Genomic DNA, 72,089 nt, shown 5'->3' on the forward strand with positions numbered 1-72,089 from the left:
ATTCAATAGCCGATTGTAACTGTTGCCTGAATACCTTGCACTCATTTGTACTATGTGAAGTTGCATTGTGCCATTTGCAGTACAAAATCTTCTTCAACTCTTCTGCCGATGGGATCACGTGATTAGGTGACAGCTTAATTTGGCCCTCTTGAAGCAGAAGATCAAATATTTTATCGGCCTTGGTGATATCAAAGGTAAACTTTTCTGGCTCTTTTTGACCAAAGGGACATGATATCGGCTTTTTATTCTTAACCCACTCAGCTAAGCCGATAACTGGTTCTTCATCAGAGTCAGAATCTCCTACTTCTTCAACAAATGATACCTTTTTACTCCAGTTCTTTTTAGGTTCAAAAACCCTAGTATCTTGATCAGAGATCCTTTGCACAAGATGACTGAGGCTTTCAAACTCCTGAGAAGCATATCTGTCCTTAAGATGTGGCAATAACCCCTGGAAAGCCAAATCGGCAAGCTGCCGATCATCCAGCACCAGGCTGTAGCACTTATTTTTTACATCTCGTAGCCTTTGTACAAAGCTCTCTACCGATTCATCATTACGCTGTCTCAATTTTACTAAATCGGTAAGCTTCTTTTCATGGATTCCAGCAAAGAAATACTTGTGGAATTGTTTTTCTAGATCAACCCAAGTAATAATAGAATTTGGTGGCAATGAAATGAACCATGTAAATGCTGATCCAGACAAAGATGATGAAAATAATCGAACTCTTAATTCATCTCTGTTAGCTGCCTCTCCACATTGAATAATGAAGCGATTGACATGTTCCATTGTTGATGTATCATCTTGCCCAGAGAATTTAGTGAAATCCGGTACCTTGTACCGATTTGGGAGAGGAATTAAATCGTATGCAGGAGGGTATGGAGTCCGATAAGAATAAGTATTGACCTTGGGCTTTATCCCAAACTGATCCTTCATAATCTCTGCTATCTTATCGGCCCAAAAAGCATCAGCCTCCTGCTGACGAACTGGTTGAATTTCTACAGGAGGTACCTGCTGACATCCTTCCACATATCTTTGTGGCCCACGATCTCCAGCAATCGGCATATTTGCCGCTACTTGTGGTCCATTAACCTGTTGGAAAGGATTCATCGGCTGGGTTGCCGATGCTTGATTCTGGAAACCAGCTTGCACATGACCTTGTTGAATCCCTGCAACCTGCTGATTTCGCTGAACTGTATGTTGAACAGGTAACTGTCCTGACTAATCATTATTAGAACTCATCGGCACAAAACTTACCGATGGCTGGTAATTCGCTGATATTGTTGGATAATTATAACTGGTTTGAGGCATGAACTGAACCCCAGTTTGACTCATAGCAGGGGCTTTCTGCTGCATCGGCAGTACGCTCGCCGACGGACTTGAATTGAATGTTTGAATCATAGGCATCTGGAAACCTCCTGGAGTTGGTTGTACAGAAGTAGTTGCGGCATATTGAGGCACTTGAGCCATCGGCGAAACAGCCGATGATATAAGCGCTCTTCCTGCTGCATCAAATACTTGAGGTAATCTAGGATTGAAAGCAGATGACTCTGGAGGCATGCCATATCCCCACCAATTAGTAGGAATCTGGTTATTCTGAGACACAGGGCCTGACGTAGCTGATGCCGATAGATCTGTATTAAGCTGAACTCGCCCTCCTGGTAACACCTGATCTGATTGTATCGGTGTAGATTGTATATTAGGTGAACCTGCCAATACTGGAGGGGAAGTAACTTCTGTACCCACAACGGCCGAAGGAGCCGATGGAGTTTTGACAGATGCCGGCTCTGGTTGATGATAGGCAGGCCCAACGTAATGTGGTGCCGCTTGTCCTTCTTTGAGAGTTCGAACCACAGCATTATGAACAGTATTGGACAGCACATTGGAATGATTAATCAAAGCATGATTTACTGCAGAATTAACCATCTCTTGAAGTTTACCAGGATTGGAGTCAAAGGTAACCTGCCGAGGCAACGGCAAATCTTGCTTCTGGATGACTTGTCCACTCTTGTTCAAGCTAAACGATCTCAGACAAAGCTGCTTGTATTCTTCTACAGCCTTTTCCATAGCCTGCCTCTGTTCTTCCTTGAGATCTTCTTCTGATACTGCGATAATGTTCCCTGGATCGATCTCGGAGTTGAACATATTGGTTGAAGGGTCCCACCGAGCGTGCCAAAAGATGTGTTGATGCAAAAGTGATCTGCAAACACAAAGGGCTAATACCCGAATCGATATCCAAAGCGTGCCAGTCGATTTGACCTGCTAATCGACAAGGATGAAGAAACGAACACTTTGGTCCTGACAACAGCGATACGCCCGGAAGCCACGGCCAAGAGGTGCTCACGCGGAACTCAAGAATCGCCGAAGATCGCACTGAAGCGATGCAGCTCGCCGAATCAATGAGAACTCGTAAAAAGAAAAATATGCAAATTGACGAAGTCGCCGAAAAGTAGATGCAAATAGGAGTAAAAGTTGGTTTTGATATTGATTGATGTTGTCTATTACATTGCCCCTTACTCCATATTTATACCCTGATCTAAAGAGACACAACCAAACACAACTAGGACACCAATCCCATATCTAAGGAAACACGTGACTCTTACACGAATCATAACCTAACAAATACAGAAAAGGAAATCAACTCCTATCTATTTCCCTGTCTGCCTCAATCACGATGGAAATCTCACTGTCCTCCTTCCCATCGGCATACCCCCTGTTTCATCGGCAGTAGTCTTTAAGTCTTCCTTCACCGGCATACTCCCTGTCTCATCGGCAGTAATCTTCAAGCCTCCTTTCATCGGCATCGACAACAACTCCTCCAACCTCATCGGCAACGCCTGAGTCCAAATCAACCTTTCCATCGATCATCACCAACTATCGGCAACCATTTTTACAAACTGGCTTTCATTGGCTATCAAAGTATTCAATAACTTTCCCCTTGCCGATTGGTCCACTCCGATTATTTTGACACGTGCAAAAAAACGGTGTCAACAAGAGCATTTGCAGCACATTCGCATTATCCACGACGCGTTACGGGTGCACAGGCTCCACCTCAAGCGCTCCAAATGCTCATTTGGGGCCTCTTCGGTGGCGTACCTCGGCCATGTGATTTCAGCAGGTGGTGTCGCCATGGACGCCGACAAGGTGTCCACTGTGGCATCGTGGCTGACCCCACGGTCCGCCCGTGGCCTGCGTGGCTTCTTGGGCCTCGCCGGCTTCTATCGGAAGTACATTCGTGACTTTGGCATCATCGCAGCCCCGCTAACACGCCTCCTGCGCAAGGATGCATTCGCTTGGTCCGATGAGGCGGACATGACGTTCTAGGCACTCAAGCGGGCTTTGTCTATAGGCCCCATACTCCAGATGCCCGACTTCGCAAAGCAGTTCATCATGGACTATGATGCGTTCGGCGTCAGGTTCGGCATGGTTCTCCACCAGGACGCCAGACCGCTCGCCTTCTTCATCTGACCGTTCACTGCACGTCATCTCAAGCTCGCGGCTTATGAACGTGAGTTGACCAGGCTCGTCTAGGCCGTCCGCCACTGGCGGTCATACTTGTGGGGGCGTCACTTTTTGGTCCGCATGGATCATTACAGCCTCAAGTTCTTGCTGGACCAACGCCTCTCCATCGTGCCACAACACCAATGGATCAACAAGCTATTTGGGTTCGACTTCGCCGTGGAATATCGCCCCGAACAGCTTAACACTATGGTAGATGCTCTGTCCCACCATGACGTCGAGGACGATGCTGCTTTAGGGGCGGTTGTGCACTTGTTGTCCACGTCGACATTCGCCCTCCTCGACGACATCCGCGTGGCTACAACAGTAGCTGGGGACGCTCAGCTTCTCCTTTAGCCCCTCCAGGAAGGCACGCTGGCCGCACCCTGGCGTGTCGACGATGGTCTCCTACTCCACGGTGGTCACATATTCGTGCTAGCTTATTATGACCTGTGCCACCAGGTGCTCCTCTGGCTCACTTGGCGGGCCACGAGGGAGTCCAGAAGATGCTCCATCGCCTGCGCTCGGACTTCTACATCCCGGGCGACCATGCTCTTGTCAAAAACTTCATGCGGGCGTGCGCCGTGTGTCAGTGGAACAAGACGGAGTCCTTGCAGCCCGCCAAATTATTGCAGCCCCTCGACGTTCCATCCTAGGTTTGGGCGGACATCTTGATGGATTTTATCAAGGGCCTGCCCAAGGTCGGCGGTAAATCCGTCATTCTCATGGTGGTCGACAAATTCTCTAAGTACATGCACTTCATCGCCCTTAGCCATCCCTACTCCACTGCCTCGGTTGCACATGCATTCTTCGACGGCATTGTTCGTTTGCATGGGCTCCCTTCTTCCATCGTCAGCGACAGGGACCCAGTTTTCACTGGTCATGTGTGGCGTGACCTCTTCAAGATGGCCAGCATCACGCTCCTCATGAGCACGGCCTTCCACCCACAGACAGACGGTCAGTCGAGGTGGTCAATAAGGTCATCACAATGTATCTTCGGTGTGTCACAAGTGATCGGCCGCGAGCGTGGGTGGACTGGCTACCCTAGTTGGAGTACTGCTACAATACCTCCTTCCACACGGCACTGCGCGCCACACCTTTTGAGGTGGTCTATGGCCGGCCACCCCCGGCCATCTTGTCCTACACGGCCGGGTCATCCAGAACGGACACGGTGGACGGCCTTCTTCGGGAGCGCGACGAGGTGCTCGCGGAGATTCAGGAAAGGCTTCTCCAAGAACAGCAGCTGTCCAAAAAATACTACGACGCATCCCACCACGACCGGGAGTTTGCCGACGGGGATTGGGTATGGTTGCGCCTGCTCCACCGCACTGCCTAGTCCCTCGAGCCCCGCGCCAAAGGGAAGCTTGGCTCTCGCTACGCCGGTATGTTCCAAGTGCTGGAGCGCATCAGCCAGGTGGCGTACTACCTCTAGCTTCCGGAGGGCACCCGTCTGCATGATGTCTTCCATGTGGGGCTACTGAAGCCCCACAAAGGTGATCCCCTAGCGGCGCCTGCTCCTCTGCCGCCGACATCGGATGGCCGGCTGTTGCCAGCTCTGGAACGCGCCCTTCGTGCACAACTTCGGCGAGATGTGTGGCACGTGCTTGTCAAATGGCGCGGCTTGCCAGCGGAGGACGCAACATGGGAGCCTCTCCAGCATCTTCGCGATGTCTACCCCGACTTCCAGCTCGAGGACGAGCTGTTTGCGCAGGCAGAAAGAAATGTTATGACCAGCATCCCCTATGCCAGGCGCAGGCCCAATAGTGGCTAGGGGGCCGGCTCTGTTAAGGGGCTTAGATGCCCAATTTATCGCTTATTTGGTATTTTCTTAGAGATAAATATAGTTCCTTAATTATAGCATCTATAGGGAATGATAAATACTTGTAATCTAGGATGATTGGAAGATATTGAAGGCAAACATTATTTGCCTGGCCTCAAGGGCCAAGGGCTGCATACGTGACTTCCTTGCCTCCCTGCCTCCTCTCACGCACAACCCTAGGGCAGCAGTAGCGAGCAATCGTCGCCTCTTCCTCTCGCCGCCACGGCACCACGCCGTCGCCGAGAGATCAGATCTCGCCCTCCCCTTTTCCATCCCTACAACCTCCGCAGCAACTCCGATAGGACCTCACGTCCTATCAAGAACTTTTAGCCATGTATTTTCAGTGAAGCGAACGGGCCTAAATTGGATAGTGTATGAGGTGTTTACATGTAACTTGAGTTATCAATGATCTCACTTAGTATATTCTATATCATTATTCTATATAGTCCGAGTCATTGACGTTGAACAGTTAAAATAGACATAGGTGGTGTTTAGATGGAGGGTGTAAAGTTTTGGGGTGTCACACCGGATGTTACATGGGGGTGTCGTATGGGGTGTTCGGATACTAATAAAAAAATAAATTATAGAATCCGTCAATAAACCGCGAGACGAATTTATTAAGGCTAATTAACCAGTCATTAGTACATGTGTTACTGTAGCACTTTATTGTCAAATCATGAACTAATTAGACTTAAAAGATTCGTCTTGCAAAGTAGTCGCAATCTGTGCAATTAGTTATTTTTTTAGTCTATATTTAATGCTCCATGCATGTGTCCAAACATTCGATGTGATAGGGTGTAAAGTTTTGACGGAGGAACTAAATAAGGGCATAGTCCGAGTCATTCACGTTGACTAGTTAAAATATTCATTGATGGAGCTAGGCTAGCCCAACACGTAGGGTCACTTCATGCCAAATTATTATTCGGCGCATGTGCTGCTACGGTTCTGAATGGTTGGCAAGATATAGGCAAACCTCACTAAATACTAAGTCTAAACCTAGAGCAAGCGCTAATGCGAGGTCTAACTAGCCTATTCACTTCACAAAGCTAACCTAATCACCTAATATTTCCTTAGGCCTTGTTTGGATGCGTATGTATTCATCTCAATCCATATGTGTTGAAGTGGAATTGAACTAAGTTTTATTCCATTACACTCTAACACATGTGGATTGAAATGAATACACATGCATCCAAAAAGGCCTTAAGCACATTTGGTAGCCAGAGCACTTGGATGAGAGTCTCAACTCCCCTGTAGCTCCAGCAAACTCTAGAAACACCAAATGGGTTGGCTAAGGGGGCATATATAGCCCCAAACATCGAAACTAGTCATTGGGCTGAATTATTGCTTTGCATTGAGTATCGAAGAAGTCCAATGACTCCACGGGATATTAGCTCTGTTCGGCTGCTCGTAAAGCCGCTTACGCTGATTTATACTGTTGATTTGTTGGGAGAGAAAAATACTATAGCATAGCTTATAAGCCAATTTATAAAGGTAGCCGAACACTTCCATTATTGAACCGTTGTTGGAGTCGACCGTTGGAGGTCATAAAGCTTTGGTGATGCACCGGAGATATCCGGGTGCCTTGTAGCTCTTTCCAAGCCTCGCCGCAACTGTCTCTAGACTGACTATATGGTGCATGCACTCTGCTGCACACTGCAAGTTAAGGTGGGGTCGTTGAGTGTTTTCAGCCCCGTGAACAATGTAGACCCTGTTTAGTTCTACTTCATTTTACTAATTTTTTCAAGATTTTCCGTCACATCGAATCTTTGGACGCATGTATGAAGCATTAAATATAAATAAAAAATAAAACTAATTACACAGTTTAGACGAAATCCACGAGACGAATCTTTTAAGTCTAATTAGATTATGATTGGACACTAATTGCCAAATAACAAAAAAAAAACGCTACAGTGTCATTTTGCAAAATTTTTCGGATCTAAACTGCGGCCGTAGTCCCAAGATCCGGTGCTCACCGAAGGCCGAAGGTTTTCGATGTCTACAACTGATCAAACCGACGCCTCTATCTTGTACTGTTCCAACCCTCCGGTGCCTGAGACACAGACACACACTGGCTCTCCGGTGCTCATAGACAGTAGCTATTGAGCTTCATTTTTCGTCTCTTTTCTTTTGAGCTTCATTTCTTTAATATCTTGGACTTCATGCAAGTCTTCTAGGGTTTTCAATACTGCTTCATGGTCTTCTTTCAGGTGTTTTTTTAATAATTGTCTTCCTTTAGGTGTTGATCACTTGATCTTCATGTTACCTTTGTTCAAGCCATCCTTACATCCATTTGAACTAAACCTTATATACTAGCAAATGTTATTAGTCGAAGTGGTCATATTGTCAATCAACCACCAAAATCATTTATGGCGCTACCATAGGTGTCATTTTTCTTAAAATTTCTTCCTTTCGATGACAACACAACCAAAGCAAGCAAATAATAAATACGAAAATAAAAAACCTATCTACTTGCTTGATGCAATACAAGAGCAAGATCATGTGATGCTAAAAGAGATACTACTTGAAGAATATATGGAAACTTATCTTGATCTTACCACTTGTAATATATCCCCTATATGTAGCATTATGGACTTAATCCTCCTGCTAACTCCATAATTCACTCCTTCCTTTTTTCTCGAACCAAAAAATTTCCCACTACAGTTACAATCACCACAAATTCTTCCCCTTTAACCAAAACCTTAAATTTGGTGATTTTGATATTTATTATGAATGGGCTTACTTTAGTCCACAGTTTCTCTCCCTTGAGAATCGATGTTCGGCGGATGGTTTTTGCGGCTGATAAGCCGGCTGATGCTGTTTTGTTGTGAGAGAAAAACATTCAGCCTGTTCGGTTGGCTGGTTCGTATCGTTGCTGGTTTGTGAAGAAGTACTGCTGGGTGGTTTGTGTGAGAGAAAAATACTGTTCCGACTGAAAATTTACGATCGTTTACGACAAGCCACAACCAAACGAACAGGCTGATTGTACCATGACTGATAAGCCGAACTGATAAATTCAAGCGATCAGAAAGCAAACATCAAAAAGCTCTTACTACCAGTGTGTTTGAAGAATAGTTCGCTTAAGGAGCAAATGTTTTTTTTATAACACTGGGAACAACTGTTAAGTTCCCTCGAGGACCAAAAAAATCTACCTACTGCAGTCCTGTACAACACCCCTCAAGCAACGAAAATGTGCATTTCAGAGGAGGAAAAAATCGCAGTCCGCTTTGGGAAAGCAAAAGCCAAAAAGAATGTTCATCTTTCTAGGCCGAATGCGAGACGCTGCCGGCTGGTGTTCCAAGTGGAGGGCAGGGAGCACGGTTGCTGCCGTTGCAAGCCATACAAATACAATGCAGGTGTCACGGAAGAAGAATTTCTCGGCCCTGGGGAGACTTTTAGATCCTCTTATCGTCTCTGGTCCCGTCCCTGTCCGTGATTCAGAGGCACGTTTGGAGCCTAGAACGACGTGACAGCCCGATGCGGTTTGTGTTCGTTGCACCTCTGAAGCCTCAAAACAGAGAGGAGGAACGCCGAACGCACGAGCCAAACAGTTCGTTGCAGGGAGGAGCGTATCCAAGGAGGCCTGCCTGCTGTTCTGCAGCAAGCGGCGGGTAGTTCAGGTCAGCTCACTCGACAGCGTGCAAAAACGTAGACGCAGGTCATGCATTGCAGCCGGACTGCAAGGGGGAAATGGTACACGTTCACGGACGAGACAGCACCCGCGAGTTTGTTGTCTGAATTTCGAGTCCCCTGCAGACACGGGATTAGTGTGGTCCCGCATTGTTCACAAAATAACTAGATTGCGAATCTTGAACAAACATTGTTAAAGTCTTAATTAAAGAACAATGCTTTGCTTGATTAGGAGTCTCGCGCCCACCAATTTCGCGAGGGTTTAACTGATCAATCCAATTTTTTTTTGGGTCTCAAGATTCGCACAGTGGTTTAGAAACAGTGTGGTTTCTTTCTCATCCTCATCGTCATCGAGGATCGATGGATCAGTTCCATGAGACTCAGTTTCTTCCTTCCCCCATCATAGCTTACCTCCTTCGCTCAGCCACAATGAGTGGCATTCTCGATCAAAACACGGACTCGATTGCCCGAGCAGAGAGAGGTACTCTCTACTCTTTCAGTTCTTCTACAGCTTCTGCCTGCAACAATGAGTGGCACCCACCGAAACGAAGCAAAATTTCCCTCCCCTCCAGCCTCCCGGCAGCAGCGGCAGTCTAAGAATCAAGATCCGCGAAATCCTACGCATCGCTCGGGCTCCATCATTGCACCCGCAGGCCTCTGCAGTTTTGTCATCAGCACAATGCCGTGCAGCGCAACAACTTTTTTTTATAACAATTCTAGAATATTTTTCGCGCAGCAGGAGATAGAAAAAGTTTTCCCACGGGCATGATGGTGGCCGCTGTGGCCCCCCACGCCGCGGACCTCAGCTGTCAGCTCCTCCTCACTCCTCAGCTGCTGGGAGTGAGACAAATGCACGCTGGGGCTGGCCGCGCGCGGGCAAAAGGCCCCGCCCGCCCCGCTCGCCCGCCTCGGATTCGCCGCTGATGCTGACGACGATGCACGGCACAAGTCGTAGCTTTTGCCTGCTAACTTTTGTTTTAGTTACAGCTGGGACAAGGTTAAAAGACCTGACCTGGATGAAAGCCAGCCAAAGGTCAGACTAAACAATGCGTTTCCGGCCTCTTTCCGTCGCCAAAGCGGGTGTAGCTTTGGGCCATTCTCGCGGCGTTTTCCCCCCGGCCAGCCTCCCACGCAACGCAACGCAGGTGACGGCCGCCCAGTCCGCCAGACCCAGACGGGGAAGGAAGGAGCAGCAACAGGGCAAAGGGCGCTGCCTGCGTGCGAAGTGCAAAGAGGGGCGGGGGAAAAGCGACGAGCAAGCACGGACGGAAATGGCAGCGGGCGCGGGAGGTAAACAAAGCCGAAAGAGATGGGCGCAGCGCGTCCGTTCCCCAGGACGGACGAGGAGCGCCGAGACCCCTCAGAATCACGCACAGATCTTTGTCTTGGTCACCCTCACCGTACTACGATCGCTCCCTCCCCCATCTCGCCGCCACCGGCTCCATCATGACGCCGCGACGCGAGGCGGGGGGACCCCGGCCTTTTCCGTGATCCCGTCCCGTCTCCCTCAGGCCTCAGCACTCCACAGGCAGTCAGCCTGGCACACACACGGCCTGGGCGCGCCTGGGTGGCTATGCACTTGCACGGCGCAGGCTAACACAGGGCGGGCGAGTGACCAGAGTGTACGTGCTCCTGGCAGGCAGATGAGATGTGACTACAGGTTTCGTACTGGCTCCTCTTACACGCTGCACAGTGACCTGCAGCACCAGTTGACCGTTGTCTTGTAATGCAATCTGACGCGAGATTTGGGTGATGTTTAGTTTCCAAAATTTTGTAAAATTTTTCAAGATTTTCCATCACATCGAATCTTTTTGACGCATGTATGAAACATTAAATATAAATAAAAAATAAAATTAATTACACAGTTTAGACGAAATTCACGAAATGAATCTTTTAAATCTAATTAGACTATGGTTGAACACTAATTACCAAATAATAACGAAAGTGCTATAATATCATTTTCCGAAAAATTTCGCCAACTAAACAAGGCATTAGAAGACGTAAAACGAAAGACCATTGAGCGGGAAAAAAAATCAACCATGCACCGCGAGGTTATTAGTTTCATCAAAATGCATGACAGTTGAGACAACGAACGAACATGTTGAGATTTGCATAAGGCTGATCACCTAGCTACAGGTAATTACAGGTCCTGTTGCAAGTCTCTTGTACAATGCGTCGAACCAAAAAGAGAGAAAACTGAATGAATGAACAAAAAAGAAAAAGAAAAAGTGGTGAAGAGACACAGATCCACGCTTGTATATGGGGGAGGTGGCTAAAGGAGCCTAAAAGGAGCTCTTTCCCCACGCCTAAAACCACGAAAAGAACTCGCTCTCACACATAAACAAGGCCTAAAGACGCCCGCTCGCTCGCTGATTCAACCGACCGCTGCATGTTCTTGACGAGCCTTTAGCGATTCGTACTTGCGGCGGGCGGCGGCAAGTTCGTCGTCTTTTCCTCGCGTCCTTTGCGAAATTCAGCGCGAAGCTTCGGCCGCCGCCTCCGGAGTCCCGGAGCGGCGGAATGGCGGGCATGGCAGGCGGCGAAACCCGGCGTCGTCGTCGTCGACTCGACGCTGCTCACGGCCCTGGGTCACTCCGCGATCGCACCAGCGACGTGTCCACCTCCGAGACGGACGCTGCAATGAAGAAACGCAAGTGGCGCGCGCGCGCGTCAGCTTGGGCAGACAAATTTAATGGAGGAGGCACGAGACGCGCGGCCTGGTCGGTGGCGTCAGCATTACGGCGTCGGCACACGTACCTCGGTGGAGGGACTCCTTGCAGTGCGCGATGGCGCTCGCGATGCCGTCCTGCTTCTCGACGAGCGAGTCGTCGCGTCGGGCCGACGGCGGCGACTGGTAAGGGGCGGATGCCGCGGACACCTGCGTCGTCGAGGAGGCCGAGCGGCTCTTCCGTAGCCGGAGGTCGGCGCCGGGAGCCGCCACCGCCACGCGCCGCAGCCGGCTCGAGATCTTGCTCAGGTAGCGCCGGATGACGTCGCCGGAGGGCGGCGGCCTGACCTTTCCCTCGTCCCGCAGCAGGTCCTGGTGGTCGGGCGAGCCGTACCCGCCGCCGTACGAGGCGAAGAGCCTCGCGGAGCGCGCGCTGCTGGTGCTCCGAGAGAAGCTGGCGCGTCCGCCGTAGAAGGCGGCCTTGGCGGACCCGAAGCTGAGCGTCCGCAGCTGCAGCCTGCCGCCGCCGCCGCGCCGGCTGCTGGCGCTGCTGTGGCGGGCGCGCGACGCGGCGTCGCTCGGCTCGGACGCGCAGAACATGAGCGGCGGCGGGCCGGGCGCCGTCGGACGACGCGGCGGTGCGGCGCCGCGGAAGAAGAGGCGCTCCTCGTAGGAGGGCGACGCGGAGCGGCTCCGGCTACGCTGCAGCGAGATGACGAAGTCGAGGTCCCCGCGCGCAGCGGTGGCGGCGCAGGACGAGGTGGTGTCCTCGGACTCGGAGCCCGACGACTCGGCCGCCTGGCTGCCCGCGCTGGACGCGGGCGCGGAGCAGCAGGACAGGTCGAGGTCGAAGAACGGGCCCTCGTCCTCCTCCTCGCCGAACCCGTACACGTACAAGCCGCCGCCGCCGCCGCGAGGGGTCACCGGCGCGGTCGCCGCCGTCGCGGTGATCGTGGACACCGCGCGACGGCGGCGCCGGAACCGCCGCGCCGCGAGCAGGCGTAGGATCTGCATGGCTATACTACACCTACACGCCCGTGCGTTCTCTCGGAGACTCGGACGTGCGTCCGTCCGTGCGTGTGTAGGCGGGAGGCAGCACGAGCACGGTCGCGCCGCTTTGGCTGCGGTGGAGTGGGAGGGTGGGGCGTTTGGGGTGGTTAACTGGTGGTGGGCGGTGGCTTTTAAACGGGAGCGGCAAAGGCAGTGGAGGTGGTGGTGGAGCCGGACGTGTGGCTTACCAAAGGCTCCCGGTTTTTTCCTCCGTTTTTGGCGGTGTTTGTGGGGGGTGGCACGGCACGGGGATTTGGTACATCTACGGACTACGCGCGTCCGGCTCGGCGTGTTTGGGGGTGCGCTGCACGGGCCCTGCCTAGCGAAGCGGTTTGGTGTATCGGGCATGGACGCATGGTTCATGCCAAGGTCTTTACTGTTATAAACGATAGGCAATATAAATGACAAAAAATAGTAGATCTAGCATAGGGGACTCGAGATTTTAACGTGGAAAATTATCTTAAGGTGGAAGAAAAAAAACCACGAGCACTAGCCAATAAATCTTCACTATATCAGATGAGGTTATAAACGTCGAGGATTTACAACTTTTTCTATTCCAAAACGACGGCTTACATGAAGTATATTTAGATAAAAAACCCTAATAAGTGACGATCCGTACCAAGCCTCCTGACGACGGGCCGTCCGGCCGTGGGAGTTGCCAGCGACCAAAGTAGCGCCGGTCCTGCTTCAGCACTTGGACTAGGCTGCACGGAGAAACTCTGCGTGCGATGTTAGCAATTAGCATCATCAGTCAGGAGGCATGTCAACGTTTCGGGGTTTTTCCTTTGTCTCTTACTTACCAACCCGAAATCCTGAAGATGTCTACTGCTTACCATTTGACGATCTTTAATTCTTCGTTTTCTTTCCCACGGTGGAATTCTGAAGCACTAGCAAGCAGTGACACCTACCACCAACTTACAGTCGAGTGACCGTGACGCAAAGTTGATATTTTGACAAATTGAGCAGGCGCACATTTGGGATCGCTGAAGAAGGGGGTATTTGTCAAGCACTCGAGCTGTCAGATATATTTTGATTTGTGAATTGAAAAGGGTGGCTTATCGTCCACTCGCGATCCAGATGGACGCAACAGGTACGTACACCATGCACCATATCACCTTTTTTCTTTTTTTGAGGGAACATGCACATGCACCGTATCACCCATGGAAGTGAGCAATCACATTGCTCCATTCACGCCAACACACTGGCAGCATGGGCCATGTGGGGCCTGGGAGGCTGGGACGATGCGTGGCCGGACGGTGGCCAAAAAATGCAAGACCTAGCTAGCAGATCACACAGAAGTCCAAAGAAGTCTGTGAAACGGCCATAAGTGACTGGAGGGGCGTCCACCGGCGATGCGAGGGAGCTGCTGCAGTGCAGCGTGTAGTGCCGGAAAGCGAAGCCCACCACTTGCACTCGATGAGTCCTACGGGTGTTCGGCTCCTCTCCAGAGTCACTGTACCTCATCGGATGTTTGACACATATATGGAGTATTAAATATATACTAATTATAAAATTAATTACATAGTTTGTGACTAATTTACGAGACGAATCTTTTAAACCTAATTAGTTCATGGTTTGATAACGCGATGCTACAGTAAATATGCGTTAATAACAAATTAATTAGACTTAATTAATTCGTCTAACTTCTGTAATTTTTTTTTATTATTATCCGATTCCTCCGTACGACACCTTACTTTTAGTCACCGGTATCCAACACCCACTTCCATGGCGCGACCTTTTACAGCCCTTTACACCAGCGGTCCTCGATCCCTTCTTCCTACCAGGCCTGAGGCGGTGAGGCCTCCTCGCCCGGCTCCCGGACGGTCCAACCAACCTACAGTAGTCACCGGTCAAAACCTGCAATTATTTGGATTGGCCAGGCCAGTTGTCTGTCTTTCCGTCAGGATTTATACAGTGTTTCACCTGGGCCTTAGATCGCAAATTTTTGCAATCTGGACACTGTAGCACGTTTTATTTGTATTTGATAAACTTTGTTCGATCATGGACTAACTAGGCTCAAAAGATTCGTCTCGTGATTTACAACCAAATTGTGCAATTAATTTTTTTTTACCTATATTTAATGCTCCATGTATGCATCCAAAAATTAATGTGACGAAGAGAGAGTGAAAAAACTTAGAATTTTGATGGGATCTAAACAAGGCTCAGCATCAGTTAGGCTCAGGATAGAAATGGGCTATGTCATTCTGTGCAGTGCTCCTACCACACGCACTCGTTCTGTTTCAGACAGAGGTTTCCGCATTGTTTTTAAACACCGGCTTCCAGTGTTAAGTACCGTACGAGATAAGCATAGTGGCGTTCCTTGCTTGTTTTGTGTTAAGAAAGATGTGGCGTCTGGTTTTGTCGCTCCGCGTCACGTCAGGTCGGCTGGACCGAACCCGGTGCAAGTAGAGGTAGCCCTACGTCCTAGCCCGCCCGGCCCTGCTTCCTTGTCTCACAGTCTGGATAGAGGGTGGGAGTGGCACGGCGATTTTTGGGCCTCTGGCTCCCGGCCACCCAGCGCCACGTCCCTGCTGTGGCGGCGCCATACTGCGTCGTGTGGAAAAGCAACATCACAACTGTGGTGAGAAAATTACTTAAAATAAATTGAGAATCGTACGACGTAGCAAACTTTAGTTAGAAACCAAGCAGCCTTGCTTTTCATGTGACCGCCTAAGCCTAAGCGAGGCGAATCAAGGCTGGCAACTAAATCATAACACTAATTATAAATCACAACAAGGCCACTACAACGTACTATATCACTCACATAAGAAGTCGGGTGCTTCAACCAACCAAAATCACGCGTGCTTTGAAGAACGTCCGATGGCATCGGCTCATTCGGTAGGAATTTGATGTTTGAACTTTGAAATATTTCTTCAATAGGAAGATCCACACAGACAAAAATAGATGTACTCCCTCCATCCCAAATTATAAGTTATTTTAATTTTTTTAAGAGTCAAAACATGTCAAGTTTGACCAAATTTATATAATAAAATAATAACATTTATGATAACAAATAAGTATCATTAGATTCTTCATTAAATATATTTTCATAGTATACTATTAGAGATTTAGGCAATTTCAGTATTAATTTAATCTAGAAAAACATTAAGAACAGGTTTGTAGCCTCATATATGTGCACGTGTGATCTAAGTGCCATGAACATGTAGATGATACTAATAATCATGATTTTAATCGTTAACGACAGGGGATGAATTAGAACATACCCAACGGCACCAGAGCCGGTTGTGCTAATCGACATAGCGCCTGTTGGAGTAGTCGTCCCGCTCAATGCAGTGTAGAGAGGTTACAATGTCGATCTCCCACCGCCACCACGAACGCTGGGAACCGAGAGGGAGAAGCCTTAGATGCAGCGGAAGTGTAGAGACTTGTGTGCATTAGAGACTAAGCCAACTGAATGTTGAAGTGTTTCTTTCTTTTATCTTGGGCCAGCAGGGAGCGGAGAGGGCGCGATACCAGCGAGAGAGGAAGCGAAGGAGGCGCGACGCTACGGGAGGAAAACTCCCATAACCTTCCTCGTCCATTTTCACTTTGGGTGTAGAAACTCCTAAACTCCCATCATTACCACATTAACTTTTCCAATTAGGGGTAGAAACTCCCGTCACTTAGTAACTCCCATAACTCCTGCACATAAACAGCTTGAGTGGCAAAACTTTTCATGTTCTGCACCGCGTGGTCGTGTCGGCCATGGCACGACACGGCCATGCCTCCACTCAACCATCCAATGTAGGCAGACATAGCTCGCACATATAAGTCGAGTCAACGTCCAGTCAATATCCGGTATGGGACTAAATAATATCACACACATTATTTAATACGGGCCTTAAAATTTATTTGATTTAAATAGTTAATATATGGGCCTGACCCACATTAAATCTAACAATCCCCACCAAATTCGAAGGCACATGTTAAATAATCTCAAATATATATTGGAAGAATTATGTATTTGGCACTGAAACAAATCAGTCTTTCGTATTTAGCACTAAAAAATTTGAACTTTCTTATTTGGCACCAAGTTAAAATTTCCTTCCCTAGATAGCATAGCCGTCCATTTGGGCTAGTAACGGCGTCAAGTGGCTGGTAAAATGACATGAATGCCCTTCTTTGTAGTAGAAATACATGATACCAAATAGGAAAATAATAGATGAACATGTTATCAAATAAGAAAATTATAAAATATCACAAATATATTGTGAACTAAAACATGGGATTTTAATAATCGAAGTCCTATATTCTTTTCAGATCATCGAAAGACATGAAAACAACAACAAACATATATTTCTGCCGGTGGGAGACGCGCGCCACCGACGGCCGTGGAGGTGCCGCCAACACCAGCTCACGTGTGGGATGGCAGTCTATCCGCATACGAACCTCAAGCGGTTCATCCACCATCACGTGCTCCCTAGGATCTGATCGGAAAGCACACCTCTGGGGAATCAAACATCGAAATCACACACATTGAAATATATAAATATAAACCATTATAAGAAAAAACATAGAAACATGGAATCATGCATACAACCAACAGCCGTCCTTCCATTCAGCAGCCTAGAGGCGGCCGTCGAGGCACACGCTTGGGCTCCGCCAGCTGGTGACCATGCCGTCCAGGGTCTGCTCGCGTTAGGAGACGATGGGCTATTCGAATAAGAGGAACCGTGCTTGTAGGGGAAGGTGACTCCCAGATAGCACGGAGTCACGTTGATAGGGAGGATGCGTTGACGGAGCCGCATAGATGAGCTCGATTTGAAGGCAGAGGGCGACGAGGAGGCCGCAGGCCACGACGTGGACGCGAGCAGGGCCGGTGCCAATGTTGAAGCTGCTACTGCCCTTGACACAGAGCATCCTTGCCGGTGGGGGAAGGGGCAACCCCTGCTGCTGCTTGTGGTGGGGGAAGGGGTCGCCGCCACCGCTGGTGGTGGTGGGGTAAGGGGCCGCTGTGGCCGATGCTGGTGGTGGGGGAAGGGGCCGCCGCCACCGTAGGTGGGGGAAGAGGCTGTGCGGCCACTAGTGGTGGTGGGGGAAGAGGCTCCCGCTCCCCTGTTGCCACCAGATCTTCAAGAGGAGGGGCCCTCCATGGCTAGTTAGGGAGGTTAGGTGAGAAGGATGCGCCAAGATCCACCACCACATACCGTCAAGGAAGGGGATGGCAGAGCCATCGCGAGCTGCTCTTCTGTGCATCATCATCGAAGCTTCCTCACCAAATGCAGATAGCTACTGGACACCATCGCCACGCTGCTGGCTGGCCGGAGGGGCCGCACCGCCTCCGCCACGCCGTGGGCTAGCCGGAGCATCGGCCCCGCCACCGCGACTGCACCAAGGCCTGGCTCCACCGAGTGAGGTTGCCCCGCCAGAGGACAAGCGCAACTGGTGCTGGGCGCCGCTTGGCACAACATCCTCTGCTCCATTGTCCTCTCCTCCTTCCATCAATCTAGGCTTTGGTGTTTTTTCGGGGAAGAAGGTCGCAGACTCACAGGAGATAGAGGGTATGTTGGTCACTCTAAGAAAAAACGGACACATTCAAAATAGTCAACTAATAGATGAATGGAATGCCTGGATGGTAGTGGCATATAGGGAAGGAAATTTTAACTTGGTGCCAGATAAGAAAGTTTAAATTTTAAGTGCCAAAGACGAAAGACTGATTTGTTTCAGTGCCAAATACATAATTGTCTCATCTATATTTCTTTCATATACCAGAGTTTCAACGAAGACTGTTAAGTTGAACATCTATCTATAACAGGGGTTACACTCATTCGCAACTGAACAATGGACTATACCTTGAATTGACCGCTTTGTGTGAATTGAGTTTCACCAAAGTTCTTTCATGGTACTAGGCTGCTACAAGCATCCCCTATGTTTTGAAGCATATAAGTCACACTTCGATGTCTTTCATGAGTATCTAGAGATTACCCACATCTCATAGACTGTGACTAGCAGTCGGACTCATATAGGTGTGTTCCTTCTAGGATATTGTGTAGGACAACATCCCTGCTTAAATAAGCCACTCAGATCACATTAAGGAATTAGCCAACCTGCCATACAACATAGGAGAAATAGTGCATCTCATAACGATCTGGACTTTAGTATAAGGGGTTTCTCCATCAGTCAACCACTAGCTTGTTTCACCATTCTACTTCACAGGATCTCCAATCACATAGGACAGGTTACCACTATGGAATGACTTCAAGTGGATCTCAAGCCCATCTCCCTCGATGCACCATCTATCACATTACGTGACAGTCCCTTTGTAAACTGATTTGCTAGATTCTTAGATGTATGGACATAGTCCAACGCTATTACTCTGGAGTTTCTTAGTTTTCTGATAGATTTTAACCGCCTCTTCACATGCCTTGTAGACTTCATATTATCCTAGAACTATTCACTTTGATTATCACAGTCTGATTATCACAGTTCATGGATATAACCGTTATTAGTTTTTCAACCACTGGTAAATCCATAAGGAGTTAATGAAGCCACTCAGCTTCAACTATGGCGGTATCTAATGCTGTGAGTCCTACTTCTATTATTGACCTTGTTAAGACGGTCTGCTCGCAAGACTTCCATGAAACAGCGCCACCTCTAAGTGAGAACACATATCCACTTATGGCATAAATCTCATCAGCATCAGATATCCAATTTGCATCACAATAACCCTCTAGTACCCTTGGATACCCAGTATATTGTATGCCATAGCTCATAGTCCCTTTTAGATAGCGCAATACCCTCTCAAGAGTACACTAATGATTATCTTCTGGATTTGAAACAAACCGGCTAACTTTGCTCACAGCAAATGAGATATCAGGCCTCGTTGCACTAGCTAAATACATAAGTGAGCCAATTATTTGAGAATATCTCAATTGATCCCGTGCTATTCTTCGATTTTTCCTTAATAGCATACTTGGGTCATAAGGAGTTGGAGCAGACGTGCAATCACTATATCCAAAGCGACTCAGCACCTTTTCCATAGAGTGGGATTACACAAGTGTTATCCCACCATTTCCTTCTCTAAGTAGTTTTATGTTAAGAATAACATCAGCCTCACCCCAAGTCTTTCATTTCAAAGTTACTAGACACATTTTTTTCACTTTCTTGATCACATTAATATTATTTCTAAAAATTAGTATATCATCCACATATAAGCACAAGATCACACCTTCTCCTCCACCATACCGATAATAAACACATTTATCAGCTTCATTCACAACAAAGCCGGCTGATGTCAAAGTTCTGTCGAACTTCTCATGCCACTGCTTAAGTGCTTGTTTTAGACCATACAAAGATTTCAATAACTTACACACCTTTCCCTCTTGACCCTTTGCTATAAATCCATCCGGCTGATCCATATAGATCTCTTCCTCAAGATCTCCGTTTAAGAAAGTTGTCTTAACGTCCATATGATAAACGAGAAGACCATGTGAGACAGCCAAGGAAAGTAGCTCTCGTATAGTCGTTAGATGGACAACTGGTGAATAAGTAACAAAATAATCTTCACCTTCTTTCTGTGTATAGCCCTTTGCTACAAGCCTCGCCTTGTACTTCTTAATAGTACCATCAGGCCTAAGGTTTTTCTTAAATACCCACTTACATCCCATAGGTTTACACCTGTAAGGACGATCAACCACCTCCCAAGTTCCATTAGACATAATAGAGTCCATCTCACTTTGAACAACTTCCTTCCATAAGTCAGCATCAAGAGATGAATATGCCTCTTCTATGGTTTTAGGAGTGTCATCCACAATGTATATAATATAGTCTTCACCAAAGGATTTTGCAACCCTCCGTCTCTTACTCTTTGGAGTGACTATATTATTATCCTCCTCTAGATTTTCTTCATGGGTTTCAACATCAGTATGTATTACCGGTTCATGTGTGTTAGGTAATAAAATAGATTCATGACTTGAAGTGCCAAGTGTATTCTTCATAGGAAATTCATTCTAAAAAATATAGCATCTCTAGATTTCATGATAGTACCAGCATTCACATCAGGTACTCTAGAATTTATTATTAAAAATCTATAACCCACAATGTAAATAACATAACCAAGAAAGACACAATCAACAATTTTTGGTCCAAGCTTTCACTTCTTGTTATTGGCACATTTACCTTTGCCAAACAACCCCATGTTTACAGGTAAGAGAGATTTAATCTCTTCTTCTACCATTCCTTGAATGGTGTAATTTCTTTGGTTTTAGTGGGCACTCTATTCAGGACATGACTTGTTGTCAATATCACCTCACCCCACCATTCCTTAGATAGTCCTGCTGTCTCTAACATGGCGTTAACCAACTCAGTTAGAGTGCGGTTCTTTCTCTCAGCAACCCCATTGGATTGTGTGAGTAAGGTGGTGTCCTCTCATGAATAATCCCATGATCCGCACAAAACTTAGAAAAATCTTTTGAGAAATATTCTCCCCACGATTAGTCCACAACCATTTGATGTTTTCTCTAGTTGGTTTTCTACTTCAGCTTTATAGATCTTAAAATAATGCAGTGCTTCATCTTTTGATTTTAATAAATACACATGGCAAAATCTAGTGCAATCGTCTATAAATATTATAAAATACCTTTTGCCACCTTTGGTCAACTCGCTATTCATTTCACACAGATCAAAATGAATTAGTTCTAGTGGTGCCAAGTCTCTTACCACAGCAGCCTTGTGAGGCTTGTGAGGTTGTTTTGATTCAACACTTACATGGCATTTAGAACCTTTGACCAAATCAAATTTTGGGATTAAATTTAAACCAGCTAAGCGAGTCATACAACCAAAATTAATATGACATAAGCGTGAATGCCAAACATTTATCTCATTAACCTGGCTCACATGGTTCGCAGAATTAACACATGCATTGTTTAAAGACAAGTGGAACAAGCCTCCGCTCTCATAGCCTTTTCAACAAAAGTTCGATACTTACAAAGTACGCACTTATTCGACTCAAACACAAGTTTATAACCATCACGACATAATAGAGAACCACTAATCAAATTCTTCCTTATTGAGGGGACATACTGCACATTCTTTAGTTGCACGGTCTTTCTTGAAATAAGCTTCAGATCGACCGTACCAACACCACATACAGCCGCACGCGCCCTATTCCCCATCAACAAGGAGGAAGTTCGCTCAACCTGATAAGAAGAAAACAAAGAAATATCAGCATACACATGAATATTAGCTCCTATGTCAACCCACCAATCAGGTGAATGACAAACTAAAAGAACTATAGGTAATAAATTACCATACCCCGATATTCCTCCATCAGCCTCAATCATGTTTGTAGATTTCTTCTGGGGCTTCCACTTGCCATCCGGGTAGTCCTTAGCATAATGCCTGGACTTGCCACGAGTGAAACAATTTCCCTTTTTCTTCTTCTTAAAAGGCATAGTGTTCTTTTGTTTGAGTTCTTGCTGGAATTTCTTTTTGTGGGAGTGTTGAAGATTTTTCCGCACCACATGGGCACTAGAACCTCCCTCAATAGTTTTCTTGCCATGGACGTCCTTTGCTCTCGCCTTCTCTTCAACATCCAAAGAGCTAATGAGGTCTGCAATGCCAAACTCCTACTCTTATTATCGGGGACCGAATACTGGGGTACCCAAGGAGGAGGAGCTAATAACCATCAAACGTTGATGCTTCCGAATAGATAAGAACACAACTACACTTCTTGCCCAAACGACCAAAGGATGGCTCTGCCTCGCCCGACCCTTGTGGGCAGACTCTGCCTCACCCAAATGACTTAGGGCTAGCTCCACGCTCGCCCAATGTCTGAGGGCAGGCTCCGCCTCGCCCGACGTCCGAGGGCAGGCTCTGCCCCGCTCGACGTCCGAGGGTAGGCTTCACCTCGCCTGATCCCCGAGGGCTGGCTCCACGCTCGCCTGATGTTTGAGGATAGGCTTCGCCTCGCCCAACATCTCAGGGTAGGCTCCGCCTAACCCGATGTCTCGGGGCTAGCTCCACCTTGCCCAACGTCTACACCTTGCTCCTTCATAATGATGAGTACAGGGTAAGATAGGACGCTCAAGTCAACCATAGTACTGAGGACCATACCCTGCATGCCTATGGGAAAGTATCGTTAGGATATGACGGGATGGGCACTTTAAGCCCTTCCAGGCATGACAGAGCCTAAACAGTGTTGTAGGCACCGACTTTTATCTTATAGTGTTGTGGGCGCCACCATCAGCCCTCAGACACGGATCCTGACATAAGCATACGACAACCACTATGATCCAAGAGGGAACTCACATCATCTATAGTACAAACGAATGGTTGCTTCCTCGTCTGCCCCCCCGTAGGGTCGTGGCTCGGCACCTTGGTGCGTCGCGCCGTCCGCTAGGGTAGGATGGGACGTAACCACTTGCTAAGTGAAGCTAGAGCATGACCCCATCAAGTTCAGTGAATGTGCTATCCCTAGCACCATCTGCCATGTCAGCAGGGATGGCTCAGAGGAAAAGGAAGACCCGACACCTTCAAAGGACCTTCTTGGCCTCTGATTTTTCCTCTTTCTCCCATCTGTAACCCCTGCTCCCCCTTGATCTATAAAAAGGAAGGCAGGGCACCCCACTAAGGGGATGGATCAATTCAATGCACCATGCACCACATAACACACAACTGAGCAGCAACCGAGCTCTCAGTACTGGTTCGACCTTTCCATCAGAGACTTGGGACCTGTCCCTCTCTCGATCGTTTGTACCCCCTACTACGAACCTTTTTCAGTGCTAATAACATGAGCAGTAGCAAATTGGACGTAGGGATATTCTGCCGAACCAATATAAACCTTGTGTCTTTTAGCACACCATCTGGGCCTAACGCGCAACAAATATAAATTTACTAGTTGGTGTTTATTCGAAACACCAACACTTATGTTTTAGAGAAATAGCAAAATCAGTCCATGTTTGTGGCTACTTTGCAATAATACAACTTGCCACAAACTTATTTGGCAATACACAACCAAAAATTTTGAGCTCTTTTGCCAGTGTTTGTATCTCATGAGCTTGTTCTACTACTGAATGGTCATTAACCATCCTGTAGTCATGAAACTGCTCTATGGCATACAACTCACTACCAGCATCAGAAACTCCATATTTGGCCTCAAGTGCATCCCATATCTCTTTACCAGTTTGTAGTGGCACATATGCATCCACTATGGAGTCTTCTAGCATGCTCAAAATTGTAGCCTTGAACGTAGTATCAACATGTTTGAATGCATGCTCCTTATTAGGAGTATGCGGCCCAACAGCCCTAGGTTGAGCAACAAAATAGTAGTGCATAGCACTCAACCATAGAATGCACCTCTACCGCCACCTCTTGTAATAAGTGTCCTAAAAAATATTTGGTTTTAGCATACTCGCAAATGCAACTACCAAGAATGGCCCATCAGGTTTTTGGATTGTTAGAGATTTTGGCAATTTTAGTATTAATTTAATCCAGAAAAAGATTAAGAACAAGTTTGTGGCCTCATATATGTGCACATGTGATCTAAGTGCCATGAACATGTAGATGATACTAATAATCATGATTTTAATCGTTGATGATAGGGGATGAATTAGAACATACCCAGCGGCACCAGAGCCGGTTACGCTAGTCGACATAGCACCTGTTGGAGTAGTCATCCCGCTCAATGTAGTGCAGAGAGGTTGCAGTGTCGGTCTCTTGCCGCTACCACGAACGTTGGGATGAAGATGAAGTTGTTGAACGATCGAGCAGTCGTGTGGTCACTCCCTAGAAACCTAATGGCCGTCCTTCACGCAAGCAAATGAACATGAAGACGACCCAATTTCAGAGGCCTGCTCTCCCTATTCCCATGCTCGCAGGAACCGAGATGGAGAAGCCCTGGATGTAGCCAAAGTGTGGAGACTTGTGTGCATTAGAGACTAAGCCAACTAAATGTTGAAGTGTGTCTTTCTTTTATCTTGGGCCAGTAGGTGAAAGCCCTAGTTTGGTTTTAGATTATCGATGAAACCTAAGCACTAACCTTTGTCATAAGTGATGATATGAGCTAGGTTGGTGCAATTCAGGTGAGGAGCATGGTGGCACTCAAATGGTGATGTTGATCACATGAAATGAGGAGATGGCTACATGTGATGATGATCAAGTGCTCAACTTGGAAAACAAGAAAGAGAAAATCAAAACCCTATGGAGATCAAGGCAAAGGTATAATTAGGTATTTTGTTTTAGTGATCAAGACACTATAGAGAGTGTGATCACATTTAGGATAGAAGGCCATACTATTAAGAGGGGTTCTTAACTAGACAATTTGGTCATCTAGTGCCAATAGGTGTTGGACTTCATGCATTGCATTTAGGCCTAGTGCACATCGGAGAGCAAGCGAAAATATTTATAAAAAATGTTTTGAGAAATGGTAACTTGGCAATAACATGTTTTTGAGAAAACACTTTCAGAGTTAGCATCGCTTGCAAAGTAGTGTTAGACTGCTTGTGGATCGAATCGAGAATCGAAATGCAACTAACGGAGGTTTTTGCCTTGGGGTGGTCATCGCCATGGGTGCAGCAGTGCACCACCCTAGTCTGTCTGATGACCGGCTATAACACCTCTGGTGTTTTGACCTAGCACTAAAACTTGACATGTCATCATATGCATTGCAAAGCATTCATAAAGTAGAAAATTTTGAATGCATTCACTAAATAAGCTTTATTTCATAAGTTGTTATTTTATGTGATGTGATTCAAAACTTTAAATAAAGATCATGACCACAAGGGTCAAATTTCATGTGATCATGTGAGGCCATGCGTCATTTGACTCAAATAACCCTAATGGGCTATGTTACTGGTCAAAAATCAAAGTTAAAGTAAAAAGGTAAACAAATCAAATTTGAATTCAAATTCAAATCATAAAAGTCCTTTTTGCCCGTTTTGTCTAATTCAAAATCCATTTGGAATTTGGGGTTGTGACAAAAAGCAAAGTTGAAGCTTATTTTATAAAGATCAACTTTGGTATTCAAAGTTTTTCAAGTTTACATATAAAATTTGGAGTAATTTTGAAATGATTCAAATACTCAAATGCACCCCAAATTCAAATTTCAAAATGGAGGTATAATTTGAAAATATTCCTTGAAGCAAAGTTGTAGAGTTTGAAAAGTTGAGCAACTTTCATTTTTGGAGATTTTCAACTTCTTTAGAAAATTTGTGAGTAGTTTGCAAAATAAACGCAGTGGCAATTATGTAAATACTTTAAAAATCAAAATCCAACCGAGCGCCACCTCCCTGCTTGCCGCCGGCGCCACGTAGCTGCCGCCGCCGATCGTTTTGCGCCGCTTTCTCACGCAGTGACACGCAGCAAGCTCCGTGGCAAGCTCGTACGTGAGCTGTCGACGCCGGGCGCGTTCTTCCCAGCTATAAATAGGAACACCGCTGCCGTCGTCCTCCGTTTTCCCCTCTACTCTGCTCCGCCACCAGTCAGCTCCGCCGCTTGCCGTAGCCACCGTCGTGCCCAGCTACACCAGCGTGATCGCCTCAACCTTGTGCTCCTCTTCGGCTTGCTCGCGTCGCTTGGGTTGGCTGGAATCGCCTGGCGCAACACGTTCTTCCCCAGAGCCGACCGAAGTACCGCCACCATCGACCTCGCCGTGGCCAAGACGTTCCAGCCCGTCTCTGCCTTCACCGAACACACCGGCGTAATCGTGGTGAGCTCCTGAGCGTGATGCTCACTCCACTTGAGCCTCTACCGCACCGTGGTCGGGATTGTGCCGTGCGCCGCCATGGCTGGCGTGGAGCTCCCTCCGGTGCGCCTACTGCCGTTTTGAGGGCTGGGATTGATTCACGGGACGTTGTAGATCATGTTGGTGCTATCCGTCTCACTGGAGACTCGCCGTCGGCGCGTTTTGGCCGACCGGTGATGGCAGCGCCGCCGTATCCCTGTTCTGTGTCACTGACGAGCGGGGCCTGGCTGTCAGTGAGAGCAAGAGAGAGAATAGTGAATTTTGATATTTTCTAGATTTTGAATAGTGCTAAAACTTTGGGAATTTGTAGGAAAATAATCATAGCTCCAAAAATTCTGAAAATTTGTGTGTAGCTTCTGTACATGCTCTAGTATGGTTTAAAAATATGAAACTTGAAATTTTAATAAATTTTTAATGTTCAAAAATTCAGTCCATTAATTCATAAATGCAATTTCCATGATTTTGTAGGCCACTGTATAATTCAAAAAATTATGAAATTTGTTTTGGTACACTAATTTGTCATGAGGAAGCTTACATAAAATTTTGAGGTCATTTGGAACAAGTTCATTTTGGGCTTATTTCCAAATTAATTCAAAAATAAATAAAAGCAAACCCTAAGGGTTAGATTAGTGTTTGATCTTATTTTGGTCATGTTTTGTGACCAGTAGGATTTCAAGATCAGTTTGGTCAAGTCACATGTGTGGTCCTTGATGGTAGAATTGCAAGTTGGTTTTGTTGGCTTGCTACTGTACCGTGAAAGACAGTTGTATTCGAGGTGTTGTTATATTTCATGTACCATGAAAGCATCATGTTGAAGCATATGTTATTATTTCATGTAGAATCCGAGAGTGAAATGATTCTAGTTGAGCAAGTTATGGAAGAATCCCCGGTTGTCACGGGATTCGATAATTGTGGTACTGATCCGGAACCCGAGATCATCAACAAAGGCAAGCCCCGGTTTATGCATTAAAGCCTTACCTTGTTACTTTGAAAAGTTTATCACCTATGTTACCTATTGCATTAAGTTGATTCTTTCGAATGTTACCTATTTGATGCATTGCCTACCTTGTTAATTGTTTACCATCCTTGAAGATGATTTCATTTACAAAGGCGTAGAATGCTTAGTATGCTTTATGGTAGGCTTTCAAAGTAAAAGTTTTGATACAATCAAAGATGGCATACTGGCCAAAGAAAGAAAGAAGATAGAATGAACTAGAGACTAGTCGGGTGACTTATCTTGAATGTTGGGTAATGTTGCTGACTATGTCGCTTAAAGGCCACTCATTGTGGATCTTCTGAATGAGACACTTTGTAGTACTAGTCACATACTCCGGTAAGCCTACTTCGGCTAATCCGATACTAAGACGAATGCCCACACACTGGGAGTGGAGATGGCGGGAGTAGCGTATACCCTCGTGGCTGGAATGTTTCCGGATTTGAGGTGTGCTGTGCTCTCGGGTGGCGTGGAGACGGCTTAGTATAGGAGGATCCGGTAGCGAGGTTGATATATGTAAGATTAAGTTCTACATATGTCGTGTGATAAGGAATCCCCAGCTGGGACTTGAATCAATTTGAATTGCCGGTGCTCCGCAGATATGGAGACTCGATTCATTACAGAAGCAATGCAGGACTGGTGAATTACTAAAATTTGAGAAAAGGAATGGAATGAGAATGTTTGGAACATGGGATATGAACACTTAGTTTGAGATAATGAACCAAGAAGACTTAGGGGTAAAACGTGAAAATAGGATGATGAATAGTAAGCTTTTGGCAAAGAACTTTTGAATCTTGCTACATCCTTACCTTGCCCCAACACCTGCATCTTTAAAGTCTTTCACCCCCTGTTATGCTAGGTTAGTCTTGTTGAGTACTTTTGTACTTAGGGTTTGTTAACCCTTGTTGCAGGTGAGTCGCATGCGCAGGCTTGTTTTGGTCCCTACTGCATGTCTGTGTTTGAAGTCAATGACGATGAGGAGTGATGAATGGCCTTTGGACAAGGCACTAGTTTGTATGATAAATAAAGTTAATGTAATATTATCCCGCTACTATGGTTGTATGACACTTATGGTATTGTAAGTTTGAAAACAACTGGTTTGTAAACTATGTTATTTTAAGACTTCCGCTATCTTTTACTCTGATGTATATATTTGAATAAACTATTATAATCTACAATGTCTGTGATTGGGATCCTATTCGAAAAGAATCATGGATGATTCAGGTTTCCCGAGGACACCCAATAGACCTGTTAAAGTTGTCGGGAACTCGTGTACGCTATCAAAGGTCTGTTGAGACAACGATAGATGCACGTGGGCCCGATTTCTCAGGAGGTTCTGCCACACCAACTATCCAAGACCGAGAGCAGCTAGTTTGGGGTGGTCACCACCCTAGGTGCGGCGGTGCACCGCCCTGGCCTATCTGGTGATATGCTGGACATGGCAGAGAGCAGCAACGTTGGGGTGGTCACCAGACGTGACTGTGTGCACCACCCCTAGCACGATGGTGTACCATCACTGGTGGTCTGGTGCCACCACTACTTTTTAACCGAGGCTAGGACTTGCTGGAGTTAGGTCCTAGAGGGCACCACCCTAGTCACTGCCATGGGGTGGTGGTGCACCGCCCTAATTATGTAGAGTGGGGTGTTTTTGGGGCTCGGCCAGGGTGGCACCACTACCCCTGTTCGATGCCACCGTCGCCCCTGTCCGGTGACCAACTAGCCATTGGTCGACCGCTAGAATTCAACCATTGGGGCACCATCACCCCCTATCTAGTGACCGCGCCGCCCTATCCGGTGCCCTCACAAAAAGCAGCTCCAAGGGGTAATGATTCTATTTGCTTGTGCGGCTATAAATAGAGGGTGTGGTTGGCCTTGGCCACTCTCTTGGCACCTCATACACTTGTGCACACCCTTTGGAAGCTAAGCAACACACTCCACTCACTTGTTCACTTGATTTCATCATCTTGAGTGAGATTGGAGAGCCTCTAGTGCATTGCATCGAGTTGCATCATCTTGTGGCACTAGTTGGGTGATTTGGGCTTGTTGTGAGCTTGTTACTCTTGGTGTTTGCTGACTACTAGGTGGCCCAGTGATTGGAGGATCATTGAGCAGAGTTGGTGATTGTCTCTGGCTTCGATCGATTGCTTGTGAGGGGTCTTGTGCCTTCCCCGGTGGAGAGCCAAAGGAAACTCTAGTAAGTTGCTCATGTCATTGAGCTACCTCACTTGTAGGTAGGTTCTTATAGTGTCTAATTGTGTGGACGAGGTTTGTGCAACACCTCTTAGCCACCGAACCACTAAGTGTTGGTCAATACAACAGGGACTAGCGTGCCAGCAAGCACGTGAACCTCGAGAGAAAAATCTTGTGTCTCTTGTATGACTGGATTTCTCCCGGTGATTGGATTATCTTCATCTTGTGATTGGTTCATTCCTCGACATGGCGGTATAATCACCATACTCACTCTTTTACATTCCTTGCAAACTAGTTGTCAAGCTCTTTAGTGTAATTAATTTTGAGAGCTTGTCTTGCTTGCTAGTATAGTATCACCTAGTGGAGCTCTTTAGTGTAGACTTGTTTAGAGCTCTTAGTGAGTAGTGACATAGCCATTGTTTGTGCCTAGTGATCATAACAACTAGGATTGTTGGATAGGTGGCTTGCAACTCTTGTAGAGCTAGAGCAAAATTGCATTTCGCCATTTAGGTTACTAACCACTTGCTCTAGTGTGTTTGTAGAAAATTTTTATAAGCTATTCACCCCACTCTAGCCATTTAGGACCTTTCAAGTGGTATTGGAGCCATGATCACCATTTGTTTCAAGGCTTAACAACCTTCAGTGCAAAATATGGCTCAAATCGTGTTCAACCGTGTTGGTGGTAAACCACCGTTCTTTGATGGCACATCTTTTGACTATTGGAAGAGAAAGATGAAGATATACCTTGGTTCAATCAATGACAAGGTGTGGGATGTGGTAGAGAATGAGTTTATGATTCTTGACCCTACCAATCTCACCAACAATGACAAGATCAATAAACAATGCAATACCATGCCACTCAACACAATATACAATGGCATTGATTCAAAGGTGTTTGAACAAATCAAAGATCTTGAGAAGGCAAGTGAAGTTTGGGTGAGATTAGAAGAAACATATGAGGGCACTTTAATGATAAAAAGTGCCAAGCTCTACATGCTCAAAGACAAGCTATCAAACTTCAAGATGAAGGATGATGAGTCCATTCTAGAGATGTTCTATAGGCTACAAGTCATCATCAATAATCTCAAGAGTTTGGGTAAGAAGGTAAAGGATGAGGACTTCTCTCACAAGTTCTTGATGTGTTTGCCAAAGAGATTCAAGACATTGAGAACTATCATCTTTAGAGGTGGATTGAAGGATGTCACTCCAAATGAGGTGCTTGGTGATGTGATGATCGAGGACCAATACAATAGTGATGGTGAAGAAATTATGAAGGAGGAAGACAAGAAGAAGAAGAGTGTGGCATTCAAGGCTGGCACTTCATCCTCCAAGAACAAGAGCATTGGCAACAAGTGATGAATAATGCTCTCATGATGATAGTGATGATGAAGCTCTAGCTCTCTTTGTGCGCAAGTTTGACAAGATGAAGAAGAAAGGCTATGGTGCAAGCAAGAGAAGAGATCACTTCAAGAACAAGGAGTATGTGAGGTTATGCTACAAGTGCAAGAGCCCCGATCATTTTATAGTGGATTGTCCCTACAATAGTGACAATGAGGATAATGAGAAGAAGAACAAGAAAGAGAAGAAGGAAAATAAAGATAAGGACATGACCTTCTAGAAGAAGAAGAAGGGTGGATCCTATGTTGTCACATGGGATAGTGATGCCTCCACCAATGATGATTCAAGTGATGATTACAAGGCAACCAAAAAGAAGGCTCTAGCAAGCATTGCTATCAACAACAAGCCTTCACTATTTAACACTCCATCATGCTTCATGGCCAAGGGCTCTAAGGTAAAATATGATGAGAGTAAAAATGATGATAGTGAAAGTGAAAATGATAGTGATGATGATGAATTCTCAAATGAACAATTAATGAACATGCTAGAATAAGCCGACTCAATAATTAACAAGAAAAGCAAAAAGTGCAAAGAATTGCAAAAGAAGCTTAGTGCTCTTGAGCAATCCTTTGATGAGCTTAATGCTACTCATGAGAGGCTAGTGGAAGCCCATAAGAAGCTTGGCAAAGCTCACACCAAGCTTGAAAAGGCTCACTCCTTGCTTCTTGAACAAGATAAGGAAAGGGTCATAGTATCATGTGATGTGGGCATAACATGTGACATTATTGAAGAATCATTTTATGAACCTATTGTTGTTGCTCCCACTAACCCTTCTTGTAGCTCATCATCCACCACCGCTACCACTCCTATGTAACACCCTTGTGATAAGCTTGCATTTTTCACTTGCATTGCATGAGCATAAGCATCATCCATTCATTCATGAGCATGAGCACATGAAATTTTATTTCATTCACTCTATGTTTATCACATGTGATACTTAATTTATACATGTATATTCCTTATGGTCATGCTTGGCTAATGCAAGTGGGTGTTGTTTGGTCACCAAAACAACTTAGACACACTTAGAATGAAAAATGGAACCAAGTTTACATTCATGAGTTGGCCCAAAAATGCTTCTATGTGATAGTTTTACTAGAATTGCCTTTATTAGGTTGATTGTTTGACCCATCTTGACTAATTACTTAGAGTGCTTGCATGGCAGTGGGCCCTAAATGAAAGTTGTAGTTCATGTCATGTAGGACAAACTTTGTTTAAAGGTCAAGAGCTAAAACAATGCCTAAGTTAGTCAAATAAGGCCTCCAAAATTCAACTTGATGCTGTTTTGAAACTCAATTTTTTCTAAGTCTAAAACTGCTTTACAGTTCAGGGTACCCACCTTTGGTGATTTTAGTTTGCAAACTAGTTCGAATTAGACAAAACTTCCTTAAGCAAACTTGGAGTACTCCTGTAGCTCTACAAAGTGGTGAAAATGGTTTGCCAAAATTCATCACGGATTGGGAGAACTGGTGGCGCAAAGATCGTGTTTCATATGAACTGAATTGGCCCTTAGCCGATTTGAACCGGCCACCATTGCCACCACTGAGCTTGCGCTCACTCGTGGCCATGCTCCTCCAAGCTCTCTCGTTTTCTCTCTTCTTGTGTTAGAGATAGCCTAAGACTATGCATAGCTCACGCCGCTGGCCTTTGGGTCAATGCCGACGCCAGAACATGGCTTGTCGCCGCTGTGCTCTCACCGTCATGATGCCATGCATGCGGCCGGATCACACCGCCGCTCCACCGTAGCCCCTACCCTAACCCTAGTTTCCTTAAGATTCACTGGAGCTTCAACCGAGCTCAGGCGAGCTTGGCATTGTCACAGACAGCAATGGTGCCACCGCGTGCCTCCGCCGTCCACCATGGCCGCCATTGAGCTAGCTCCGACAAGCCCCTTGGCCAACCAACCCCTCCAGTAGATGCACCGGAGACCTCACTGTCGGCGAACTCTTCGCCAGTCAACCATGCCCCTACTTCTATGTGTATGACGGGTGGTACGGCGTTCACCGCGGGGCCTGGCTGTCAGCGCCGTGGTGTGCAGTACGCCGGGTGTGCTTAGCATTAAAAGGGTTTTTGATGTTTTCTTTAATTGTTTTTCCAGATTTTGTAGCAAACTTGTACAATTCATATATAGATCTAAGGGTGTCCAAATGGAGTGAACCAAATTTTGTTAGCTTCATATTGGTGAGTACTATATGTTAAAAATATGAAACTTGTTATGTGCTATGGTTTGGTACCTTGTTTAAATTATCTTGTTTATTCCCTATTAATCATGAAAACTCCATAACTTGAGTTCGGGAGATGCTAAAAATGTGATTCCAATTTTGTTGGTCATGTTTTGACATGCTGTAGCTAGGAAAAATATGAAACCTACAGTTAGCCTACTTGGAATATGACTTCTTATTTTGGCTCAATTAAATGCTAGTTTCTTGTGAAATTTATTATGGTAGATCCATGTACATATGGATATGAAATTATTTGTACAGTATTATGGTGTTAAGAGGACCGTAGGAAAAATAGTAAATCTGTTGCTTGACACTTTTCACCATGCTAAACATATTTAAATTGCTATAAACCATGTAATTTGTCATTTTTGTAGAGGTTGTTGTACTTATCAAAATGGCATGAAGTTTTAACAGTAATCTCTTGATAGCATGTATGAGCTGCAGTATTTTTTTTAGAATTTATTGAGCAATGGAAGTAGCCGTTCCAATTTTCACCTGAATTAATTGATAAATTAATAAAGGCTTGTATAAAATTGAATTGGGTCCAATCATTACACTTTTTAACATGTTGGTGATGGGTATAACCTATTGGTACATTTGGTTGTGCCCCGAATTGAGTGTTTATATGCAACTAGTTATTTATTGCCCCATAATTCACTTTTATCTAGTTCTATGACTTTGGTTGCTTTGTATGAACTTGATGCTTGTTAATTAGAGGATTAGACTAATTAAGATAAGTTGTTAGCTATAGGTTTTAGGCCTCTTATTGATGATGAACAATTTTATCTTAGGTTGCTAGAACATGGTGAGTGTATGTTTGCTTTGCTAGAGAAGAGATATGCACCTACTCAGTAAACAAAAATTAATCTACTAGAGAGGAGATATGCACCTATTCAATGAAGCAAAGTTATCCTGTCATCATCTTGTTATCTCAATGCTAAGGATGTGTATGCATATGCATTTCGTTGTACCATACTTGCACTTCATACCTTGTGCATTCTTTGTATTTATCTATATCTTCATGCATATAGGATCGCCGGAGGGGATAACACTTCTGGAGTTCGAGGCCATGGGAGAGGAGGACCAACAGGAGACCTAGCAGCTAGAAGTTCTAAAAGGCGAAGAACAGGTCCACGAAGAATTACCTGAGTGCCCGGACCATAAGCCCTCAACCTACTTGAAAGGCAAGCCCCGGAGCATTTTGAGCTGCCCATACTTTACAAATATCAACTTGTGTTCTTTATGTTTGATGCATTAGGTTATAAGAGTTGATTGGAAACACTTGATGCATATAATTTCATTGTCCAGAAATATACCTTGAACCCTATGTAGGTCTAGGATCAAATAAATGCTTAGCCATGCTTAGTTTGGTAGAAGTCGGGTGATTTCCTGTCACCTGCGAGCTATAGGTGGAACCTAGTCATGGTTGGCTATATTTGCTATCATGGAAAAGAACCATGTGATGATGTGATTGGAGGTCGGACGGAGTCTATGTTGTAGGTTGACTCATGTGATTCCGTCTGTGCCGCTTAAGGACCGCATCGTTGTTGGTCCTCGGTCATTTTGAACATAGCCTCTCACTTAGCTAGCCAGATAACTCGTTCCGACTATGAAGCCGAGTAGCTCAACTCAGGCCGGGCCTTGTTCTGTATGAGTGCACACACTAGAGGTAGTAAGGATGTGTGTGGAGATGGATGTGAGTCCAAGGGCAGGCTGGGCTTGATCGTCCTTGCAGCTGGTCAATCCTAGAGTGTGCGGCACTGATCGAACCCATGACATATGACCTGAGTTGTGCCAAAGGTGACCTAAGCTACCTTGGCACAAGTATGTCTAGGTTTGTGTTAGGATTTCTACCCAGCTAGTTGTAATCGATTCGAATCGCCATCTCTCCCGGATAGTGAGAAACTTGACTGAGCTTCCTTCTATCGTAGTGAGAACATGAAAGTGAAATGGCTATGATGATGATATAATAAATGACTATGGTTGCTATTGTTATGCTACATAATTGTATAACACATGTTTGGCACAAGTTGTTGCTAATCTAGAGTTGAATAGCTATAATTAACTTGAAAACCAAATTATAAAATGTGTAGTTCAACTAGTGACTTTTTCTGCAAAATATTGTCAAGCTAGCCCCACTTATAAAGCCTTGCATGATCCTTGGTGTCGCTTTATGCTTGGTTTATGATGGGTAAGTTTAGCTTAGTACCTTCTTGTACTCAGGGTTTATTCCTAACTTATTGCAGATGGTACTGTGTATCATTGTTATTGCAAGAACTGCTTCTCTTCAGCTGTGGACGAGGAGTGAGGCCATGGGCACGACCCTTCTGTGTTGTCTTACCTATGATGCTTTTGTCGGACTAGATCATGAACTGGCTTGTATTTGAACCGTGTGTGTGATGATGGTTTCAAAACTATATTGCTTCCGCTACTATAGTTGAACTTGGTGTTATAATATTTATATTTGAACTCTAATGTACAATGAACTATTTGTGAACTTTATGTAACATGTGATGTGTATGTTGAATCATGTACGATCTTGGTTATATATTAGTGATTATTCATGATCCTTCATGATACTTGATGGACTACCAGGTTTATATGGGCTCAAGTACAACAATGCTATCGCTCCGGTGGTTGCCATTGTACTTGTGCTCTTATAAATTAGTCGGTTCTACCTGAAGGGTCGAGATGGCGACTAGAGGGGGGAGGGTGAATAGTCATTTCTAAAACTTAATTGCATCGGCTAACCAAAACAAGTGCGGAATTAAAACTATCGGTCTAGCCAAGACTACACCCCTCTATCTATATTCTCTAGCACCTTGCAAAGATCCTAATTAAGCAACAAAGGTGCCGGGCTAACTAGAGCTCACCTAACCAATTCTAGGAGCAAGGTCACACAAACCTATGCCACTAGTATTTCAAGCAATGAGGGAGCTCCTACACATGATAGTAAGCAAAAGCACAAATCCAACTAAGCTCACTAGCAATGCTCAATAACAAGGCAATCAATGCCAAATTAGAGAGCGCAAATACTTAGCTATACAAACTAAGCAAAGTGACTAACAAAGTTACACAAATCAAATTAGCCACATAAGGGAGCTACTTCTATGCTACACAAGCAAGAAGGTAACTAGTGAGCTACATAAGCTAACTAATTACAAGAGCAACTACACTAGCACAATGTATATAAAAGTAATCACAAGCTTGTGTAAGGGAATTGCAAACCAACAAGAAGAACAAGGTTGACACGGTGATTTTCTTCCGAGGTTCACGTGCTTGCCAACACGCTACATTCCCATTGTATCGACCGCTACTTGGTGGTTCGGTGGCTAATTGGCATCACCCGTCAAGCCCGCACATCGGGCACTGCAAGAACCTACCCTGAAAGTAAGGGTAGCTCAATGACACACTCAACTAGAGTTGCTCTTCATGGCTCCCGCGGGGCGAGCACAATGCCCCTCACAAAGCTCTTCTCCGGAGCACCGCACAAGCTTCTTGCGGGCTTCGACGGAGACCACCGCCAAGCTATCTAGGAGGTGGCAACCTCCAAGAGTAACAAGCACCACCGACTTGTAACTCGATCACCTAGTGCCACTCAATGCAATCTCACAATGCAACGCACTAGAATCACACTCACTCGCAATCGATTCGCACTCTTGCAAGCACAAGTGAGTTAGAGGGCATCCAAGCACTCCTACATAAGCCACATAGGTGTGAGGGTGCTAAGCAACCAGCCCAAGCCTGGCCACACACTCCTTTTATAGCCCCAAGGGCTAAAATAGCCATTACCCCTTCACTGGGCAAAGCGCATACTGACCGGATGCTGAAACCCAGTGTCCGGTCACTTATAGAGAGGTTCCAGCGATGTTTTTCAGTGACCGGACGTATTTGGTGATCACTGACCGGACTCTCGTAGCGTCCGGTCGCTTCTAGACACGCTAAAAACACTGACTGGACACTGTGACTAGACTCGCATGTGCTGACCGGACACTGGACCCCAGCGTCCGGTCATAGACCCTTCAACGCTAAAACGGCTATAACTCTTAGCTCTGAACTCTAATTTCGATGATCTTGGACATTTTGGAAAGCTTACTCAGAGGGCTACACATACCACATGCATACTTGATCCAAATCACAATGGATCAAAACAGTATTCCAATCCAAGGACCATCCTATAGTTCAGGGTATACCAAAAAACCTTTTTCTCTTCTCTAAGTTGATTCATGACAACTCTAACTTCTTATCCTTTACAAATGTGCCAACACCACCAAGTGTGCACCACCATATATATGTGTGTTAGTTTTTCACAAACATTTTCCAAAGGATTAGCAACTCAACTTGCCATGCCACTAGACCCTAGCGATGATGCAAAGTTAGATCACTCGAGTGGCATTAGATGACCGATATGTAAACAAGTTTGTCCCTCTTGATAGTACGGCCATCTATCCTAAACCCAGTCATCAACTTCTCTACACACCTATGACCGGTGAAATGAAATGCCCTATGTTATACCTTTGCCTTGCACATTTCATTCCATCTCCTCCAATGTCGATGCAACACATGCACCAACATGATCAACAATGATATGATCCACTTCATATCATCACGTGATCATATTGGTTCATCGATCTTGACTTCACTTGCTTTTCACCGTTGCCTTTGTCCATCAGCGCCAAGTCTTGCTCAAGCTTCACCGCCACGCGGTCCATCAAGCCAAGTCTTTATCTTCTCCACCTTGATCACATGACTCAATGTCATGTCTCATGTGCAATAAGCTCCTTCATCATCACATGTGTGAGCTTTGCAACATCTCCAAACCATTTTCACCTTCACGGCATATGTTGCTCACACACATGGACTTGTGGACTAATCACCTATGTATCTCACATAAACACAATTAGTCCACCTAGGATTGTCACTCAATTACCTAAACCACACAAGGACCTTTCAATCTCCCCCTTTTTGGTAATTGATGACAACTCTACAAAGATATGGAAATTAAGCTCTTTTGGATTTAGGTTGCTTGCCCAAACAATTTAACCATGTGTAAATGATTTTGGACAAGTACCACAAACCCGAAATGGTAGTATTAGCTCCCCCTACATATGTGCTAGAGTGTTTGTTTTGAAGCTCGCACATATGCATAGATTGAAATTGTGGGAGAGTAATTACTATTAAATGATGCTAAGGTTTATAGAGTAAACCTTTGAAGCGTGATACCAATCGGAGTTGCACCTTTAAGTTCATCCTTAGCACCATGGTTAGCTAGATATCACATGGAAATAAAATCACTAGATACCTCGTGAGATCAACATTAAAACCAAGGTACTAGCATTACTTGAAAAGCATACCAAGTGTCTAGCTATCATCCTATGCATGGTAGTTTTCATTTCATCAATCAAATTCTACAACTAGCATACTTCACACAAGCATGCATATTGAATTTAAGAACTTATGCAATGCAAGCAAGCACATGAATATGCACATATCAAATGCAATCAATCAAAGTTCATTAGCTTGCCCCCCCTACTTGTGTGCTTCTCTTGTCCAAGAATTTTAATCCATCTCTTTTCTTCAATGTTGCTCCCTCTTTGTCCTTGTCCATGTCCAACCTCTACTTCTTTGTTTCAATTTCTCCAAAGCTTTCATATCTACAATCTCAATCTTAAATCTTTCATATCTTTGTACAATCTCTCCCCCTTTGTCACCAATTTCTATAAAAGGTGTGCTTCTCATTGATGCAAAGGTATGCATTTGGGGTAGATGGTTGACGCTTGAATCTTGCATTTTTGATGGACATCACTTGATTGTTGGAATGACACCACTTGAAGATACCACTTTTAACCTGTACCACTTGTATCTTGTGTAGGGCTTCTTGAGATACCACACATAGGATCTTTGATCTTGATATTAATTTGTGTGACACCTCTCCCTATGTGATAGCATGGGTCATCCATTTGATACACTTGAGCTCTTATGGGTGAGGAATGAATTCTTCATTTGATGATCACTTAAAGTTGAGGATCACTTGTGGAACCATCGTCTTGCATGATTGATGCCATGTGTAGATGTGATACCACTCGAAAGAATCTTCTAGTTTGGAACCACTTGTTGGATTTATCAATAAAAACCATTTCTTGAACATTTGCTATTTTCATGAGTACCACTTATAGGATATCACTTGTGAGTTGATCTAGAAATCACTTATAGATTCTTGATGAAATACTTGAGTCTAGATACCACTTGTAACAAACAAACTAGATATCCATTTGCATTGTTGTCTTGTGCTTGTACTCTTATCACTATCATGAGCTTCTATGGTTGACTTAAACTAAATTGATTGGCTTAAGCTTCTAAGTCCGGTTTGAACCAATGACAAGCTTCTTCACACCTCTTGCAAGGGTTATCTTGCCAATGTTGTACTTGTCACTTGTTAGCAATCCAAATTAAGTCAAGTAATTGGTTTTACTAGCTCATGAACAAATTCATATACTAACCACTAGATCAATTTATCATTCAAGCAATAGTGGTAGGCTATGAATTTAAACATTTCATTTGTTATGCATGATCCTATGAAGCATGTACTATATGCACTAACCGCATACTAGTAAGGGATGAAATGATCATGCATATTATAATGATACCTTTGCTACGTTGGAGTAGAGGATAGTCACATAGATTCCAATTCATTACTCTATTAGCAATGTGAAGTCCAATTATAAGCTTGGTGAAGACCAATAAACACCATTTTGAATTTCACTCTTCACCCATATGAAATGAATATCACTTATGATCAAGTGCACTTTCTTATTGTGGTTGACTTGCTTTTTCTTTTCATCTTTACTTGCGTGAGAGCATCAATTTGAGAATACTACTTGAAATATCATGACTAGCTCTCTTTTGGGTGTTGCTTGCTTTTCTTGATCAACCCTTTTGATTGCTTCAACTAAGCATCTCAAATGTTCCTCGGATCACCACTTCTATGTTAGCCATCCAAGTACCACACTTGGTTCACCTACACATAGGCGGCAAGCCCCTACACTAGGGAGATGTGACCTCTCTCCAAGAACCATTCTTGACACTCACTTTAAATAACTTGATTGATTGATCCAAGTGATGAACTTAACTTGATGAGTAACCTTGATTCCTTCTTTAAGTCATTTTCTTTCTACTTATTTAAGTCCTTTTCTTTCTACCAAATGATCTCCAATCATCACTTGAACTTAATCTTCATCTTCAACTCGAGTTTGATCTTGATTTTCATCTTGAGTACCAAAAGTGTGCAAAGTACACTCCATAATCAAATAGCCTTATACTCAAATCTTGTCATGCTTTTAGATCATCTCAAAACCAACTTAGGTACCTCAATTACTCTTAAACATGTTTTCAATTTGAGGACCTTTCAATCAAAGTGACTCTAGATCAATCCAACATTTATCACTTTTCTGACAGATTCTGTACCATTCAAAAAAATAAGCATATCTCCCAAAGTACAAATCTGAATGCCATGAAATTTGGTGGAGATGTGCTTCACTTAGTTATCTAGCAGATGTAAAAATTTGTGCTTCATTTGACTTCTAGATTGCTACCAGATTTCAATTATTCCACCACTACTATATGCTGAAAACTGCTGCACTATAGCTGACAAGTTTCACTCCAAAACTGAGGCATCTCTTATCCAATTCTCATAAAATTTCTACAGCATCTCATAACATAAGTTTAGAGCATGTACACCAATTTTCATGCCAATCCAATAAGGTTTGATCACTCAAACATGGCTAAGATCACAGCTAGCTCTGATTTTCAATATAGGACAGATTTAAATCACTTGAGCTATACTTCATCAAGTATGAATCAAACTTGAAACCAACTTGTATGAATACTTTTACAAGACACAAATCCATTCAATCCACTTACTAAATGTCATCTCATAAATTTATCCAACACAAATCAATCCAAACTTGATTACTAAGCAATTATCCAATTCAATCAACTCATATGCACCCAAATGAAATGATCAACAAGAGATATACCTTGGTTAGCTCATGATCATCTAATTAGCAAGTTTCAACTCAAATATTTTTGCAAGCCATCAAATATTCTAATAAATTACCCCAACTTGAATATGACACTTGTATGTTGATGGCACTTGGATTTCACCCAATGGTACCTATAATCAATCATCAACTTTTTGATGGTACCCAAATAATTTTAGGTCCTCTTAAGTTAGGAGCAACATACCTAGGCATAGCCTTAGTATGAGTAGCGGAATGTTTTGCAATAGTAACCATAGAGGTACCATTACCATCCTTCCTAAGCATAGAATCATTATCAATTGAAATAATCTTAGGAGTGTTACCTAGGGGACATGAATGTGCCATGTGTCCCCTTTTCCGGCATGAGTAGCACTTTCTCTTTGCTTGAGCCTTTTCTTCTTTGCTCATGTTGTGCTTCTCATTGCCTTGTTTGTCCTTATTTGCTTGAGCCTTCTTCTCAAGCTTGTTTGTGTGACATCTGGCCCAATTTGGAATTTGGCCTATAGTGGCCCATATGCAAGTTAATGAGATATTATGGAGAATTTAGTCCCACCTTGGTTGTTAAAAGTGGGATAGACCAACATATAAGGCTTCTAGAGTCCATCCCACCATCCCCGGGTTAATCCTTTTACGCGAAGCGATGACAAAAACATAAGTGGGATGGTGGTAGGTGTGGTTTGCTCAGCGTGTAGAGTGGATCTGAGCTGTTTGGACTCTAGGGCGTTACAAAATGGTATCAGAGCCGACCTTCGTAGCCACGGGCGCATACGAGCTAGGGGCGTGGATATGGGGTTCATTGCGCATGTAGGCCCTACGGGGTGCATGACATGGCACATGTGTCGGCACTAGGCGCACGGTTGCGTGTGCTAAGAGGGAACGTTCCTGGTCATCGTTTGCCCAGTTGTGGGTGTGTTGGGCCAACAAGGACGTCGGTTCCTCTAAGGGGGTGTATGTGACATCGGGCCTAGTTTGGAATTTGGCCCATGGTGGCCCATATGCAAGTTAATGAGATATTGTGGAGAGTTTAGTCCCACCTTGGTTGTTAAAGGTGGGATAGACCAACATATAAGGCATTTAGAGTCCATCCCACCATCTTCGGGTTAATCCTTTTACGCGAAGCGAGGATAAAAGCGTAAGTGGGATGGTGGTAGGTGTGGTTTGCTTAGCGTGCAGAGTGGATCTGAGCCGTTTGGACTCTGGGGCGTTATAGTTTGGACAACCCAAAGCTAGGTGGCCCAATGTGTCACAACTATAGCATCTCATGTGAGCAATCTTCTCCATTTTCTCTTCTTTGTTCTTGCTCATTTGCTTTGCATCTTGATTCATCCTTGGACGCATTGCTCTTTCTCTTGCTTTTCCACCCTTCTAGTTTTCTTCTTCTTTATCATCAAATCACCACCATTTTCATGGTTTATCTTGATTTGCTCTTGGGGTGTCTTCTCTTGCTCAACTTCTGGCTTTGGTTGAGGCTCTTCTAGTTGCTTCACCAATTGCTTGGTTGGGCACATTGAGGTAAGATGACTCTAAGTGCGGCACTTGAAGCACTTCACATGCTTGAGCCTCTCTTCTTCTTTTATCTTCTTGAGCTTCTCAATGTTAGGGCAACCATTTGCAAGGTGTCCTACTTCATGACACCCGTAGCACATGGTATGAGAGAGCTTTCTTTGTTGTAGCTTCTTCATCTTTCTCTCTCTTTCTTTCGCCCTTTGTCATCTTCTTGAAGCCAAGGCCACACTTGTCACCATAGTTTCTTTGAGTCTTCAACTTGTGCTCAAAGGTGACTTTTGAGTTGTAGCACCTCTCTAACTTGTTGCTCAATTTCTTTACTTCACTTTTGAGCTCAATGTTCTCCTTCAAAATGTTTGTTTCACAAGACATAGAAGTAGAACAAGCATCTATATGTGAAGAGCATGTCATATCTAATAAATCATCACAAGAGGTGGATACATGCTTCTTGCCTACATCACAAGGGTTAGCAACATTTTGCAATTTATCATTTGATCCATGTGATGAGCTCTCATTATTTTTAAGTTTCTTTATAAACACTTTAATGAGAGAAGCATGTTGTTCTAATAATTCATCATGAGATGCAAGTAGTGTCTCATGATTCAATTTTAGCTCATCATGTGAAGATTTAAAAGCATCAAGTAATTTCTTATGTTCTTCACAAGAGTTCTTTAGAAATGAGTTTTTATTTTCCAATTTCATTTTTTAGCTTTCTCATTTTCTAAAGACATGGTCATGCTAGCAAGTCTACTCACAAGCTCATTATATGAATCAACATGATCAACCACATTATCATTTGATACCTTGGTGTCACCTTGTGACATAAAACAATGTGGTGATGTAGAAGAGCTTGTAGTAGCATCCCAATCATGGCCCGAGCATGAACCATCATCATCAAGATCACCACCAAGTGTGCTTGAGGTAGAATCTTTATGTGCAACACTTGTGGCATCATCATCAACCTTGTCAAGTGAACTTGTAGTGGATCAATCATCATCATCATCATCACTTGACCATGAGGTGGAGCAATCTTCCACAATCACCAAATTGTGATTATGCTCAACACACTCATGTGCCTCCACCTTGTGATCATCCTCCTTGAATTTCCCATCATCACTTGTGGAGGAGTCACCATAGAAGGCTTGGAGTGCCATCCACATATCATGAGCACTTTCCAAGTCCCACACATGTCTAAAAACATCATCATGTAAAGCACACATTAGATAATAAAGAGCACGATGATCAAGTTGGAAGCAATCCTCTTGCGCTTGGGTTAGGTTGTCCTTATCCAAAGCATCATGAGAAAACCAACAACAATAATCCACCATGCCTTGGGACCCAATTCACGAAAATGATCAAGCATATGATGTTTCCACCATGCATAGTGTGTGCCATCAAAAATACGTGAGTCACAAACAACTTCTAGCCCAAAGTTCGCCATCCACTCGGGTTGGTAAAGACCACAAATGAGAGACCTCGCTCTAATACCACTTGAAGGGTCGAGATGACGACTAGAGGGGGGGGGGTGAATAGTCATTTCAAAAACTTATTCACATCGGCTAACCAAAACAAGTACAGAATTAAAACTATCGGTCTAGCCAAGACTACACCCCTCTATCTATGTTCTCTAGCACCTTGCAAAGATCCTAATTAAGCAACAAAGATGCTGGGCTAACTAGATCTCGCCTAAAAAATTCTAGGAGCAAGGTCACACAAACCTATGCCACTAGTATTTCAAGCAATGAGGGAGCTCCTACACATGCTAGTAAGCAAAAGCATAAATCCAACTAAGCTCACTAGCAATGCTCAATAATAAGGCAACCAATGCCAAATTAGAGAGCGCAAATACTTAGCTACACAAACTAAGCAAAGTGACTAACAAGGTTACAAAAACCAAATTAGCCACGCAAGGGAGCTACTTCTATGCTACACAATCAAGAAGGTAACTAGTGAGCTACACAAGCTAACTAATTACAAGAGCAACTACACAAGCACAGTGTATATAAAAGTAATCACAAGCTTGTGTAAGGGGATTGCAAACCAACAGGTAGAACAATGTTGACACGGTGATTTTCTTCCGAGGTTCACGTGCTTGCCAACACGCTACATCCCTGTTGTGTCGACCACTCACTTAGTGGTTCAGTGGCTAATTGGCATCACCCACCAAGCCCACACGTCGGGCACTGCAAGAACCTACCCCAAAAGTGAGGGTAGCTCAATGACACACTCAACTAGAGTTGCTCTTCATAGCTCCCATGGGGCGAGCACAATGCCCCTCACAAAGCTCTTCTCTGGAGCACCGCATAAGCTTCTTGCGGGCTTCGGCGGAGACCACCACCAAGCCATCTAGGAGGTGGCAACCTCCAAGAGTAACAAGCACCATCGGCTTACAACTCGATCACCTAGTGCCACTTGATACAATCTCATAATGCAACGCACCTGAATCACACTCACTCGCAATCGATTCGCACTCTTGCAAGCACAAGTGAGTTAGAGGGCATCCAAGCACTCCTACACAAGCCACGTAGGCATGAGGGTGCTAAGCATGCAGCCCAAGGCCGGCCAGACACTCCTTTTATAGCCCCAAGGGCTAAAATAGCCGTTACCCCTTCACTAGGCAAAGCGCGTTCTGACCGGACGCGTAGGTCATAATGACCGGACGCTGAAACCCAGTGTCCGGTCACTTACAGAGAGGTTCCAACGACATTTTCAGTGATCGGACGCGTCCGGTCATCACTGACCGGACTCTCCCAGCATTCGGTTGCTTCTAGACACGCTAAAAACACTGACCGGATGCTATGATCGGACTCGCAGGTGCTGACCAGATGCTGGACCCCAGCGTCCAGTCACAGACCTTTTAGCGCTGAAACGGCTATAACTCTTAGCTCCGAACTCTGATTTTGATGATCTTGGACATTTTGGAAAGCTTACTCAAAGGGCTACACATACCATATGCATACTTGATCCAAATCACAATGGATCAAAACAGTATTCCAATCCAAGGACCATCCTATAGTTCGGAGTACACCGAAAAAGCTTTTTCTCTTCTCTAAGTTGATTCACGACAACTCTAACTTCTTCTCCTTTGCAAATGTGCCAACACTACCAAGTGTGCACCACCATGTGTATGTGTGTTAGCTTTTCACAAATATTTTCTAAAGGATTAGCCACTCAACTTGCCACTCCACTCGATCCTAGCGATGAAGCAAAGTTAGATCACTCGAGTGGCACTAGATGACCGATATGCAAACAAGTTTGGCCCTCTTGATAGTACGACTATCTATCCTAAACCCGGTCATCAACTTCTCTACACACCTATGACCGGTGAAATGAAATGCTCTAGGTTATACCTTTGCCTTGCACATTTCATTCCATCTCCTCCAATGTCGATGCAACACATGCACTAACATGATCAACAATGATATGATCCACTTCATATCATCACATGATCATATTGATTCATTGATCTTGACTTCACTTGCTTTTCACCGTTGCCTTCATCCATCAGCGCCAAGTCTTGCTCAAGCTTCACGCCATGCGGTCCATCGCTCCAAAGCCTCCGACTTGCCCTTCACGCTTGCAACCGGTCCTTCAAGCCAAGTCTTGTCTTGATCTTCTCCACCTTGATCACATGACTCAATGTCATGTCTCATGTGCAATAAGTTCCTTCATCATCACATGTGTGAGCTTTGCAACATCTCCAAACCATTTTCACCTTCACGGCCTATGTTGCTCACACACATGGACTTGTGGACTAATCACCTGTGTATCTCACATAAACATAATTAGTCCACCTAAGGTTGTTACTCAATTACCAAAACCACACAAGGACCTTTCACTACCATAGCTGGTATCGAAGCAAGATTCAACATTACTTGTCATATGTGTAGTTAAAACAAAGGTTTTTGTTTTACAAAATCAGTTTTGGCAACTTATAGCTATATATATAGGTGTTCAAATATGAAATTTGAATCTAAAGTGGGCCAGTGATCATTTCCTTTATGCCTAGTTAAGGTTTTTAGGTTGCTTAGTAAGTACTAACTTTGGGGGTTTACTTTCTTGCAATTTTTATTTCATTGTCCATATGGCGTGCTATTGTATGGGTGCCATTCACTTGAATGGTAATGTATGGATCAATATACCTCTATGCCTAGGTAAGGTGGTGAGTGGCATGACCACAAGATGTTAGCGTGTGGTCTAAGGGGAGAGGTAGTTTTGATACTGAATTATATATATCTCATATATATATGGAAGTATTTAATTGTGGGTTAGTTTTGATACGGCTATATATACATATTTATATGTATGTATGGACGTATTTACATACAGGTAGCTTTGGTACAGAAGTATATATATTGGGTATATATATATGGATGTATTTAGCTTGCAACTTAGAGACCAGATTTTCATTTCCGCATATACATAATTGTGGGGTTGGGCTAAAATGAAATTCTTCTGCAGGTATACTAACAACGAAACATGTAGCCTGACTAGTTATGCTTATATTATGAGAGTACGTATGTATGCCACTGTGTATGTTGCTAGAACCTTAATGTTTCCTAAGTTTGTGAGGACATACAGAATGTGCATGCATCATGATAACTCATTCATTTGCATTTTTGCATTGTTCCTCCCCTTATAAGTTTCTTATGCCATTAAATAAGTCTTTTCAAACATAAGACTTGTTCTCACAAGAGTTGCACCATTTTTTGGTACAGATGATAGCACCAGGATCACTGGATAGGAACGATACATTCCTGGGTTTGTTTGGCACCCCCGCTCTGGTTTGGAGGGTGTTATACTTCGTGGGGTACACAGAGCCGCCTCGCTACTTTTGGGCACAGGAGTACATGGAGGGGCAGCCGTGGTACGAGGTGCTGCTGACCATTCTCGCTCGTGCACTGGCACCACAGTGCAGGAATGGAGAGCTGAGTCCGAGGGAAAGTCCCTTTGGGAAGGTGCACATGTGGTAGCTTTTGAGGTTTTGAGCAAGATCTATCAGTAGCATGGTGATGGGCTCACTGGTAGTGCCACTAGGACCTTTCCTCAAGTGGATCCATCAGTTACAGCTTGGGTATAGACTAACTGCAATGCTTGGGTGAGGGACCAGGATGAGCAAGCGCAGAGTTCAAGTCCTGCTATGAGTGCCATGTTTGCTGTGATGCAGATGTTCTATGCATGACAAGACACTCGAGATTTCTAGCAGGAGTCTTATAACATCTGTGTGGACAAGCTCATGAGAGCTGAAGCCGCACAACAGAAGCTGACGAGGTGTGTGCACAAGCACAGGAGGACAACTAGGGAGACTCTTTGGGACACGAATGACGCTTAGACAACACTAGGGGCCATCCCGGCTCAGATGGTATAGGTAGGCCAGCAGAGGGATGAAGTCAACTATCACATAGAGGAGTCAGAGGAAGCCAAGACTAGGACTATGGTGCTAGTTGGTTGTCAGGTAGTAGAGTTTGGTCAGAGGGAGCAGGAGTACCTGTGTCGACTTTAGTAGGCCCAGAACACCATTGCAGAACTTCAGCATGACGTCCACCGCCTTAACAATATCATTGACCCCATTCCTCCCCAGGTGCAGAGGAGGAGGACCTAGATATGTTGATCGAGGATGATGGTTGGGAGGAGGTTGAGGAGGAGCTAGATGAGGATGTTGTGCCTGTGGAGGACAACGATGATGAGCCTATGTCTGACATCGACCACTCGGACGAGTAGAGTAGCTATAGTGACTAACTAGCTATGCTAGATGTTATCTTTTGCGTTCTTAAGTAATGGACATGTAACTTAAGTCTCGATTTAGTTAATGTGACATTGATGTAACCTCAAAACCTTGTATGGTTGATCCATGATGTTGCTTGAACACTAAAAGTCTAGTTCTGTTTTGCTGGCAAGATTTGGCATGTATGTGAACGCGTTGCTAGAATGCCAAGTAATGATATAGGTGATGTTGTGTTGTGGAAATGAATTATTGTGCCACTATTTTATTGTATGAATTTATTCTCTCAAGTGAATTTAGTTTGGCATAACGATAAAATTCTTCTGCAATTATTTGGCATCATCCAGTAATTACTTGTTGTTGCAATTCTACAGATGACGCGCACCCATGGTCAGGGGTTGACTAGTAGTCAGGATGGTAACAACAATCCATCCCCACCACCACCACCACCCTTAGCAACAGAGTTCTTTGCTCAGTTTTTGGGGAACCAGCGTGCTATGGAGGAAATGCTGTGCAATATCACGCAAAATACCACACACGGGGGACATCAGCGTTAGGGTCCGGAACCTAACCAATACAACGCATTCAAGGATTTCTTGGACATGAATCCACCTATCTTCAAGGAAGCAAAGGAACCACTACAAGCTAATGAGTGGTTAAACACAATTGAGCAGAAGTTTTGCCTTCTGAGGGTCACAAATCAGATGAAGGCCGAGTGTGCTTCGCACCACCTATAGGGACCTATAGGCATATGGTGGACCCACCACTTATCTGCTTTACCTACTGGTGCTAATGTCAGTTGGGATCAGTTCAAGATAGCCTTTTGGGGACATCACATACCCCCAGGGCTTATGAGGATGAAGGCTGTAGAGTTCATGAAGCTCACTTAGGGAACCAAGACCCTCACTTAATATATGCATGCTTTCAAAAATTTGTCAAGGTATGCTCCTGAGTTTGTGAACACTAAGGAGAAGAAGATTGATAGCTTCAAGCGTGGACTTGGTACCAAGCTAATGAAGACCATGGCAAATTCTAGGTGTGCAACCTACAATTAGTTTGTTAGTGATGCTCTTACCTAGGAAAATCAAAACAATTTGCATGCTGTAGCTAAGGGCCACAAGCGAGCCTTTGAGGCAGGTGCATCAGGTTCATCTTAGTAGAAAGCTCCTATGGCAACAAGGCCTCAGTTTTGTCCACCTACACCCAAGTTCAGGGCACCACAGAAGAAGACACAACTCAATCAACAGCAGAAAGTGTATTGTAAGGCCTTATTTATTGCTCTACCCAAGGGAAATGTAGGATAGGGAAGCTTAGGAGGGCCAAGGAACAACCAGCCATGCTTCAACTATAGTCAGGTTGGTCACTAGTCAAGAGAGTGCCCCTATCCTAAGAAAGGCAATGATTAGAACCATGGTAATCAGAGGCAGGCAAATGCTAAGACATGCCCATGGCATGTTCATTACATTGCCATGGAAGAAATTCCTGCTGGAGAGGTTGTTACTGCTGGTATGTTTCTTGTGAACCAACACCCTATAATTGTTTTGTTTGATTCTAGAGCTTCGCATTCATTCATGAGTCAGGCATTTGCATCTAAGCATGATCAAAAGATATTTGTTGTAGACAAGGGTGGTTATTGCATAAGTTCAGCTGGGGCTAGTATCTCTACCAACCAGATAGTTAGAGATGTGCTCATCTCCATAAAAAAGGGAGCATACTATGGATCTCATAGTCTTGCTAGGATGATGAATAGATGTGATCTTGGGTATGAACTAGATGAGTGGTCAAGGTGTTCTTATTGACACTTCAACTAGAACCATTATGTTGAGGGAACCAAAGGGGGATGGTGCTTTTCTAGTGCCACTTCCTAGGAGTTTTGACCTTCAAAACATATCTTGTGCTATCCAGACCATGACTCTCTTTGATATTCTAGTGGTATGTAAGTTTCTAGATGTATTTCTAGATGAGTTACCTGGTTTGCCACCGGATAGAGATGTGGAGTTTAAAATTGAGCTAGTGCCTGGTATAGCACCTATCTCTAGAAGACCTTATAGGATGCCACCAAATGAGCTAGCCAAACTCAAGATTCAGTTACAAGAGCTTTTAGAAAAGGGACTTATTCAACCTAGTTCTTCTCCATGGGGTTGTCCGACTTTGTTTGTAAAGAAAAAGGACAAATCATTATGGATGTGTGTGGATTATAGGCCACTCAATGCCATGATAATTAAAAACAAGTACCCTTTACCATGTATTGATATCTTGTTCGATTAGTTGGCAAAGACAAATGCATTCTCCAAGATTGATTTAAGATCAGGCTATCATCATATTAAAAGTAGGCCGAAAGATATACCTAAAACAACTTTCTCAACCAGATACGACTTGTATGAGTATCTTGTCATGTCTTTTGGTCTAACAAATGCTCCTGCATACTTCATGTATTTGATGAATTCGGTATTCATGCTCGAACTTGACAAGTTTGTGATTGTGTTTATTGATGACATCCTAGTTTACTCTAAAAATGAGGAAGATCATGTAGAGCATTTAAGAATTGTCCTAACCAGACTGAAAGAACATAAGTTGTATGCCAAGTTTAACAAATGTGAATTTTGGTTACGGAAAGTGCCTTTTCTAGGTCATGTGTTGTTAGGGAATGGAATCTCTATAGATCCAACTAAGGTACAAGAAGTCATGGATTAGAAAGCCCTAACCTTAGTTACTGAAGTTTGGAGTTTTCTTGGTTTAATAGGTTATTATCGTCGCTTCATTCTAGATTTTTCCAAGATAGCTTAGCCAATGACGCGGTTACTTTAGAAGGATGAGAAATTTGTTTGGACTCCGGGGTGTGAAGCTGCTTTTCACACTCTACGAACTTTGCTAACCACCGCTCCTATCTTAGCACAACCCAATATAGAGAAACCTTTTAATGTGTTTTGTGATGCATCTGGTACAGGCTTGGGATGTGTTCTTATGTAGGAAGGCCGAGTCATTGCTTATGCCTCGCATCAACTAAGGAAGCATGAAGTTAATTATCCGACCCATGACTTGGAGTTAGCAGCAATTGTTCATGCACTGAAGATCTGGAGGCACCATTTGCTTGGGAATGTGTGCCATATCTATACAGATCACAAGAGTCTTAAATATATCTTCACTCAAGTTGAGTTAAACATGAGATAGAGAAGATGGTTAGAGTTGATCAAGGATTATAACTTAGAAGTGTATTATCATCCTGGCAAGGCGAATGTGGTTGCAGACGCCTTAAGCCACAAATCTCATTGTAATTCCTTGGGAGCACTATTGGAAGATGGATTTAATCTATTGCATCCTACTGTGTTACACAATATCACTGTTAGTTGCTCACTTGAGAGCAAGATCATCAAAATTCAGAACACCGATGAAGGTGTGTTTCACATCAAGAGAAAGATGAAGGAGAAGGAAACCAAGCATTTTAGACTAGATGAGAGAGATGTGCTATGGTTTAATGATCGACTTGTGGTGCCGAAGGATCATGAACTTAGAAACCAAATCTTAGATGAAGCTCACTCTTCCAAGTTGTCTATCCATCCTAGTAGTAGCAAAATGTATCAAGACTTAAAAAAACATTTTTGGTGGACAAAGATGAAGAAATAAATCATAGCCTATGTTGCTAGGTGTGATACCTATAGCAGAGTCAAGGCAGATCACCTGAAACCTACTACACTACTTCAACCTTTGTCTATTCTAGGTTGGAAGTGGGAGGAGATCAGCATAGATTTTATTGTTAGACTTCCACCCACTCAGAAGGGGTTTGACTCCATATGGGTAATTGTAGACCATTTGACCAAGTCCGCACACTTCATTCTAGTCAGGACCAATTATCGACCGCATCAGTATGCAAAACTATATATAGCTCAGATAGTACATTTGCATGGGGTACCGAGAACCATCGTGTCAAATGGGGATCTTGGTTTATTGCTTGTTTCTAGGAGCACTTGCACAAACTGTTAGGTACCAACTTAGTCCAAAGTTTTGCTTATCACCCTCAAACATCTGGACAGACTGAGCGAGTGAATCAGATATTAGAAGACATATTGAGAGCATGTGTAACCTCTTTGAAAGGTTCATGGGAAAAGTGGCTACCTCAAGCTGAATTTTCCTATAACAACAATTACCAAGAGAGTATTAAGATGGCTCATTTCGAAGCTTTGTATGGTAAAAAATGTAGAACTCCCTTGAACTGGGTTGAACCCGAGGAGAGGAGGTATTATGGAATTGATTTTGTTAGGGAAGCTGAAGAGCAAGCTCATATCATCCAACAACATATTGAAGTCGCTCCATCTAGGCAAAAGAGCTATGCTGACAAAAGAAGAAGACCTATTGAGTTTGAGGTAGGTGACTATGTGTACCTGAAAGTATCACCAATGAAAAGAGTGCAATAGTTTGGTGTGAAAAGAAAACTTGCACCTAGGTATGTAGGTCCATACAAAATCATTGAGTGAAGTGGAAGAGTAGCCTACAAACTATAGTTACCTCTAGAGATGAGGGCTATTTTCAATGTCTTTCACGTCTCTCAATTGAGAAAATGCTTATGTGTTCCTCAAGAAAGAGTTGAAACTGATGATATCAAAATAGAATCAGACCTACTCCCTCCATCCCAATTTGTAAGTCATTCTGGAGATTTTAGCAGAGATTAAGGTAAGGTGTTGATAGTCACTTTTGACTCTCTGCCAATAAAGTTAATGTAGGCAACTTGCGGGTGACAGCTAGCACATGAAGACAATTTCAAATAAAGTACATGAAGCAATTAAACGTACGCACACCAATAATTTCAAATCTCTCTCTCTCTGAAATGAAACCTTTGATCTCTCTCTCTCTCTCTCTTAGAAACGCAACCTCCGATTTCAAATTTCTCTTAGAGCATCTTCCCACCAGTGCTAGGAAGCCATCGCGCAGGCGCGAGATCCACTTCTTCACGTCTGACCACTCGCTGGTGAGCCGAGGTCACCAGCGCTGGCCACCTAGCCTCACTAAATTTGTAGTAGAATTAGAGCTATGTGATCACCAGGTGAGCTCCCTAAGCCTGATCACCCCCATCTAGCTAACCTCCCTCTAGTTCTCTGCATCTAAGCCAACTCATCAAATGTTGCATCATCTACATCAACAAGTGTGAAATTGAGTGGTTCGATCTGCACTTCATCTTAGATGGTAGAAACTATTTTGCTAGACCTTAATTGTACACCTCCAGAAGACTCAGACAGCAGAATCATACCTGGAGAAGGCAATTTTGCAGCCCACGAGGATGCCAACACTCTAGCTCAAGATCAAGGTGGTGACTCTATTGCTGTAGGTATAAGTTTTGCATCTGCCTCTTCCTTGCTCTTTTGTTGGCAAGCTTGATGTGTTGAAAATATGCTAGAATATGACTGATGAGTTAGAAATGTTGATCTAGCCAACAAATACAAATCCAATATGCTCGTGGCTAAATAACAACATCATGCTGTCCATTTTCTTGTGCTCTTATAAAAATAGCAAGTTGGCTTATCCATGAGTGAGTTCTGAATAGCATGTTGGCATGTTGTTGATTAAATCTTTTAGTTGTTCAAAGTCATGAATTAAAAAAAACCATTAATCTGAATCAACCTAATTTTGAGACAGCAGAATCATACCTGGAGAAGGCGATTCTGCAGCCCATGAGGATGCCAACACTCTAGCTGAAGATCAAGGTGGTGACTCTGTTGCTGTAGGTATAAGTTCTGCATCTGCCTCTTCCTCGCTCCTCTATTGGCAGGCTTGATGTGTTAAAAATATGCTAGAATATGACTGATGAGTTAGAAATGTTGATCTAGCCAACAAATGCAAATCCAATATGCTCGTGGCTAAATAACATCATCATGTTGTCCATTTTCTTGTGCTCTTATAAAAATAGCAAGTTGGCTTATCCATGAGTGAGTTTTGAATAGCATATTGGCATGTTGTTGATTAAATCTTTTAGTTGTTCAATGTCAAAAATTAAAAAAACCATTAATCTGAATCAACCTAATTTTCAGACAGCAGAATCATACCTAGAGAAGGCGATTCTACAGCCCACGAGGATGCCAACACTCTAGCTGAAGATGAAGGTGGTGACTCTATTTCTATTGGTATAAGTTCTACATCTGCCTCTTCCTCGCTCCTCTGTTAGCAGGCTTGATGAGTTAAAAATATGCTGGAATGTGACTGATGAGTTAGAAATTTTGATCTAGCCAACAAATACAAATCCAATATGCTAGTGGCTAAATAACATCATCATGTTGTCCATTTTCTTGTGCTCTTACAAAAATAGCATGTTGGCTTATCCATAAGTGTGTTCTAAATAGCATGTTGGCATGTTGTTGATTTATAATCTTTTAGTTGTTTAATGCCATGAATTAAAAAAACTATTAATCTGAATCAACGTGCAGCGATCTGGTACTTCAGAGTTTCTATCCAGAGAGGACTCTACCTCAACGTGTAGCGAGCAGCGTACACAGCAGACGCAGCGGCCATCAAAGGATAGTAGATTGTCGTCATGCAGTAGTCCATCAGCGCGAGCTCTCCAAAGAAGAGTATCATCTTATAATGAAGCTGCATCCACATCCATACCATATGAACAGAACACATAATTCCACATCAAGGCACACCAAGGAAACGCCAGCGAAAAACACCATCTAATCCGAAACGCACAAATTCAGCATACATACCAAAAGTGTGCGCAAACGTGTCCTAGATTCCCTATCCTCTGCCATCCGTCTTGATGGCTCCCTCGTACTGCAAAGCATTTGTTCAGATACTCCATACCCGAGGCCAACCAGCTCCTAGTAAAGAAACCCCAAGCACATCTAAGGGGTTAGTTCAAAAACTGGGACTATACTAATCTTTTTTTTGTTGAGATAATGGGACTTCTGAGGGGAGTATGCAGTTAAACAAGTTTATAGGGGAGACTGGAGAAGCTTACGATGCTGAAGACCGTGCTCGTTCAATCCATAGTCTGCTATAAGAGCACAAAATGTGCACGGTTAGAGGATCAGCATCAAAAGGAAGGGGAGATGATAGATCCGTGGCATAGACTGACGCACGCACTGGTGGGGCGGTGGTGACCAAAGACGTTGGTGATTTTTGGGGGAAGGCGGAGCAAGACGCCGATGATTTTGGGAAGGCTCGATCTGGATCTAGGGTGGAGGGAGCTAGGCAGTCGATTGGGCGAAAGGTAGGAGCCAACTGAGCGAGCGGAGCTGAGGGTAATTTTGGAATAGACCTAAGCTGAATGAATACAGGAGCGGTACGATGACTTACAATTTGGAAAATGTGAACAGGGCTAGAACGACTTACAAATTGGGATGGAGGGAGTAGCTTATGAGGAGAAGCTAGTACAATTATTGGATAGTAAAGAAAGGGTAACTTGAAACCAAGTGATCAAGTTCCATAAGGTAATGTGGAGTAACCATAGTGAACAAGATGCAACATGGGAAAGAGAGGATTATCTACGTGAAGTTTACCCTGGATTTTATGAAAAATGGTAGGTCATTCAATCTCGGGATGAGATTTCTATAAGGGGGAGGGGCTATAACACCCCAGTGTTAATCTTGTATTTTTCACTTGCATTGCATGAGCATAAGCATCATCCATTCATTCATTCATGAGCATGAGCACATGAAATTTTATTTCATTCACTCTTTGTTTATCACATGTGATACTTAATTTATACATGTATATGCCTTATGGTCATGCTTGGCTAATGCAAGTGGGTGTTGTTTGGTCACCAAAACAACTTAGACACACTTAGAATGAAAAATGGAACCAAGTTTACATTCATGAGTTGGCCCAAAAATGCTTCTAAGTGATAGTTTTACTAGAATTGCCTTTATTAGGTTGATTGTTTGACCCATCTTGACTAATTACTTAGAGTGCTTGCATGGTAGTGGGCCCTAAATGAAAGTTGTAGTTCATGTCATGTAGGACAAACTTTATTTAATGGTCAAGAGCTGAATCAGTGCCTAAGTTAGTCAAATAAGGCCTCCAAAATTCAACTTGATGCTGTTTTGAAACTCATTTTTTCTAAGTCTAAAACTGCTTTACAGTTCAGGGTACCCACCTTTGGTGATTTTAGTTTGCAAACCAGTTCGAATTAGACAAAACTTCCTTAAGCAAACTTGGAGTACTCCTATAGCTCTACAAAGTGGTGAAAATGGTTTGCCAAAATTCATCACAGATTGGGAGAACTAGTGGCGCAAAGATCATGTTTCACATGAACTGAATCGACCCTTAGCCAATTTGAACCGGCCGGTCGTGGCTGACCACAGCCAGGCCAAAAGCGCCACGTGGTGGCCATACACTGGCGCCGGCCCTACGTTACCGTGCCAAAGGCAGAGCGCTCGCTCCCTCACGCGCTCACTTCCACTCTCCCTCGCCCCCGCTTTCTCTCGTGCAGCCGAAGCGGACAGGAGCACCATACCGCCGAGTTTTTGCTAGGCAAGCTCACCACCCATGCTGCACCACCATCCAATTAACCTCGCCCATAGCTCCACCATGTCTCCCTCTACCTTTCTAACCCACTCGCGTCACCATTCGAGCACAGGTAAAGCCCTAGGGCCTTTACGCCATCGTCGTGGTCATCGTAGCCACCATTGCTGCCACCGAGCTCGCACTCACGCATGGCCATGCTCCTTTGAGCTCTCTCATTTTCTCTCTTCTCGCATTAGAGATAGCCTAAGACTAGGTCTAGCTCACGCCGTTGGCCTTTGGGCCAATGCCGACATGCTGACACCGGAACATGGCCTGTCGCCGCTGCGCTCTCACCGCTATGACGCCATGCATGCGGCCAGACCACACCGCCACTCCACCTTAGTCCCTACCCTAACCCTAGTTTCCTTAAGATTCACTGGAGCCTTAACCGAGCTTGGGCGAGCTCGACATTGCCGGAGATGGCAATGGTGCCACCGCTGTCTGCCATGGCCACCGTCGAGCTAGCTCTGGTGAGCCCCTTGGCTGACCAACCCCTCCAGTAGATGTGCACGGAGGTGGAGAGCACGATGGTGGTGACCGTGCCACCAGAGAGCTCGCCGTCGGTGAGCTCTTCGCCAGTCAATCGCACCCTTGCTTCTATGTGTATGACAGGTGGGATGGTGTTGACTGCAGGGCCTGGTTGTCAGTGCCATGGTGTGCAGTACATCGGGTGCGCTTAGCATTAAACGGGGTTTTGATGTTTTTCTTTAATTGTTTTTCTAAATTTTGTAGCAAACTTGTAAAATTCATATCTAGAGCTAGGAGTGTCCAAATGGAGTGAATCAAATTTTGTTAGCTTCATCTTGATGAGTACTATCTGTTAAAAATATGAAACTTGGTATGTGCTATAGTTTGGTATCTTATTTAAATTATCTTGTTTATTCCCTATTAATCTTAAAAAATCCATAACTTGAGTTTGGGAGATGCTAAAAATGTGATTCAATTTTGTTGGTCATGTTTTGACATGCTGTAGCTAGGAAAAATATGAAACCTATAGTTAGCCTACTTGGAATATGACTTCTTATTTTGGCTCAATTAAACGCTAGTTTCTTGTGAAATTTATTGTGGTAGATCCATGTACATATGGACATGAAATTATTTGTACAATATTCTGGTGTTATGAGGACGGTAGGAAAAATAGTAAATCTGTTGCTTGACACTTTTCACCATGCTAAACATATTTAAATTGCTATAAACCATGTAACTTGTCATTTTTGTAGAGATTGTTGAGCTTGTCAAAATGGCATGAAATTTTAACAGTAGTCTCTTGATAGCATGTATGAGCTGTAGTATTTTTTCCAAAATTTATTGAGCAATGGAAGTAGCCATTCGAATTTTCACCTGAATTAATTGTTAACTTAATAAAGGCTTGTATAAAATTGAATTGGGTCCAACCATTACACTTTTTACACATGTTGGTGATGGGTATAACCTATTGGTACATTTGGTTGTGCCCTGAATTGAGTGTTTATATGCAGCTAGTTATTTATTGCCCCATAATTCACTTTTATCTAGTTCTATGACTTGGTTGCTTTGTATGAACTTGATGCTTATTAATTTATATGATTAGGCTAATTAAGATAAGTTGTTAGCTACAGGTTTTAGGCCTCTTACTGATGATGAATAATTTTATCTTAGGTTGCTAGAATATGGTGAGTGTATGTTTGCTTTGCTAGAGAAGGGATATGCACCTACTCAGTAAACAAAAATTAATCTACTAGAGAGGAGATATGCACCTACTCAATAAAGCAAAGTGATCCTATCGTCATCTTGTTATCTTGTTGCTAAGGATGTGTATGTATATGCATTTCATCATACCACACTTGCACTCCATCACTTGTGCATTCTCTGTATTTATTTATATCTTCATGCATATAGGATCATCGGAGGGGATAACACTTCTGGAGTTTGAGGCCATGGGAGAGGAGGACCAGTAGGAGACCCAATAGCAGGAAGTTCCAAAAGGCGAAGAATAGGTCTAGGAAGAATTGCCTGAGTGCCCGAACCATAAGCCCTCAGCCTACTTGAAAGGCAAGCCCCGGAGCATTTTAAGCCTCCCATGCTTTATAAATATCAACTTGAGTGTGCGGCGCTGATCGAACCCATGACATACGACCTGAGTTATACCAAAGGTGACCTAAGGCTACCTTGGCGCAGGTATGTCTGGGTTTGTGTTAGGATTTCTACCCAGCTGGTTGTAATTGATTTGAATCGCTGTCTCTCCCGGATAGTGAGAAACTTGACTAAGCTTCCTTCTATCGTAGTGAGAACATGAAAGTGAAATGGCTATGATGATAATATAATAAATGGCTATGGTTACTATTGTTATTCTACATAATTATATAACACATGTTTGGCACATGTTAGTTGCTAATCTAGAGTTGAATAGCTATAATTAACTTAAAAACCAAATTATAAATTGTGTAGTTCAACTAGTCACTTTTTCTGCAAAATGTTGTCAACCTAGCTACACTTATAAAGCCTTACATGATCCTTGGTGTTGCTTTATTCTTGGTTTATGATGGGTAAGTTTAGGTTAGTACCTTCTTGTACTCAGAGTTTATTGCCCACTTGTTGCAGATGGTACTATGTATCATGGTTATTACAAGAACTGCTTCTCTCTAGCTATGGACGAGGAGTGAGGCCGCGGGCACAGCCCTTCTGTGTTGTCTTACCTATGATGCTTTTGTCGGACTTGATCATGAACTGGCATGTATTTGAACTGTGTGTGTGATGATGGTTTTAAAACTATATTGCTTCCACTACTATGGTTGAACTTGGTGTTGTAATATTTATATTTGAACTTCGATGTACGATGAACTATTTGTGAACTTTATGTAACATGTGACGTGTATATTGAATCATGTATGATCTTGGTTGTATGTTGGTGATTATTTAAGATCCTTCTTGATACTCGATGGATTACCGGGTTTATATGGGCTCAAGAACGATAGTGCTATCGCTCTGGTGGTTGCTATTGTACTTGTGCTGTTATAAATTGGTTGGTTCTACCACATCCTACCTCTATTACTAGTGATGGTTTCACTTGTGATGCCTCACTAATGGTTGAGAATGAGACTCTAAATAGAGAGGTGGGTGAGCTCTCTCACGCCTTAGGAAAGGCCTATGGTGGTGAGGCCCGCTTGCTAAAGTGCTTGGGTAGCCAAAGGTTCTCTCTTAATAAAGAGGGATTGGGCTATAGCCCTAAGAAAGGCAAGGCGGCCTTTGCTACTCTCAAAGCTAGCTTTGTGAAGAGCAATGATTGGTTTTGCAATAGATGCAAGCAAGTAGGGCATTTAGAGCAATCTTGCATAAAGAACAAGAACAAGAACAATGCTAATGTATCCTCAATTTGTTTTGATTCTTGTTATAGGCTTACCAAGGGTGTGAATGATGTGAAGGCTAAGTTCATTGGTACACCTATTGTGGGCTCAAAGAAGAAAGGTATTTTGGTACCAAAGACCTTAGTAACTAACCTTCAAGGACCCAAGCAAGTTTGGGTACCTAAAAAGAATTGATTTTCTTTTGTAGGTAAATTATAAAGCCGGAGGAAGGCATTGGGCGATTGATAGTGGGTGCACACAACACATGACCAGTGATTTAAGAATGTTTGATTCAATCAACTCAAATCATGACAATAGGATTGATATTATAACATTTGGTGATAATGGCAAAGGCAAAGGGCTTGGTAAGATTGCAATATCCGATGACTTGAGCATTTCCAATGTGCTACTAATAGAGAGCTTGAACTTCAACCTATTGTCAGTAGCTCTACTTTGTGATCTTGGTTTCAAGTGCGTATTTGGAGTTGATGATGTATAGATCATACGGTAGATGGCTCTATCTTGATATTCAAAGATTTTAGATATGAGAATCAATATTTGGTTGATTTCAATGCTAGTGAAGCTCAATTGTCAACATGTTTTCTCACTAAGTCTAGCATGGGTTGGTTATGGCATAGAAGGCTTGGTCATGTTGGAATGAAACAATTGAATAAGTTGATTCAGCATGATCTAGTTAGAGGCTTGAAAGATGTCACATTTGAGAAGGATAAGCAATGTAGTGCATGTCAAGCCAGAAAGCTAGTTAGCAACACATTTCGTAAGAAGAGCATGATGAGCACATCTAAGGCATTTGAGTTGTTGCATATGGATTTATTTGGACCAACCACATACACTAGCATTGGTGGAAATAATATGGGTTTGTGATTATGGATGATTTCACTAGATACATATGGGTGTTCTTTCTTGTTGACAAGAGTGATGTGTTTGCAACCTTCAAGGCATTCATAAAGAGAATTCACAATGAGTTTGAAACAACCATCAAGAAAGTGAGAAGTGGCAATAGAAGAGAGTTCAAGAATACAAGAATTGATGAGTTTTGTGATGAGTTTAGAATTAGAAATCAATTCTCGGCCAAGTACACTCCTCAATCAAATGGCCTAGTTGAGTGGAAGAATAGAACCTTGATTGACTTGGCAAGATCCACTACTACACAAATGATTTTGCGTGACACCCCAAAAACATAACCATGGCGGACAAAATGGATGTCTACCACGGTTAATGCCCACGATTTACCGTGGCGGGCATTTTTTATTTACCGCGGCGAGCACTTTTGCCCGCCATGGTAAATCGATTTACCGTGGCGGACGTCCTTATATGTCCGCCATGGAAAATATGGTATTTTATGAGGCGGACATATAAGGACGTCCGCCTTTACCGTAGCGGACGTCCTATGAGGCCCACCTCGATTAAGGCCGAGGCCCATATGGCCCAGTGAAAGCCCAACACCAAGTCCGAGTATAAAACCCAACACTTAGGGTTTTAGCTCCCACCCCCCGCCCCCTCCCCCCCCGCGAGGCCGCACGCCGCTCTTCGTGAGGCCACGACCCACGCACCGTTCGCTCCTCCCCCCACGACGCGCTCCCTCCCCCCTCTCTCTCTAGTCTCTCCCCTCCGCCGGCACGCCGCAACAGCAGGCCGGCGAGCCCTCCCTTGCCCCCCTCCACCGGCGCGCCCCCTTGCCTCCCTCCACCGACACTTCATCTCCATGGTGGCAAGGTGGCCGTGGTGGTGCAAGGGCGGCTGGATCTTGTGGAGGGCTGCCAAATCCAGGAGGATGGCAGCTAGATCCGGCGGATCCTAGCCAGATTCGGTGGAGGGCGACGCGGGCATGTGGCGGCTCCCCCCGGCGATGCGGGCGTGAGGCAGCTCCCCCAAGCATGGGGCAACGTGGGCACAAGGCGGCTCCCTCAGGTGTGAGGCGGCCCTCTTCCTCAACTTCGGCCAGCGTGCGCCCCTCCTCGCGGCAGCGGTGGCCCGCTCCCCACCACCACACCTCCAGATGCGGCGGCAGGCAGGTGGATCCATCGGTGGCGAGCTCGTGGAGGCCAGATCTGGCGGCAGCGACGACCTCCACCATGGCGGCGCGATCCAGATCCAGCCAAGCCCATATCCAGGCCCGGTGTGGTTTTTTTTTCTTTTTTTTGTTTATTTTCATCAATTAACCACGGCGAGCATATCTCGCCCGCTGCGGTTAATCTCCCATTTACTATGGCCTCTGGACCACGGTGGACGGCTTTGCCGCCGCGCAAAACCTAAAATGCCCGCCGTGGATAAGATTTGTGTAGTAGTGATCTTTGGTAAGTGAGTACAATGTGAGTAATTCATTTTGGGCTAAAGCAATCAACATGGCTTGCTACTATAGCAACTGACTCTATTGTCATCCATTGAAGGAGAAGACCCCATATGAGCTCTTGAATGATAGAAAGCCCAATATTGCATACTTTTGGGTTTTTGGTTGCAAATGCTACATTTTGAAGAAAGACACAAGATTAAGCAAGTTTGAGAAAAAATGTGATGAAGGTTTCTTGCTTGGTTACTCCACTACTAGCAAGGCTTATAGAGTTTGGAATTTGGCTAGTGGTACTCTTGAGGAGGTTCATGATGTGGAATTTGATGAAACCAAAGGTTCCCAAGAGGAAGATGAGAATCTAGATGATGTGAGAGGCACTCAATTGGTCAATGCAATGAAGAACATGGATATTGGTGATATAAGGCCTAGAGAGGTGATTGATGTTGAAGATGACAAGAATCAAATGCTCTCTAAATCAAATGTGCAAGCTAGTGGTTCTCATGATCATGATCAAGCAAGTGCTAGTGATGACAAAGTGCAAGATCAACAAGTGGCTAGTTCATCATCTCAACCAAGTGATCAATCAAATGCAAGCAATCAAGTGCAAGCACTCCAACCAACCAATGTTGCTAGAGATCATCCTTTGGATTCTATCATTGGTGATATTTCAAGAGGTGTACAAACAAGATCAAGATTGGCATCATTTTGTGAATATTTCACATTTGTGTCATCCATTGAACCAAAGAAGATAGATGAAGCTTTGTTGGATATTGATTGGGTAAATGCTATGCATGAAGAGCTAAACAACTTTATAAGAAATCAAGTATGAGAGTTGGTAGAAGGGCCTACGGGACACAATGTGATTGGAACTAGCTGGGTGTTTCAAAACAAGCAAGATCAAGATGGGATAGTTTTAAGGAATAAAGCAAGATTAGTGGCTCAAGGTTATACTCAAGTTGAAGGTCTTTACTTTGGAGAAACATATGCCCTAGTTGCAAGATTGGTAGCAATTAGGATCTTGTTAGCCTATGCTTGTGCCCACAACATCAAGCTATATCAAATGGATGTGAAGAGTTCATTTCTCAGTGGCTACATCAATGAAGAAGTATATGTTGAGCAACTTCCTAGTTTTGAAGATGAGAAGAAGCCCAACCATGTTTATAAGCTAAGAAAGGCATTGTATGGTTTGAAGCAAGCACCTAGAGCATGGTATGAGAGATTGGGAGATTTCTTGCTCTCTAAAGGGTTCAAGATGGGTAAGGTTGACACCACTCTCTTCACTAAGAAGATAGGCAATGACTTGTTTACGTTGCAAATCTATATTGATGACATCATATTTGGACCAACCAATCAAGATTTTTGTGAAGTGATTGGAAAGATGATGGCTAATGAGTTTGAGATGTCCATAATTGGAGAGCTTAGTTACTTCCTTGGTCTTCAAATTAAGCAATTGAAGAATGGTATATTTGTTAGTCAAGGCAAGTAATCAAAGACATGCTCAAGAAATTTGGAATGAATGATGCAAAGTCAATTAGTACACCAATGGGGACAAATGGAAACTTGAATAGTGATGCTAGTGGCAATATGGTGGATCAAAAGTTGTATCGGTCTATTATTGGAAGCCTACTCTATGTGACCATATCAAGGCCGGATGTGATGTTTAGTGTATGCATGTGTGCAAGATTTCAAGCCTCATCAAGAGAAAGTCATTTAAAAGCAACAAAGAGAATATTGAGGTACTTGAAGCGTACATAAAATATTGGATTGTGTTATCTCAAAGGGGCAAGGTTTGAGCTTATTGGATAATCCAATTTGGATTATGCGGGATGCAAAGTTGAGAGAAAGAGCACATCGGGCACATGTCAACTATTGGGAAGATCACTTATGTCTTGGTCATCAAAGAAGCAAAATAGTGTAGCACTTTCAACCACCGAAGCAGAGTACATTTCGACCAGTAGTTGTTGTGCTCAATTACTTTGGATGAAGGCTACTTTGAGTGACTTTGGAATCAAATTCAAACAAGTGCCATTGCTATGTGACAATGAGAGTGCCCATGAAGCTCACCAACAACCCGATTCAACATGCAAGAACAAAGCACATTGATGTCCACCATCATTTCATAAGAGATCACCAACAAAAAGAGGACATTTGGATTGAGAGTGTGGGTACCGATAATCAACTTGCCAATATCTTCACCAAGCCACTTGATGAGAAGAGGTTTTGCAACCTAAGGAATGAATTGAACATACTTGACTTCTCAAATATGTGTTGATGCACCCCATTATATGACATGCCTCTCCTTCAAGCAAAGCAAGGTAAAGTTGATTAACATGTCATTCATCCATTGCTAAGGACTTGTTTAGTACATCTAGTCATTCCTATCATGTCTAAGGCTCATTCATGAAAATCAAATGAATTTGATGCTTGTATGGTACTACTATTGCTTGTATGCTTGAAATGATCTAGTGGTAGCATGAGATATGTTTGTGGGCTTGTGAACCTAGTATTTGATCTAGAAAATGAGCTATAAATGTTTAACTCAACATGGTGCATGATAACCCTTATTTGGAGGTGTGAAGAAGCTTGCCGTTGGATTAAATCGAGTTAAATATGTTTTGCAAGTGATCTAGATTGAACCAAATTGGGAAAATAATCCTCCCTTCATAATGGTTTCACCCCAACCTATCTAAAATTTGAGCTCACCTTTTGTGCTAATTAATGAAAAAGGGGGAGAGAAATCCACAAAGATAGTAAAGATAGGGGGAGCAAACAAATGAAATCATATTGTAAAGGGATCAATTAAAATTTGAAGCACACAAGTAGGGGGGCAAGCTCATAAACTTGGATGTTGCATTTATATGTGCATTACATATGTTTGCTTGCATGACACAAGTTTTGAATTCCCTATTTATGCTTGTGTGGTGTATGCTAGATTGTAGAAAATAATCGATGAAATGAATACTAGCATGCATAGGAAGAGTAACTAGACTTGTGCTTATCATATAAAAATTAGACCCTTTCATATAATGTTGATCTCATGAGGTTTTCTAATTTTTGTGAATGTCTAGTTACTAATGATGCAAAGGATGGTGTATATTGGCAACTCCGATTGGTATCACGCTTCAAAGGTCCATTCTTTACACCTTAGTATCATTTGGTAGCTATTACTCTCCCAAACCTCTATTCCATACATATGTGCAAGCTTTCAAATCTAAACTTTTAGCATATATGTAGGGGGAGCTAATACTACCAATTTTGGATTTATGAAACCTGTCAATAATCTTTACACATGGTAATATGCTTGGACAAGTAACATGAATCCAAAAAGATTTCATTAAATATCTTTGTAAATAGGTTGTTATCAATTACCAAAAAGGGAGATTGAAAGCTGTCGACACGGAATTTTATCCCGTGTCGAGGACACACAAGCAAGCTAGAAGGGTCTGCTCGATGGAGCTAGATATCCACCTAGCTTTAGCGCAGGGGTGGTCGATCCTGCGCACTCCTAAGACGTGCCAGTCAATTTGACCCTATAATTGACAAGGAGAGAAAGTTTATTAGTAATTTAGGGCGGAACATGCCGTTGTTGCCAGATAGCCCCGAATGTGCGGCTCTGAGTGCTGATATGAAAGGAGATCGACTAAATAGTCGATTCTAGCATATTCATAAGAATAAATCAGTTAAAGCTTATGGTGTTGTGTAAGAAGAATCAGTTATAGTTCAGGATGAATATCATTCTTTAAACAAATATTGGTTAATAGCAATAAGATATTAATAATAATTAGCTCATACTGGGCTAATACTGCAAGTAACCAAACCCCTTTATAAAAGAAACAGTTCATCATCGTTCAACCATTTAATAGAGATAAATCTAATGAACATAATATATCGCATCTATTGCTATGACCAGTGGGGCATGAGGTAGAATCATGTAGGCCGTAGAAACAACAATAGACTCAATGACCCTAACTTATTACCAATATCAGTGGGGCATGAGGCAGAATCATGTAGGCCAGAATACAAAAATAAGATCATAGGGCTAACACATCTTTCAACCCATCGCTACTTCAACGGTCTCGTGATATGAACTATTCATGAAAGCACTCGATATCGGCTAAAACAGCCAATTCAGGCATAGCACACAGTTAAGATCATGCCCTCTCAGAAAATAGATCTACCAAATAACGATCCCCACTCCATGGTGCTAATAGTGGGGTGTGAGGTAGAATCACACAGGACATGATAATGAGCCATGGAATGGTTTTCGCTAGCCAACAGATCTACTTAAGATCAAACACGTCTTAACCGCTCGCTATGCACAATTAAGATTGATATAAAACAACCAATAAAACATAACTCATCGTTTAAAGTGCAGATTAGATTAGTTTAGATTAACAAACATTGGGTTAAAAAGGATATAAGGCTGATCTAGATCAATCCCAATTGGGCGAAGTAATATTGCTGTAATTAAATAAATAATGGAAGCAATAAGCAATATTGGTAACTTAATGAATCTATCCAAAGGAATGCCACCCTTAGATAGAGCCGATAACTTGACCTTAATCTAGTTCAAGTAGTGGAGGTCGACCGGATCGATGCAGCTGTACTTGAACTAGACAAGAGTCAGTAACTAACTTATACGAACGGAGGTATAAGCCATAATGGTACTTACAGACAAGCAGTGGAGGTCGACTGGATCGATGCAGCCGTACTTGCTGAAGAACTCATCGAGATCTAATCTACTCCTACTCCTAAGGGTGGCCAGAGCTAAAAAAAGTAAATAACTTGTATTGGATTGATTGTGTGTTTTACAATAGCCGGGCTTTGATATTTATACCTAGGACCAGCGCATGACTCCTATCTAAGTACGACTCATCACAATCTTTGACCCTAGAGAAAACATTCCTAATTTAAGATAACTTGGACTCTAATCTTTCCCTTTTTATAAAGTCCAACATGTTTTGTCCCAGCGCCAATTGTAGCCTTTGTCGTTATCTGCTGGCACTACCTGGAGAAAGCTGATGTCAGCGTTGCATTCGAATCAGCTGGTTCCGATCTGCACGCAATTGATTCCTTGATGACATGATCTTGGGAGCTTTCAAGTCCCTGCGACTCTTTTTCCAAATTATGGTGTAAACAAAAGCCCTAGTTTGGTTTTGGATAATTGATGAAACTAAAAGGATCAAGATGCCCAAGAGGGGGGGGGGTGAATTGGGCTAATTCTAAATTTGTAATAATTAAGCTCTACACTTAGCCCATTTCACCCCTTGTAACTAAAATATGTTTCTATTGTTCTCCCGTACAAAAGTTTTGCACCTTAGGTTCCAATCCTACTCTAGCATGGCAATTCTAGGAATGTAAAGACACGATATGAATTGCTCAAATGTAAATGCTTAAAGTAAAGAGAGGGAAAGGAACACGACGATGTTTTTCCGAGGTATCGGAGAGTCGCCACTCCCCACTTGTCCTCGTTGGAGCACCCATGCAAGGGTGTAGGTCCCCTTTCATCTTTGCAAGGATCAAGTGGTCTCTATGGGCTAATTCTTTGACACTCCGTCTTGGTGAATCATCCACAACCACTCACAAAGTGACTTGGATCATCCATAAGCTCTGTCGGATGATCACCAAGCTTCCAATCACCACCGAGCCATCTAGGTGATGGCGATCACCAAGAGTAATAAGCACAAACTCTCACTTGACCAAGACAAGCCTAATGAGTAAGGTGGATGCGCACTTGCTACTCCCTATGCACTAATGCGGTCCTTAATCTTGGATTATCAAATCTCAATCACCCCACTAGGCTCTTGCTCTCCCTTGCACTCCAAAGGTGTTTCTAAGCTGAACATAATGGTTGAGGTCCAACTCAGCAAATATCAGGATGACTGGACGCTCTGGTCAAGGTGACCTAATGCACCGGTCAGTGTAAAACATCAGCATGTCAGAAAGAGCCGTTTGCTCTGACTGGACTCTGGCCTGCATCCGGTCAGCACCCACTGGACGTGTCTGGTCATCAAAATTTCTCTTTAGAACCTTACTAATGTTGACTAGATGCTAGCACCCAAAGTTCGGTCACTTCTCTGTTCAGCATCCGATCCATGGTCAACAGCCTATCCACGCTGCTATAGATACGGCTAGCGTCGCATTCAGTGAGCACTGGTGTCCAGCATCTGGTTGCACTTTGACTACTGCTACCGATCAAATGAACTGACTAGACTCTCTAAGCTATGTCCGGTCACAACCAAACTAGCATCCGGTCAGTCATTTGACTCCATTCACTTCCAATTTGAAATTCTTTGTGAATCAAGTTAGCTTCTATTGATCTTAGGGCTATTCCTAAGCTACCTAATGCTAAGTTTGACAAGTGTGCACCACACCTAATCCATTAGACTCACCTAGGTTAAGCTACTAGTCCATACCCCCTTAATAGTGTGGCCATAGGAAAAACAAAGTCCTAAACTACTCTAAGTGTCTCTCCAATACCAAATGACACTTATAACTAGTCCGTCCTTAACCTATCGTCCATCCTTTGAAAACCGAAATGATTTCCATCGATAGGGGCATGGCAACCATGATTGCCCAATCAATTTCTATTACCTTGACCTAACTCAAATTGCCTCTGCAAAACACATGTTAGTCATAGTAATCTCGTGTCGTCATTAATCACCGAAACCCAACTGGGGGCCTAGATGCTTTCAATCTCCCCCTTTTTGGTGATTGATGACAACACAACCTCGAGTATGTAAAAGATATGAGTGAGGTTTTTGACATGCTTGGTTCATATATGCTTTTGACAATAAGAACAAAGGAGTTAGGCATGCTTATATGACTCAAGCCAACATGGTGCACTCAAAAGATATGAATTAAGCATGAGTACATGAAGTAAAGCTCATTTGAATCAGAGTAAAGCATGGAAGCAAGGCCAATGAGCATAACCAAGTGACATGACATATATAAAACAAATGTAGAGAGCACACATGTCACATAAGTCTCACCATCACATGTATATAATACAATGCATGAAAGTAAACGTGAATGCACAAAGTATCACACATGAAAGACCAAAAGAATCGAGTCTATCTCACACGCTCCCCCTAAATCTAACATACTCAGTCCCTCCCCCCTTTGGCATCAAGCACCAAAACTTAAAGGTCGGACAACGGGACAGGAGTAGTCAAGTCAGGCACTGAGGTGCAGTGAGAGACCTAGAACTAAGCTGCATCATCCTCTGACCCTAAACTCTGAGGGGTCTGACCCTCTAGCTAGAAGTAAAGGTGAAGTGGTCTGGGTCTGGTCAATTACTGGCATGGCCTCTGACTCTACAGGTGTCACTGTGGGAAAGGGAGCCACATCTACCGTTGTCGCTGTCGCTGTCGTTGAAGCCTCAAGTGTAGGAGTGACTATCTGAGGTGGCTCGAATGATGCAACAGACAATGGAATCATCTCAGTAGTTCCGGTAACTAGAGCAGCTATGGTAGGACCAGAGACTTAGAACATTGGAGGTGTAGGCTACCTGGTAAGCTCACTGAAGGTAGCGCCGAGACTCCTAGAGACTGGGGTGTCCGTCACTAACGCTGAAGAAGTTTGAGTCAGAGTGAAACTCGTAATAATAGGAGTAAAGTGCAGACCTTGAGCTATCCCTGGTGAAGCAAACCACTAAGACACCTACTCTGTAGGTGAGGCAAACTGAGGAGCTGGCTATCTCTAACTCAGAATCCCACTAGGTTGTATAGCTAGAGTCACTGAGTGGTGGCAACAAGCTGGCCTATCTAAAATATAGACTACTGAGGATCAACCCCAATAGCAGTGAATACATGCTGCATGAAGCCAAGTAACTACTGCTGAATCATAAGTTGCTGTTGCATGGCCTGCTGCTGCTACTGAAACTCATCCTGTCATGCCTAAACCTAAGCAAGTGCAGCTAAGATTACCTGTGCCTGGCATGCCTAGTCCTGCCTCATCCACTCAAGTATAGCTAGAAGTGCCAGGTCTATCTACGATGGTTGTGGTGGAGCTAAGCTGGAGCCACTGGCCTCTGTATCATGTGGATGAGGTACCATCTGTGGAATTGGCTGATAGTCATCATCTAAGATATCACTCGGGTCACTCTCAACCTCATCTTCTTGCTATGCATCAAGCTGCTCCTCCCCTATCTCTACGATGCCCCTAATGATCTCATCCTACTGAGCTGCTATATCTGGTACCTCGAGGCAATGACTAGGCTGGCGAGGTGTCCTTGCACGACTATGACATAGCATCTAGCTCAAGTCATACTATGGAAACTCAGTAGTTGCACTTGTCCACTCTGCCATTGTCTCTGGGGACTTGTGTGTAACTGCCTTTCAGAGTAAGAAAGTGATCCAATAAGCATAAGGCAGCTGATGGTGACCTCTAAAGCCCTTTGCTAGTGTGTCCTCCATCTCTGAAAGCATCACATCCCAAACATCAAAGATAGTCTGAGACACCTGGTAATGCACTAGCTATAGCTGAATTTGAGTCAAGCCCTCATGGTAGCCCATCCTCAGAAGCAGAATCCTCCTCATAATAGCATCAAGGAGCCGAGCTATAGGTGTAAGGTCATGTGGTGTCCTGCTCAACCCCTCACCAAATGGCTCTATGTAGCATGGTCTGACAAGATCTGTAGGTGGCACAAGTTCACCGTGAGGGCATCTTAGAGGCTCTGTCTATCCATATCATGTCTCATGAAGACGAATAGGTGACTCTAGAATCCTTAGTATGTCTCTGACCCTCGAGCTCTAGAGCCTGTAGTCATGCCCTCGGAAAGCAAAATGAATAAACCTATGTCATGGGTCAATCCACAAGGAGGAGTAGAACTCACAGACCCAAGATGGAACATACCAACTAGTCCGTCCAAAGAGATCTAACAAGCCTAGCAGATAAGTGAGGTGAGAACGAATCTGCTCGCCTACAGCTGCAACTAGAGACTCTAAGGGGCATACCTACTAAAATCTAAAAGCAATACCGCTGTTGAGATATGCACTATAGAAGTCCTCCTGCAACATAGTGTAGAAGCACTCTGAGGCATGCTCATCCTGCCTTGGTGGAAAACAATCCTCAAACTATACAAACCATAGCTGCTGCACCTATCTGGCTATGGCTGCCCTTAGGTCAAGGAGAACCACCGGAGGCTGACCCTATGATCTAGGAGGTGGACGAGAGCCCCTCCTCTATGTCTGAGGCCTTGGTGACACTTGAGTGCATGTGCGACTGGAGCGTTGAAGCTATGGTTGTGTTACCTGCTCTATCTCCTCAACCTGCTTTGCCTGCTAAGCATTTTCTATCTGCTTTGCCAACTATGTCTGCTGCTCAGTCACCCCTGAGTTTATCTCTCCTATAAAGAGACACGCCGTCCTCCAAGAATGATGGTCCCAGGTGCACTACCAAGATCAGCCTCAATCCTCTCGATGGCGGCTCTCTAAGCTGGTGACAACTGATTGCCTATGTGAATGCCATTGCCAGATCCACCTATCTCAGCTCGCTCTATGACAGCTGCCACTGCTGCTGCTCTTTCTGCCTCAACATCATCGATCTTGTGGTT

The 72,089-nt window shown here is 43.9% G+C and overlaps 2 protein-coding genes across 2 annotated transcripts; both read right to left on the minus strand.

The window, feature by feature from the left end:
- Positions 1 to 10,978: 10,978 nt before the first annotated feature.
- On the minus strand, positions 10,979 to 12,745 carry LOC136452499 (probable membrane-associated kinase regulator 2). The gene is made up of 2 exons (XM_066453110.1): positions 11,697 to 12,745; positions 10,979 to 11,574 (listed from the first exon to the last, which is right to left on the minus strand). The coding sequence occupies exons 1-2, from the start codon at positions 12,619 to 12,621 to the stop codon at positions 11,516 to 11,518; spliced, it is 984 nt and encodes a 327-aa protein (XP_066309207.1). The 5' UTR covers positions 12,622 to 12,745; the 3' UTR covers positions 10,979 to 11,515.
- Positions 12,746 to 21,789: 9,044 nt separating this feature from the next.
- On the minus strand, positions 21,790 to 23,930 carry LOC136454851 (uncharacterized). The gene is made up of 3 exons (XM_066455107.1): positions 23,582 to 23,930; positions 21,905 to 22,180; positions 21,790 to 21,794 (listed from the first exon to the last, which is right to left on the minus strand). The coding sequence occupies exons 1-3, from the start codon at positions 23,928 to 23,930 to the stop codon at positions 21,790 to 21,792; spliced, it is 630 nt and encodes a 209-aa protein (XP_066311204.1).
- Positions 23,931 to 72,089: the final 48,159 nt, after the last annotated feature.

This window comes from Miscanthus floridulus, chromosome 5, assembly GCF_019320115.1.
Source record: "Miscanthus floridulus cultivar M001 chromosome 5, ASM1932011v1, whole genome shotgun sequence".
NCBI classification, from domain to species: domain Eukaryota; kingdom Viridiplantae; phylum Streptophyta; class Magnoliopsida; order Poales; family Poaceae; genus Miscanthus; species Miscanthus floridulus.

Coding starts and splice junctions, on each gene's coding strand:
- LOC136452499 (XM_066453110.1), bottom strand. CDS start 12,621: ATGCAGATCCTACGCCTGCTCGCGGCGCGGCGGTTCCGGCGCCGCCGT. Junction 11,575..11,696: donor CAAGGAGTCCCTCCACCGAG/GTACGTGTGCCG, acceptor TCTTCATTGCAG/CGTCCGTCTCGGAGGTGGAC.
- LOC136454851 (XM_066455107.1), bottom strand. CDS start 23,930: ATGCACTACTATTTTGTTGCTCAACCTAGGGCTGTTGGGCCGCATACT. Junction 22,181..23,581: donor GCCAAATAAGTTTGTGGCAA/GTTGTATTATTG, acceptor TGGATGTTGAAG/AGAAGGCGAGAGCAAAGGAC.